The 69,492-nt window shown below is 43.6% G+C and overlaps 3 protein-coding genes across 7 annotated transcripts; 2 read left to right on the forward strand and 1 right to left on the reverse strand.

Annotated features, from left to right (window-relative positions):
* Window positions 1-4,213: 4,213 nt before the first annotated feature.
* On the forward strand, window positions 4,214-13,671 carry LOC103812436 (galactosylgalactosylxylosylprotein 3-beta-glucuronosyltransferase 1-like). The gene is made up of 5 exons (XM_030235005.2): window positions 4,214-4,355; window positions 4,675-5,213; window positions 6,404-6,700; window positions 7,228-7,335; window positions 10,340-13,671. The coding sequence occupies exons 1-4, from the start codon at window positions 4,244-4,246 to the stop codon at window positions 7,312-7,314; spliced, it is 1,035 nt and encodes a 344-aa protein (XP_030090865.1). The 5' UTR covers window positions 4,214-4,243; the 3' UTR covers window positions 7,315-7,335; window positions 10,340-13,671.
* A 3,890-nt stretch (window positions 13,672-17,561) lies between these two features.
* On the forward strand, window positions 17,562-31,917 carry LOC103827099 (beta-1,4-galactosyltransferase 3). 2 transcript variants are annotated; one of them, XM_018908134.3, is made up of 6 exons: window positions 17,562-18,116; window positions 24,867-25,102; window positions 26,714-26,904; window positions 27,499-27,621; window positions 30,313-30,417; window positions 31,311-31,917. In XM_018908134.3, the coding sequence occupies exons 1-6, from the start codon at window positions 17,879-17,881 to the stop codon at window positions 31,468-31,470; spliced, it is 1,053 nt and encodes a 350-aa protein (XP_018763679.1). In that variant the 5' UTR covers window positions 17,562-17,878; the 3' UTR covers window positions 31,471-31,917. The 2 variants fall into 2 exon arrangements, with proteins under 2 accessions (XP_018763679.1, XP_009100815.1); XM_009102567.2 differs by having other exon boundaries at window positions 31,329-31,917.
* A 988-nt stretch (window positions 31,918-32,905) lies between these two features.
* Window positions 32,906-60,679, reverse strand: B4GALT4 (beta-1,4-galactosyltransferase 4). Of its 4 annotated transcripts, XM_050973840.1 has the most exons (9): window positions 60,515-60,679; window positions 60,201-60,278; window positions 59,406-59,438; window positions 46,649-47,129; window positions 44,839-45,071; window positions 41,257-41,444; window positions 36,414-36,536; window positions 33,975-34,079; window positions 32,906-33,547 (listed from the first exon to the last, which is right to left on the reverse strand). In XM_050973840.1, exons 4-9 carry the CDS (start codon window positions 46,914-46,916, stop codon window positions 33,406-33,408), a joined length of 1,059 nt encoding a protein of 352 aa, XP_050829797.1. In that variant the 5' UTR covers window positions 46,917-47,129; window positions 59,406-59,438; window positions 60,201-60,278; window positions 60,515-60,679; the 3' UTR covers window positions 32,906-33,405. The 4 variants fall into 4 exon arrangements, with proteins under 4 accessions (XP_050829797.1, XP_018763683.1, XP_018763682.1 ...); XM_018908138.3 differs by lacking the exon at window positions 59,406-59,438; XM_018908137.3 differs by lacking the exon at window positions 60,515-60,679 and having other exon boundaries at window positions 60,201-60,507.
* Window positions 60,680-69,492: the final 8,813 nt, after the last annotated feature.

The following is a 69,492-nucleotide window of genomic DNA, read 5'->3' on the forward strand; positions in this document are numbered from 1 at the left end:
CCTGTTGGTAATTAGTCAATTACAGATGAAGGGATTGGTCACATGTGATGGTCTGCACCTCAGCCAGATCTTGTTTCTCTTCAGCATCATTCCAGGGAATCCAGCTCTTCCCCCATGTGCTTCTCTCATTGTCTTCTCCTGAATCCTTTCAAAATAATGCCCCCTGTCTCAGAACAGGAGCTTAAATGGAGACTGAATGGTGTTGCATCCCAGGAACTGAGAAGTCTGACAAAGCAGCGTGAAGCCAAAGTAGTACGAGAAACATTTTGTCCCTATCATACTCAGCTTTGTGCTCTGTGTGTTTGTTTATTTTTTAATGGAGAACAGAAGATTGATGGATGAAATTAAGAAGAGGGATGTGTAATTGGAAAACAGCTCAAGAAGGCTACAGGCAGCATATTGAAGGCATCCATCAAACATTCAGCTAATGTTGTTAAGGGTGTGTAACACAAACAAGGGCTGCAGGAGACACTAGGGAAAAAACGAAAAGGCAAAAGAATGGGGAACAGGCAGGACAGGAGAAATAGCAAGGGAGGAGAAGAGCCAGCAAGAGAGTACAATCAATAATATTTGTATTGCAATCACATCCAAAGGCTCCCGTTGGGATCAGTACCGGACTGTACAAGCACATTAAGAGATGGTCCCTGCCCTCTACAGCTTAAACCCAGGAATTACCAGATGAATGCAGGAGATGGGTTTAGATGATCACAAAATTTTCTTCTGATCTTGAATCTCATTTAACAAGATCTACTCTGAAAGGGGTTAAAGGCAGAAGGAAGGTAGCTGGTTGTGCCAAGAATACACACTGCAATGTTTGCCAGCAGGCATGCAATTAATCCGAGCCACTTAGGAGACTTTGGTTTTAATTATAAAAAGTAGGTAAAAATATGTGCAGGAAACCTCTGTAAGCCCCACTGGGGCCATCAGCAGGCTACCCAGAGGCATCAGTATGTGACTGTATTTTGATGCTGTGTTTTCAAAAGGATGGACTGATGCTTTAATGGACCACTTTGTGGGAAATATTCTATGAGGGGTGGACATTAAGAGAATGCAAAGGGCTTTTGTATGGGTAAGGACAGAAGACAAAGGCTAAAATTATTAGTAAGCCAGGGGATTTCTGTAGTCCTGGAAACAGAAAAGAAAAGAGACTCTGAAGGACTGAGAAAAGGCAGGTGAAAGATATAAAGCAACAGAGAAGAGTATGCATGATGGATGCAGGGGGAGACAAGGTAACATTTTAAAGAGAAAATAAAGTTGCAATAGAGATTTTTTAAAATGGGGTTGAAGTCAGCTCCTCTGTGAGGTTCACAAGTTACCTGGGGCTTTATGCAGGGTTTACCTTGTTCAGCCTTGCTTGCTTTGGAAAAGCAATAGAGAGCAGGTGCATGCAGAAATAAATGAGCACGGAGCACCAGGGGAGTTGCACACACAGGCAGCATCTCCACTTGTTTGCTGTGTTTAGGAAGCATGAACAGGGCTGGCTGGAAGAGGGAGGAGGAGAAAGAACTAGAAAAGGAATGAGTTAAAAATTCTTCCAACTCTGATCCACTCTCCTCTGTGCTCTATTGGTAACACAGCTGCCACGACTGCCTCCTCCTCTCTTTCCCTCCAGAAGCAACCTGAGTTTGCAGCAGTAGCAGGTCTGCTGCATAGAAACTGCGTCTGTATAATTAAGGCCTTTTATTAAAGGGGAGAAGCAGTGGCTGCCTGACTCTGGTGCAGGGACATTTGTAGCTGCAAGCATACTAGAGGAAGCAAGGAGCTGCGACAACCCTGAGCAGGGGCCTGTAGGGAAAGCAGTCCCTGGTGTGGGCAACCTCATCCTGCCCGGTGTCTGGCCTGAATCTGTAGCTTACCAAACACCTGTGCCTTTGGCACTAAAGCTTGAAGGACGCTCTTGTACCTGCCCCACACCCAGTCATCCAAAAGCAATGCAGTTAAGCAGAGCCAGCACGTTTGCTGCACAAGGCTCCTGCTCACATCACCAAAACACTCCAGTGTACCCCTGGCCACACAGCTTCCTTGGTCCACTTCTTCATCAGCTTTTTGTAGCTTGAAAGTAGTGAAATGGGCACCATGGTGTTTCCTGAGTGAGGAGGTAAGAAACATTAGATATTAACACCATTAAGGGTTGGCTTGGTGAGCAGTCAGTGGGAATATATTTCCCTACAGGGCTGCTCCATCCTTGGTACCATTGGTGTCTAACAAGGAATGAGCTTGTGTTGCAGTAATTTCCTTAACAGGGCTTATGAACATCCACATGCCCACCAGAGGACTTGCTGAGACAGGCTAGTCTTCTGTCAGATGTGGCTGAAATAGTATTGACAGTTACTGGTGGTAGGGCACTGACGAGCCCTGCAATTGCATATTCCTTGGTTTTTTCAGGCCACCAAGGCAAAATGTCAGAGGAACAATTAAAGACAGATTCTAAGAGGAACCAGAGGATGATTTTAGATTAGCATCTCCTAATATCTTTCAGTAGTACCCTGTGGCTGCTGTCAGTGCAGAGCCCTTTCAGACCAGTTGTCATATTTCTTCTCCCACAACTCTCTAAGGCTGAAGCAAGACAATTCTTCCCCTCTAGACAGATGAGGAGCTGCTGGACCCAAATGCTGGGCAAAGAGTTGCATTTGAACAAAATGTGCCTGTGTCCCTTTGAGGACCTTAATTTTAGCTGACTGGCCTTCAGTACACTTAAAAATCCCTGGCAGAGCTGGAATTTATAGCCAGCCAATTAGAACCTCCTTTCAATCTTTTGTATCAGCATTATGTCATCACTCTCTTCCCTCAAAATGCCTTCAACCTAGGAATGCAGGAGGACCTGGTAGGGCCTTGTGGATACTCCTCCAAAGTCTGTGATTCCAACGAAATGCTGCAATGTCCAAACTCTGCAAACCAGAGGTAGAAAGGGATGTGGGATAATTAAACATTCAGCAGGCATCACCAGCACTGTGGAATGACCAAGGCAGGGATTTCATGGAACACTTAGTAGATGATAGCATGCATGCTCAATTGCCTCAATGCATGTGCCTAAGGAGGATGAATTAACACTGCAGAAGTGTTAAAAGGTGCTGGCTATCTAGAGGATGCCTGACATCTGACTGTTTTGTCCAGTTGCATATTCAGGCACACAAATCTTGCACACAGCTCTAAAAAGTTGTACAAAAGAAGCAAATTAAATGGTCATAACAATGAGGAAAGCTCAGGAATGAACACAAGTCTCAAAGAGGGGGCAAGTAGAAGTCCTCTCTGGCTTCATAATCAGCAACATGAACAACCATAACTCAAGGACCGCGGTTTTATCATGGAATAGTGGGAGGTTCTTTAGAGCAACAGAAATAGCTAAAAGCTTCTATTCAATGGCACCAGAGTTGACCAAGCTGGATAATGGTTTGGACCTGAAGCATTAATGGAGCTCCTTAAAAACTTCGAGAACACTTTGCTGGATCAGAGCCAAACATTTGTCATACCTTCCTGTGTAGGTGAGACTTGGGGTTACACAGTCGGGATGGACGGAGACGAGAGATCTCTGAAGCCAGGTCGTGGAACTTGCGGTTTATTGCAAAGGGCCTGGGTACAGGGCCCTGCTGGGAGCTGCCAGCTGCAGCTTGGAGCAGGCCCGAGAGAAGAGAGAGGATGAGAGGGTAATAACGTAAAAGGCAAGAGCTAAGAGCATAGAAAAGTAAGAGCAAGAGAGCAAGAGTATGAGAGCAAGAGCAAAAGCAAGAGAACAAGAGAGCGAAATTCCCGTTACAATACAATAAATCATCTTCTGTGTTGAATATTCTGATTCTCACTAACCAATCTAGTAGAGCATACAAATCCTATAGCATTTACATACAGCCTATAAGAATCACAACATTACCATATTGTGCTACATTTTAAACCCTAAAAACTACTCTTCGGACCCCTTCTGCCAAGCTGGCAGGGTCTGCTCTGACCCTTGGACCTGCCTGCTTGCAGAGGGTATTGTTTCATCAAGAGGGGATTATCTTCAGCCAGCCACACCATTGTTTTCCTGTTGTTCAGTAACTAAGGGATGTCAAAGCTTGCTTTCATTTCAATCTCACTTATAGTTTCTATATTCTCAAAATCTTTTGCCAGGCAATCATATTTGTAAGGCTTTCCTGTTTCATCTTCACCAACATTCCTGTATTTTTGGCAACTTGTATTCTGGAGGCCATACTCTTTTTTCTTTTCTGAAAGGTAGAGAGATGCCTGGGCATTGGAAGCTCCCTGCAGCATGCTGAGGAGACGTAACCTTCTTACCACGCTCCTGATTGCCTTGCCATGGGCTCTTCTCCTAACCTTGTGGCACCAGTACCCAACCACCCACTACCTCAGCCTGCTGAGAAGTAAGTGCAAAAGTTCTGCTGTCAGTGTGCTGGTGGCTGTGATGACTTCTGTTGCAAAACCTCAGCAGATATGCTCTCTCATGGGAAGGGTTAAACAAAGACAGACTTGCCTGAAGGCCCCCTCTGGGTTTGCTGACAGCAGAAACATAAACTGTTCTTAAGAGTGTGTTAAACATGCACCTTAGGCTGACTTTGGAGAGGAGATGCAGCACTAACTCCAGATAGACGTGTGCCTCTCTGAACATAAGGCAGCCTGTTAGTTATTAGTCCTCTGACTTGCTTTTTTTTTTTCCCTCTGTCTTCCTTTGTTTTGTCCCAGAAGAGACAGACGAGAATGTGACCTCTAAAGCTCTCCTTAATGGCACATCTGCACTGAGAGAAGAAGTCTTCCCATCATGCACTCGGCAGCAGCAAAGCATAGGGGCAACGCCTAAAATCATCCAGAATTATGTGTACTCCAGGCCTCCCCCATGGTCAGACACCCTGCCAACCATCTTTGTTATCACCCCTACCTACACCCGGCCAGTGCAAAAAGCTGAGCTGACCCGTCTGGCCAACACCTTCCTCCACGTACAGAACCTGCACTGGGTGGTGGTGGAAGACTCTCCGCGGAGGACCAACCTTGTATCCAACCTGCTGGAGAAGGCTGGGCTCAACTTCACCCACCTCAATGTGGAGACACCCAAGAGCCTGAAGCTGGGTCTGTCCTGGATCCCATCCCACACCCCGAGGGGGACACTACAGAGGAACCTGGGGCTGCACTGGCTGAGGGACAGCTTCAGCAACACTGCGCCACCAGAAGGCGTAGTCTATTTTGCTGATGATGATAACACCTACAGCCTGGAGCTCTTTGAGGAGGTAAGAGACATAAAATTACATGGGACAGGATAGAGCTGCAGAGCCTCTTAAGCCCAGTTGCACTTGCAAAGACCTCACCACTCTGCATGCAGTGGCAGCTGGGGTATAGGGCAGATGCAAGCTGAAAGGGCAAAGAACATCTTTGCCACGCTATGGGCTGTGGATGTGAACAGCCACTCACACATTACTGCACCAGCTGGAGTTCCTCTTGCCAGGGAACACAGGATGTGTATCTCAGAATTTATACCTCTCCTCAGGGAGAGCTGACCTAATTTAAATAAGCACCAAACTTCTGGCAAGGTGTAAATCTGCGCTCTTGTATGGTGTGATGGTTAGGAGATGATAGAGGAATTGTCTTTCTATCCACCTTTACTCCTTGGCTGCCCTTCAGTTCTCCAAGTTCCAGCCACCACAACAGGGCTGTGCCTCTGGGATCACTGAAGCTTGCCCAGACTTCTGCTGGAGACCTGGCTTTTGTGAAATGCCAAGCCTATTGAGAACTTGCAAAAATCCAGTAAACTCTCTTGTCACCAATTTAAGCCCAACTGTACTAGGCCACTTGAAGAGCAGAATTATGCATCACAACATATTTCCAGTTTTCAGAGTTGTTAGGTCTCCGTTAAGTTCATCCTTTTTACTTACTTACAGGTCCTTTCTGACAATTTCAATAAACCCCCACACTTCTAGGCAGTAGCCATGGAAAAACAAGGCAGGAGATGAGGGGAGAAATTGGAATAGATGAGGACAAAGATGAATCAGTCAGGGAGATTACTTGCATGAGTGTAAAGCTGGAGTGAGTGGATAATACAGAGCTAGAGGCCTGGTAAAAGTAGTATTTGGCATTTACAAAAAATTATAAAATTCTGCCATAACAAAAAGGTAAAAGTTCAAATGGGATGAGAAAAGCAGCGATTTTCATTCTTCTGCAGGACTGAATGTGGGTACAGAAAAGCAGTGAGTTTGTTTTTCAGAGAATAACATGCTAAGAATTTGCCTTGTGGCTGTGGAAGCTGTAGCTCTTCAAGCAGCAGCACAGGTGATCTAGAGCTTGTGCTGCCGAGAGCAATGTGATTGCGTAGGAAGTCCATGGGGGAGGACAGGTGCCAATGAAAGCAGAGGATGGTGCACTAAGGGGTTGGGACAAATGTGGCGTGTGAATTCTCACAGCACTGTCTCTTTCTGGCACACAGATGCGCTACACAAGGCGGGTCTCAGTCTGGCCTGTGGCTTTCGTTGGGGGGCTGCGATATGAATCCCCAAAAGTGAGCCCAGCAGGGAAGGTGGTGGGCTGGAAAACCGTCTTTGACCCCAATCGCCCCTTTGCTATTGACATGGCCGGATTTGCTATCAGCATCAAGTTGATTTTGGAGAAGCCTCATGCCAGTTTCAAGCTGGAGGGAGTTAAAGGAGGGTACCAGGAAACAAGTCTGCTGAAGGATTTAGTGACTATGGATGGGCTGGAGCCCAAAGCAGCTAACTGCACAAAGGTGAGTAGTACAGGGAATCTCAAAGATACAGTCTCCTTGCTGGGTTCTGGCTGCTTTTACAGCCTCCTGCCACACTCTTTCACCTTCCATTGTGCCTGCCCTGTCCTGGCACATATCAGTGCCAAATGATGCTGGGACAGACAGATGGACAAAGCCTGCTAAATTCTTCACAGATGTGAAGCTCGGAGAGAACTAAGGAGCAGTGCTAGGCATTCTGTGTTAATAAAGAAGCTCAGATGTACAATTTGTGCCATATTGCTTCTCCAAAATCCAGGAGGTTTGGCAGAGGGTTGAGTCTGTAATTTTGCTCTAGCATGATCCCTCCTCTTTGTCACTTTTTCATGTGCCCATAAGTGTTTCCCAGGAAACATGTGCCCATAAGTGATCCCAGGGAATCAACCCCTTTCAATCACATGCTTCAAACAGCTGTGAGCCTCACTTTTCTGAGGATCCCACCCAATGGGTGAAGTACTTTCATTGTTTCTATTCTATTCAGAACGCCCTGAACTCTTTGTGCTTCCCTCTAGGTGTTGGTCTGGCACACAAGAACTGAGAGGCCCACTCTGGTTAATGAAGGCAAGCGTGGGTTTACAGACCCCAGAGTAGAGGTGTAAGCAGAGAGCCAGCTCCAGGGTGTGAGTATCTTTGTCTTTATTGTTTTTAGCAAGGCAAATAATCTGTACCTGATTCCTTATTTCTACTATTATTTCCTCAAAAACTGCATATGTGACTGCTCTGGTAATTCACCATGCCACTCTTTGGACGAGAAGTAGATTCTCATCTTTATCCATGTATGCTCTGTATTTCTTGCTCATTCAAGCCTCCTTGCAGACCATATGGGAGTTTTGCCTGACAGAGAGAAAAGAAACAGCAGAATCCCCCAGTTTCACTCAGTATTAATGACAAGCCAAATTCTTGCCCCTGGACTCTTTCATCCAACTGCAAACTCTCTTTGGTGTGGGAGTTGTCCTACAGCATGAAACGAGATCACACTGCTGCAGGCAACCTTTTGTCCTGGCAGCCCTGCCACCTGTGCAGTTCTTCATGCATCCCCCTTCAGCTTTTATCCTGCATGAACAGCTGGGGTGTGGGTGCAGCAGGGAAAGGCTGATGGAATGCTTAGAGCACCTCAGAACAGGAACCAGCAAAGCACAACCTACACAGACTCTCTCAGTTTGGGGTGCTGGGTACCAATGCTCCCAGAGCTAGGAGTACATCTGCTACTGAGGAGGGATAGTGAATGCACTAGGAAGTGCCTTTGCAGTTCACAGAGCCAGGTTCAGCAGCAGGATGGGGGATTATGGCAACAACCATGGGTGAGGCAGGAACGTATCAGAGATCATTGATACGTTCTCAGAAAGAGAATGATGATGAAGTAGTGTCCAGATACCATGTCCTCTAATCTTAATGGCAGATTTCTGCCCCAAAAGTCCCAAAAGAATAAAAGTATGCCAATTTTGGAGTACCCAGCTTTTTCTGAAATCAGTCATAACTGTGTCAGGACACAGGATGCTGAATGATTTCGTCCTACTTTGGAAGATATTCCAGGAGTGCTTTTAGTTTTGACCCCAATATACACCTCAGCTCAGCTCTACCGGTGCAAATAAAACTGACAGCTTTTATACATGCAGTCATGAGTATTTCAACTCCTGCACTGATCTCTGTGTGGATCACTAGAAGCTGCACTCAGCATTGCCACAGCACCTCATCATCTCTGAGTGACACCATACAAATAGTGCAAAGCAATCCCAGTGCCTGCACACCCAGCAGCAGATGGAAGGGACTGGAGTTAGTTATCTAAACACAGAGACCTGGTGCCACCATAGGGACCCTGGGGTAGCCTACCTGTCCCTCCTCTAGGGCACAAGTCCTGTACCGTTTCTGACAACCTTTTATTAATATTAGAGAAATCCTAGAAACCCATAAATGATGCAAGATACCTGTGCTTAGGCAGCAGCTCCTCTTTTCACCAGTGCTTTTGTGAGATCCATTAGCAACAGGCTCATTTTGCGCACTCGCCCGTGCTGAGTCTGCAGTTGCCTAAAGCTATGATTGCCCAAACTCAGCTCATAAGGCCTCACAGTCCAGTTAACTCTGGAGGAATCACTTACTTTGTACAGGGTGAGCAGGCCTATAAAAACTCAGATAGATTAGACCCTACTTGCCAGAGGAGGGGCTGACGGCTCCATTGGAGATGCACAATGAAGATGTAATGTGTTAACAAATGTGCTATTTTTGGATGGGCTCTTTTGTCCTCACCTCTCTCCCTGGCCAAACACTTCACCATCCTCCATAAGATATGTAATGCACCAGCTAGGGGGTCTCATGAGAACGGCTTCCCATGAGTGATTTGTTGTGGGAAAGGAAAACAACCAGCCTAAAAGATCAAGACACTACCACTGATTCACCAGCAGGACTTGCACCTTAATCCAAGCCATTCTCTCCAACAGTTTTAATCAGATTGTTGGCTGGATCAGCCCTGCAGATTTTTAAGGATCTTTGCACTTGCATTAGCAGTCACTTAGACCACAATGCCTTCTGCACCACTGTCTCTCATGTGGGGCAGCTGCTCTGACACATCAGGTTGGCAGGTGGCATCTGCTCCAGGAGACACATGCGAGGTAAATTGCTTGACAATCAATGGCAATCAAGCAAAATCATTAGATTGCATCTCTTAAAATTTTAAATTGAGATCTCTGCTGAAGGTTTCAGTGTATTGGAAGTTCATACTATCAAGGCTGCTGAGTTTCAGAACATTGATAGACATGATCAAGATAAGCCAGTGCTGAGAAAAAAAAGAGGCAAAATTGCTCCCCTGAGGATCTTCTGTTCTTACACACAATTGGAAGAATGTTTCCATCTTTCCCTCATGGCAATTAGTCCTCCTTGAGGATCAGATCAAGCCAGTTAAGTCCAAGACCTCCCAGAGCCCTCCTTCCCTTTAAATCCTGCAGATGTGAGTCAAGCAGACATAGCTTGGTGTGGGATTTGGTACTCCCCTAATCTCTAATTGGACCATTTGCATGGCTGCTTGCCACAGAGCAGCCCACAGCTATCACAGCATACACCCCTGCTGACTGTATTGAAACACAGGCTTTGCCTTCTGAGAAGAGGAGGCAGAGATTAATTTCACCTTGTATTTTTCTTTCTTAAAGTCCTGAAAACTATCACGGAAGACTGGTGTTATAAAAACTACCTATTCTTATTGCTAATTTTTATTTACAGGCATCCAAAAAAGAAGAGTGTGCTTAGGTTAGCACAGGACTCCTGCTATTGTGAAATTTGGAAACACAGAAGGTTCATCTGCATTTCACAGCTTCCAGACAGACTGAATAGATCCTCAGATCTTATCCTCCTACTCTTTCTTTAAAAAAATTATCAGAGAAGTTAAAATAATGACTTTAAGTGCAGACAAAAAAAATCTGTCAGAAACTTTCTCTAATTCGTAAATGAAATCTCCCAGCTAAGACTCTAGTGCAGAGAGAACAAGCAGCTCTTCAGCCATATCCCAGCCCAAAGCCATGCATAGTGTGGTTGAGGAACCTGTTCACTGATGCCTGCAAGGTGTTTGCCTGAGCCAGGGGGGATAGCCATGTTGTATTTACACCTTCTTACCTCACCTTGTGTTTGTTTTGACAGAGGCAGAGGGCTGTGATTGTTCCCGAAGTTCATCAGCAACCATAGCAACTGTGCACCCTGCCTGTCCTGCCCAGCGCTCTGTTCCACTGCTGGAGGATGATAAAAACCCCCAAACATCACCAATCCAAACAGCTCCCATTGCCCAAAGAGGTGGTAATAAGGAGGGACAGAGCTGAGGTGATGCCTTGAGATCCTCCCCACCTTGGAGAGGAGTGCTTCCCTTCCCCACTGGGCCCTGTACTTTACCCATTTGTTAAAACTTACTAGATGTGATCTTCATTCTCCACTGTGCCAGCACAGAGGCTGAAATCCAGGATGGGTGCAGGTGCCTCCAAAGGTCTCTCCTGGCATCTTGCAAAACCTGAGCTTCAGTATAGCAACTGCAAACTGCAGTAGTTCAAGGACAGGAGTTGTCACTAAAGCACAAACATGGACTTGTTGGCCTGAGGCTGGTGTGCTCTCAAAACAGCTTTAAAGCAAAGCTGGCATGAGAGTCTCTCCCTCTGAGGGATGCACTCCAATATGTACACAGATCAGCCTTCAGTGTTAGAGAGGAAGCTGTGCTGACGAACCTCATTTGGGGTTTGGGAGTTCAGAAGGGATGTGGTGCCTATCCCTCAGCTCAGACCTTGAACTGTCCCTGCTTAAGGTTGTTTTGGAAAACTCCATCTGAGATCTCCAGGCACAGACCCCTCTGGATGAAGCTCCTCTCCTGCCCCAGGAGACATGGCAGGTACTGTACCTCAGAGGCCATGCCTCCATGTGCTGCTGCAGAGAGCAGAAGGCAGGGGCAAAGATGGGTGGACTTGAACGTGTTCAAGGCCTGGAAGCCTCCTGCAGCACCATCAGGTGCTTCAGGAGCCTCAAATCATGTGCATGGACTTGCTTCCTAGACCTCCAGAGAGGAAGACAACTCTCTGAGAGGGAGGTGGGTGAGAAGTGCTCAGAGAAGAGGAACCCTCAGCCTGCACTCATCTGCTGTGAGAACATCAAGGAATGTGGAGACATCTTCAGAAAACCTATCTTGGGCACATACATGACAACTGAAATAACAAATGTGGCAAGGTTTTCCAGCTGAACTTTGAAAGGAGTGTGTGGTGCTGTGAAGAGAGAGGAGTCAGTGTCATGTGGAAGGGTTTCCCTTTCCCTCAATAAAACAGGAAGACAGCCAGGTGGGAGGCAGCCTACAAAACAGGAGGTGCAAATGAGGACCGAAGGAAGGATGCACTGGATTAAAAGCACAAGTGTTGGCACCATATGTGTGCGTGGGGAGTGGTGTCGCTGTCACTTTTCCAGGAAGATTCCTTGAATGACCCAGAAACCCCTCTGAGCAGATCTTTAAAACCTTCTTCACGCAGGCCATGAGAAACAAGGCTTAAGGCATTCGAAAGACATCAAGGATGTCACAGCTGGGAGAAAGTTATAAGCAACTGAGTCATCCCTTGCCCAAGGAATTCAGAGCTAGCAGGAAACTTATTTATTTGTTGATTTATTTATACTAGAATTCTTCTCTGCCTATTCCTTGTTTAGCTTTGGTTTTCAGCTTAGGTCACATGACATATTCATGAAGAAAGAATATTTTCCCCCTTGCCTCAGAACAGTAGAGCTTGGTGTTCACCGATGAATGTCATATGTTCTGTGCTCCCTGGGGTTTCTTTACAATGGTATCTTAAACTGACAAAATAATCAGAAACACAGCAAGGGGGGCAGTACAGCGAAGGAAATTACAGTTCTTTTATGCAACAAACGTGGGTGGCACTAAGTTTCTGGCTCCCAAGCAATGACACTGAAGTAAAAACATGAGCAAAGGACTGCCTCGCTCAGCAGACAGTCCCCATGGCCTCTCAGGAAGCCTCCATGAAGGGGGCTCTTTGAAGGGTATCTGAGAGAGGGAGTTGGTCCATATTCCCTCAGTGGAGAAGGAGCAGCCATGCATCCTGCTGGAGGAGAGGATCCAGTATGGGAGAGGCACGGGGGATGAAATGCCTCCTTTCAGACAGAGAGACAGGAGAAATCAAAGAATAGGCAACAACTACAGAAATGGAGACTGCATTTAGTGAGGCTAAGGCCAGGGCCTGTCTGGATGAACACACCAGCAGTACAAGGCCACCCTGCCAACTGTCTCAGCATGAAGGAAATACTGAATGGGGTGAGAAAGCAATGCATTATCTGGACTGTAGAAAGGCCCTTACAGAGCTTACTGGCACCTGATAGCATGAAGGAAGTCCAGCATCCACAGAATGCTTTTCACTCTGCATTTGTTGGAGCTTTTTGTCCTGCCCTCTGCAGAAGGTAGCAGGGCTTGAACTCCAGTGGGCTTCACCAGCCCATCCTGAGGTGGGCTCAGTGCTTCTACCCAGCATTAGCCCAAGATTAAGTCCCCTTCTTTGTGGTTTCAATAAATGAGCAAGAGTGAGGGAATAAAGGGGGTGATTTATGATCCTCCATTTTCTCCTCCGAGATGGGCAAAGTTTCTGCCCGTATGAACAGGAGGAGATGTGGTGATTAATTCTCTGGCCTTTAACCTCACACAGTTCCTACACAGGGTTTAGGCACTGACAGTGAGTGTTTGTAGCAAGGATCTATTCCCATTGCAACAGATCCCACCACACATGTTTTTAGAGAGCTGTTCTTTCTACATCCTTACAAGAAAGTAAAATTACTCTTTCTGTAGGTACTACACTGTCAGTCCAGTCTTGGTCACAGTCAGCTCTCAGTACCAGCCCTATTGCATCACCTCCATTCTCGCCCCAGCCTGGCCCTGTGGAGCAGACCTGTGAATCAAGAAGTTCTGTCAGTCACTACATTGTGCAGACCTGTGAATCAAGAAGTTCTGTCAGTCACTACATTGTCTGGACAGCTGACATTCCAGGCTAGCAGACAGATGGACCTGTTCAGCACAAATACTCTGTTCCCTGTAGAGCAGCCTGAGGATAGCAAGGACTGCGGCTGGCCAAGGCATATCAGCTAAGGGTGGGTGAGTAAGTTAAGACGGCTGTTTGCCAGCAGAGCGGGGTGGGAAAGCCCAGGACAGCAGCAGCTGTCAGAGTTACAGGCTTCAGGAGAAGTGAGTGCACTAAGGAGGGAAGCCACAGATCAAGCCTTTAAACAAGAGAAGGCATCCCAGCACCTGGTTTTTACTAGCATCTTAGTATCTGATATTCATATTCTCTGAGATTCATCCAACTCACCAACCAATGAATATTACTAACCTTTCATGTTGCAGAAGATACTATTGATGAACAAAAGGGAATGTCAAGAAAGTACTTTTTAATGGTTATTTATTTATATTGAATGGTACTAGAGCATTATTAAATATGATGTGAATAGTATGATATTGCATTGTCTTGTCTGCAGCCTAAGTCCTCACTCTTTTTCCAGGAAAACACAGCAGAATCTATAATGGGAAAAGTATCTATTTTAAGTGCTCTCATTTCAAGGTTACTCATTTCACTCTTCCTCTGACCTAAATGTTACAAGCAAAAGTCAAGCAAAAACATTTCAGGTCCCTGAGACCGCTGCCTGCATTATGGAGATAAAGGAAATAGGAAACAGGAGAATATAGGCTAAACTCCATAGTCTCATGGCATCTCTAGCAGTCATTTTGGGCATGGTGCTCATCCCTACTGAGACTGCTCTTTAAAGGTGCTGACCATGACTCAGAAGTGAGTGGTGGTCAAAACATAGGGCAGGCAGTCAGTTCTCCATCCCAAGGGGAAGGGTGCCACAAGCTGTATTAGTGAAATGTCTGTCTGAAAAGAGCCCACTTTTGGCTCTTCCACAAGCCTAAGAGAAACTTGGATATGCAGGTTCTGTTTCTAAAGCTCTCACTAATTTACTCTATCACTGGTTCAAGGTACATGACATCAGCTATCTGGGGTTTTTAACAGCAGGGCATCCACCTCTCATAAACATGGAAGCAGTTTTAAAACTCTTCTGAGGAAGCCTTGCTGAAAATTTAGCATACTGGAGAACATACTGGAGAACAAGCCAAATTCATCTATTACTGTGTAATAAAAAAAATCACATTCACAAAGGTGTTGCTAGATGAACAATGAAGTTTACAAGCCAAGGTCCTGCAAAAGGCTGAGAAAGAACTGCTGTGGCCAAAGTACTTGAAACATGCACCTCACCAGAAAACACAATGTCATGGTTTAAAACCACCTCACTCCCCAAAAATGAGGGACAGCTCAGCTTGGCTGAAAGCATCCACCTGTAGAAGGACTAATGCTACCTTGCCTTAATGGAAACCCTGGGGACTAAGAGGGCACGGGATAATGCACATTGACCAGCACTGTATGAGCACACAGCCTGGTATCAACCACTCTGTTACACCAGCTGTTCCTCCCCTCCTCAGCCCCTGCATTTTCAGGGCAAAGCTTCCCAAAACCACTTTGCTGCACTTTCAGTAGGGATCTAGTGCAGCCTCCAGGAGACAGGGCATGGAGGAGAAAGGGAGGGAAAAAGAGCAAGCAAGAATGAATCTCATTAAACAGAGTGAGCACCCCTCTCAGTCTCTCATCATGTTCAGGCCTGATTGGAAGTGAAACAGCACTTGGAGGGAGGGAAAGCCCCCTCCCTTGGGAAAATCCAGAGGCTCTTGCACAAACTTAATTTCAAGCTCCGTTGAAGATGGTGTTTGGTTTGGGTTTTTGGTGGGTTTTTTTTTTGGTTTTTTGTTTTGTTGTTTTTTTGTTTGGTTGGTTTTGGGTTTTTTTCTTGTTTGTTTGGTTTGGTTTGGTTTGGTTTTTTGTTTTGTTTTGTTTTTTTGTATGCATTCAACTTAATTTCCCAGGGAGCTGTGTGAAAATGAGAAAGGCAGACCTTTGACTGTGAATCCAGCCCAGTGCCTGGTTCTTACAGATCCAGTCTCACATTGTTTTCCTCCATCACTGCCCTCAATAAATCTCTGCACAAAGGTTGCTAAAATTCCTCCCACCTCCCTTCCACACTTCAGTGGAGACAGTTACATTATTTTTTTTGCATCTAAGCAATTCAATTCATTTTTAATTCAAAACACACCCTAGTTTCCACAGCTCTGTTTAAAACAGGAGCACTGTGACCTTGAAAAGGCTCAGACCTGCTGGCACCATGAAGTTCTGACCTGTACTTTGCTCTTCCTGGCTTGCTTGCTTTCTGGTGAGGAAAAGGCTCGTGATTGGGTTTATGATCCACTCATTTCAGTGCTGAGGGTTGAAGGGGAAGGAGAGGAACTGTATTTGGTTTGGAAGGCTCCTGAGGGAGACACACCTGGAGATCAGCCCTCCAAGCCCACACAGAAACATGTGCTGGCTGGCTCCTCTGCAGACAGCTGATCTGCCTAGCTGTATTTAGTTTTCCAGTCTGGAGAACAAATATATACACAGGTGAAAATACAGATTAGAGTAGGCTGTTTCCATCTGACCTCATTCTTCTGCCCAAGAACTGGCACAGGGTGGCAATTTTTACAACTAAGCCTGGACTGCAAGAAAGTTAGCAGAGCCACTGAAGTGGGGCAGCTCTAATGGTCCAGCTGCTCCCTTCTCAAAGACAGAGAGAGGCAGACATGCTTTGTCCAAATTCTTCCTACATTGAGATTTCCTACTGTGACCCAAGGAGGGATTGCAAGAGAAACATAAAGCACTACTGGCCCTGAAACAATTGCCATCTGCAGCCCCAGGTCATACCACGAAAATCTTGATTCCTTTATTTGTTTCTCAGCTGATGCAGAGACTAATTCTTTCCTGTCCTCGGCATTGTACTTGCTGGAGCTATCAGCAGAACAGCGAGCATTGCTTTGTTTTATGGAGGGGAAGGCAAGCAGGGTGGGTTTGCTGTCATTGCAGAGGGAATGGCACAAGGAGAATGTAAACAGTAGATGTAGGTGTACAAAAAAAGCAACCTTGTGGCAGCAGCATCGTGTAAAGCAAGACTTTGCCCGGGGAAAAGAAAAGTTCTCTATATTTTTTATTTAAAAACCCAATTAAGTTAAAATTAAATGTGAAATGATGACAACTTGCATCCAGGCCTTAAGCAATCTGCTTTAATTGAATAATGGGTTGTTCTGCATAGGAGAATGACTAAGATCAAGTTTCCCATACATGTGTCTCATACATCTCAGTCCAACTCTGAAGCAAAAGTACTCCCAACTCCTCATAAAAGTGATATCTCTCTCTCCCCCCATCTTCTTGCCATCCCATCCCATTTGGAAGGCAAACAGCAGCACATGCTTCATGAATCACAGAACAGGTGAGACTGGAAGGGACCACTGGTGACCATTGGTCCAACCCACCCGTTCAAGCAGGGTCCCCAAGAACACATTCCTCAGGACTGTGTCCAGACAGCTTTAAAATACCTCCAGGGAAAGAGGCTGGCAGTCTGTCTGTCCAGCGCTCAGGGCTGTGCCTGGTCTGGGCCAGCACTCGTGGGCTGGCTGCCGGGCCAGTGGCTATGCCTTGGGGCGGGATGCTGAGCTCAGGGAGCCTGCTCCCCCTCACAGGTTTCCTTTTAACTCTCTCCCCAGGGAAAACACGGCCAACGCCAACTCCTCTCTGAAGCCATGTAGGAAATTAATATCTGTAAAATGTCTTTTCCGCTCCTGCATTTAAGCAAAAGCAGGCACATGAGAGCAGACAAATGACTGACAGCACAATCTAAGCCCCATTTTTTTGCAAAATCAGCCAGGGGAGAGAGGGGCATAAAAGCTGAAATTTTTCAGGGCAGCATGGCCGTGGCAGGAGGCCTCTCACAGCGGCCAGGCTGCTGTGGTCCCTTTAGGCACTGCCTGAGGTGTATCCATTCCTCAGAATCGCCTGATCAATCAGTTAAGAAAAGACTTCTGAGACTATTGAGTCCAACCTATGACCCAACACGACCACGGCAACTCGCCCATGGCACTGAGCGCCACGCCCAGTCATTCCTTACACACCTCCAGGGACGGAGACTCCACCACTTCCCTGGGCAGCTCATTGCAATGTCTAAATTTCCATTGATCTCTCCCTGACCGGTTTAATAGCCAATTTAAAGTGAGGACAGCAGTCGGGTTTTCACCGACGAGACGACACGGGGCAGTTCAGCAGCCACCCCATCCTTCTCCCTCCTCGCCCACAGCGGCGGCCGCTAAGGGAGGAGGCAAGATGACTACATCTCCCAGCATGCCGTGCGGCAGCACAGCCCCGCTGGGGCCAGCCCTGCTCCGCCATGCATTCTGGGAGCTGTAGTCTCGCCGGAAGGCGGGCGGGGGAGGGCGGGTGCTGCGCCTGTGCCACAGCGAGCCCGTGCCGCTGCCCCGGGGCTCCGAGCGGGGTGGCTCGGCCCGCTCGTTCCTTCCTCCAGCCCGCCTGGCACTGCTCGCACCGGGAAGGGGACGTCTGGCTCTCGGCGTCCTGGTGAAGCCCAGCTAGGGGAGCACGCTGCCGCCTCAGAAAGTTGGAGGAGAAGAAGGAGGGGGAGGAGGAGGCGAAGGTCTGCACAGCGATGTAGCCCAGAGCGTGGAACGGCAGCCCGTGGAAGGCACTTCAGCTCCTCGCCGCCCCGGTCCTGGAGCATGGGCTGAAAACTATGTTCCTCTCCCGTATGGAAAATCATTGTTTCCTGCTGTTTGTGTTTGTCTTCCAAGCAATATTTATCCTGATCCTCTACCGAGGCGGACCTTCGCATGTGTTCCGCGGGTTTTTAGAGTCGCCCCAGGTGGTGGATTACTCGAAGCCCCACGATGTGTACACAAACCTCAGCTTGTTCACCCGGGCTCCCCATGAGGACGCGATGCCCTACTGCTCAGCGCGGTCCCCAGTCCTGGGTAGGTATGAACCTCCAAAAACCCTGGAAAGGTGGTTTGAAAGAACCTCCTTCATAACCCTGAAGGTGTCATAAATGTAAGTTGCATCTTCTTCAGACTTTGAAACAGGTGTGCTGATGTACTTACACTGACAAAATTATCTCCTGTTAACAACTCGTGTTGTTTTTATTGCTTGTGCGTGGAAAAGTATTTTACTGGCCTACAAATTTCCAATATTGAGAGTTTGGTTACACAGATGTCAAGATTTCAAGAGTGAAAACAGTGCATGGTGATAATATCAAGTCAGTAATGCTTTTTTTTTTCTTGGCAATCCTGTGTAAAATGACCCAACAATTCAGAAACTGCATAATTTTGACCTCTGACTTTAACTCCTGGGTTCTTTGTCTTAGCCTTATGTCAAACCTGTAGTTCAACATAAATTGATTAAGTTGACTTGAAATCAGCTTAAGGAGGATGTATGAGGATGGCACCTTGCTCTTCATGGTGATCCTCCAGTCTATGATGGTTACACATCCTCTAGGCTTAGAAACTTCTGTGTTAGATTTAAAAGTCTGGTCATAGGTTAATTTGTATTCACAGTAGGACCAAACCAGAGCTGATCTAAGAAGCAGCATTCATCCAGCTGTTGCAGCACTGAAACAGCTGAGGAATTTTAAGTCAGTACAAAGTCAAGCCAGGTGTATAAAGCAGGTGTGTTGCTAGTAAAGTGGTCGTGAATCCCTTTCGCTCAGCCATGAACGGATTAAGTTCCATCAGCGTGCACTTAGAGCTGGTTTGGGGCCATCACCTTCTTAGAGTACTGTGTAGTAAGTTACTCTTATCAGGTTTTCCATACTGCACAGGTTTCTGCATGTCTAAATGTTGTATGCTCCTAGCCTTGGACTGCAGCTCTAGAAAAGCTGGTCACTGCACATGGAGCCCATTAGGAGCAAATGGTTGACCTTGGTTCATGTGGAAGTTCTGTGGGAAGCCAGTGCTCTTGTGTCAAGTTGCTTACTTAGGTTGGAGAACTCTGCTGGGACCCTTTGGATGAGCTTGCTCAGACTGCAGTCTTCGTAATGATGCTTGTTCTTTTAAGATGCCTTCTTCCTTCCCCTGCTGCTTACAATTAAATTAAGTACACACCGTGTGTATGATGAAAGTGTATGATAGCTTTGGGTGTGTGTTTCAGCATTTCCCTCAGAAATGGCTCTACTAAATCCTGAAATCTTGATAGCACAGAGCCTTTTTGCACAGGTGCTAGGTGTCATGGCCTCATTGCACTGCAGCACATTCAGTTCTGGGAAGCTACAATTCCTCATTTCAGGCTAAATTGTTTTATTTGAAAAAGCACAGCAGAAACATGACTGCATCTAGTTTGTGTCCACTACTGATGAAAATCCTCTCTCCTAAAGAGTCAAATGAGACAGCTTTAGTGTCAAAAAGAAAGAACCAAACAACTCTGCAGCTTGCCTGCAAACCATCAGGTAAGTAAAAGTAGTGACGTATATGAAGGAGGCAGGTGGAGAGTAAAATTACACTGATCTGTGCTCTTAGAGCTGGGAAATCTTTTTAAGAACTCTTCTTCTGCCCATCACTGAGAGTGCTGAGAACAGGGGATCATCCTGCAGGCGGTACTTCAGAGCTAAAATGGAAACATGATGTTAGTCACAGACAGAAACAAACAGCAAGCTGTCTGGGAGAAAAAAAAAGCCAACCATGAGGCAAAGTAACTGTGTAAGCTTTACTGTATGAAAATACTGAGTTGAGCATATGAACCATTGTTGAAGTGAAGCACAAGTAATTTGGAGCACTGATACAAATTCAGCTTAAGAAAAATTAGGTCTCTGCTACTCCTTAACTTTTACTCAGTGGTATTTCCCTGTAAATGTAGGATGTAAATTTTGGCTTCTATCACTGCATCACATCAATGTCTTCGGGGTGTTTTGCTTCTTTCTTAGCTGAGAAGCTTGCTATTTTGTGAGGGAGTTGTCCCTTGTTTTATACGTGATGGGCACATATAAATTGAGATATAAATACTTTATAAATGTCTTGAATAGTTGTTGCCATCATCTCTCGTGAGACGGGTGTTTCTTGGAAGCATTATATTGCAGAGAGCAATGCCTTTTAATATTAATTTCATAAACTCTATTAAATGAGATTTCAATTCAATTCTTGAGGACTCATCCTCCAGTTCAGAGCTGGTAATAAGTCACTGTGCCCACTCTAAAGTGTGTTAAAGTACCTGGAAGGATGCCAAATGGCTTAAATGGTTTCTGCATCAGGGCTTTTATGAAGTGCAGCACTTTTTTCTTTTATATATGTAGTAGATCATTTTGATAACTCTTTGAATGTTAATCAGCTTGCAGCTCATCTGTCTATTTCCTGTCTCCCGAATCTGTAGCAACTTGGTTCTTTCAGGGCTGTGAAGTAAGAATTAAAGTATAATTGCTAATCATCTCTGCCTTAGAGGAATTAGACTCCTTCTGACTAGTGGTACTTTTAAGCACCTGGCGGTGTCCACTGAATGTTTTGTGACCAACAACCTGCAAAGCATTGCAGGTATTCAGTGTCTTCACTAATATAGCGAATAAATTACTTGAGTTCCCTCAAAGGTAAAGTTTCTACGCAAATAACCCATTGCCTCTTTCTTCCTCCTCTGGTTTTAGAAAAAGTGAAGTGCTTATATGCCAGGGTTATACTTCGTTAAGCTAAACTAAATAGCTTTTAAATTCAAAATCTGACTTTCTCACATTGCATGCAAGATGTCTTGTTTCAGTTCATCTTTTTCTCTCACAAGGAACAAGTTTGGTGCTAGAAGATTTGGCTTTATTGTATTACTTCTGTTTGGTTTAAAGGGGTACCTTCCTTCATGCATGGTACTTGTTCAGTTAGTTTGGCCCTCGAGGACTTTAATAATTGAAAGTTCTGTCTGTAACTCTGCTGTTTATAATTTGCTCATGCTATGGAAGGATTTTTTCCAAGCCCTTCTTATAGTAGTTACTGCCTTTCTTTCCCATCTGTCATAACCTTTTCATGAGCAGGACCATCTGTTGTATTAAGTAGCTCCTGCTATGTTTTCTAATGCTGCCAGAGTTTCTTCTCTTGGATTGAAAGAGAAATAGAAAGGTGGCAGTGCTAATGCTGAGATTTATTTTCAGGTGCCATTGAGGTAGCCTTGTATTAGAAACTGATGCTTAAATGAAAACTGTTGGTCTGATTTTTTTCCCCCCAAGCACTGGTAGAATTACACAAATATGACTCTGTTAATGTAGTGTGTGGTGCTGCAGTATCTGAGTGCAGCATTCCCCCATGCTACTGTTCCTGTTTGTTCATCTTGTGTAAGTTCTGGTTACTCTCATTGGGCTTGGTAATTGCAGCTGCAAACTCCAAATGAGTTCAGAAGTCCTGGAGTTACTTTCCTAAGGTGGGATAGATATGGTCAAAGTCAATAGGTCCCCTCAAAGGGAAATATGTTGCCTAGGGAGTAAAGTAAGCAGGAAGTGTGCTGTCACTGGCACCAGCTGACAGCACAGGTAATTGTGAGACCTAACTGTTCACTGAAGCTTCATATTCATTAAACACCGTCTGTGTGATGGTACAGGCACAGAAACATCTTTGGAACCATGGAAAAATTGCTTGGACACTTTCAGGGTGTTGATTCTGTACCCTGCCTCAACAGGGATCCTGTGCTTCCTAGTATGTGTAAGATGGGTTTTTCCTCCTTTTCCAAGGCTGTGCTTTGGCAGTTTTATTTATCCCTCTTTGGTCCAGCCTGCAAGTGCTCTGTTCACATTTGGGATTTAGTTGGATTAGATTGCATTAGCCTTTTGTTAGTTGGACAGCAGGGAGACATGAGAGCCAGAATGTAGCTTGTAGCCAAGGAGCATAGGGCAGCCAGAGGTTTTGGGGATGTAAGTCACACTGATGTTTAATTTTTTTTCCTTCCCTTGGCATATTCCAGATTGAGTTTCTAAGCTGATTTGTTTGAGGTGTGGAGCCAGGCAGCATGGGAGAACATGATATCTTGAAAAACCTGGAAAATGCAAATGTTACACTCCTCAATGGTATGCTTGGGTATGGAAGGAGAGAACAGGAGTGAAGCTATTCACATTATCTAACTCATACCCTTACGTTCAAGATCTTATTTTTTCTGGAATTTAAAGGTTGTTGCTGCAGAATCTTACTCTGCAATACAGAGTCCCAATTGTTTTAGAGAAAATAAAACCCTGCCTTTGTGGAGAGAATAAAAGGGATTAATTCCCTTTCTTTTGTTTTTTCCTTAGAGCAATGATCTATAGTTGAATTCCCTGAATATAATACTTCTTTAGCAAGCTCCAGTTGTCATCAAATCAGTGGTTAATGGTGCCTTAGGTTGAAAGATCTGATAATCAGCGAGTCCATTAATCTAAACAGCAACATAAACTACAGGTTGATAATATTGTTGGGCTGAAACGTGGGAGTCTTAACGGTGGAAACTGCATGCACAGAGGTAGGAAATAACATGAAATGTTCACTGTAAATGTGACCTAGGTTCATAGCCTACACAGTGATTCTCTGAAGAACCACTCTTTGTTTTGGGTACAAATATATGGCAATGTACTCTGCTTTCCTGCTGCAGGTAATGCGGTGAAAATCAAATTCTCCTGTGTTTTAAATAGTTGGAGAAGGACTGAAAAGTGATGTTTAAGAGTCAGCTATTGCAAAATCTTGCTGACAAGCAAAAGTCAGGCTTTCTTTTTAAAAACAAACCAACAAGCAGAAACCAATGAACAAAACCCATGCAGTGGGTTTTGGTTTTGACAGACCAGACGTTTTTGACATGAGAAATGATCAGTGGCTCTTCAGACTGACCTTCAGGAAATGCCATTTGTGTGTTCCTTGAGGAAGGAAAGGAGACGCTTACCAAATACAGGTTTGCCCATCAGAAATGTGAGGTGTACCAACTTCCTCATAGTAGCAAAATGTTCCCTGGTTCAGAATGGACACTTTGAATTTTATGGCAAATTTAGTCCTTAAGCCTTGCTACTGCTCTAAAAACCTGCAAACTACCCAAAACCAACGAACCAACAAAACCCCAAACCCCCAAAACGATGTTGCTTCTTTCTGTGTCAGTTAAACAGGATGTAGGTGTGGGCAGGCTCAGGTTTTTTGTTTGTTTTTGTTAGAATTGTAGCAGAGATTTGAATGTAGGATGAACTGAAAGAAGCATATTCTGGACTCACTCTCATTTAGTCTTAAAACACACCTGTACCTTCTCCTGCTCAAATGAAAGCTCCTAAACACCAGGCCTAAATATTTGCTCTCTTTCGTGCTTCATTATCAGAAGATTTTTGAGAGAATAATTTATTTCTGTGGTTTAAGAGGGATTCTCACTTAGAAGATACTGCAAACATGATTTAGGACAGCTGTAGTGTTAATTATCAGCTTGGAAAGAAAAGAAAATCTTGTTTATAGCTATTTAAAAAAACCACCACCAACAACAACAAACTTGCCTTGCAGACTTCTGCAACAAAAACATTTTGCCCATGGTAGCGTGGCCTGCAAAGAATTTTTAAATAGAACTGTCATTTGAAATTGCCAGCTTCTAATTATGATTTGGGTGAAAGTTTTTCCCTAGTTCATTTAAGCATTGGATGCTAATCTTGTTCTGCATCTGTGTTTTATTTTCTTAAAAGTTCACAATTGTAGAAAACCATTAAGACACACTGATTTGTGTATAAATACGAGTCTTCTGCAAATTCTGGAAACTTTTCTCACAACCCAGGAGGACAGGCATTTAGATAATTGTTTATTTAGAATTTGTTTATTTATATTGTAACAATGAGGTTTGTGTTAAAATGGGTATTGACACTTTATATGGATTCTTTTTCCCTCATGACTTGTCAGTATTTTTCCATCTGAAGAATGGAAGAATTAATGTAAAAATGCAGAGTTTTTTTAATTATGCAAGAACTCTTGAAGATATCCAGTATATTTTGTATTTAAAAACAAAGTGCTGAGTAGAAGAACAGTCATATATAGTTTCTTTTGCTATTTTGTGCCCATTCCTCAAAATATAACATCTTTCTTCTTTCTCTGTTCTGTCATCTGCTTCTCTTAACATTTTGAAGTACTGCCTGCTTATCACAGTGTATAAAATGAAATAATATAGCAAATTCAGCCATTGTGGCATGTGATTATAACATCAAATTGAACTTGAAAAGCTTTTAAAGGTAGAGCTGACCTTTTCTAAAGCATTTCTATTCATGCAGGCTTTAAACTGTTTCTCCCCTGACCAGCTGAATATCCACTTGCACATCTTTGTCCTTGAATCTCTTCTGAAAGAGGCTTAGAGAAATTTTCCAAATGGGTACAAAAGCAGATGTGTCTGTTCATCTTGAATAATTTTCAACCCTGTTTCTTTCAGCAAATCAATTTACTCAAGGATCTCATCTAAGCAACACAAGACTGTAGTCAGCAGGCAGTCCCAGGGAGAAGCAGCTGTGCAGCAGCCCAGTGAGACTTGTGGCCATGCCAGGACTCGGGATGCCTGGCAGGCACCTGTCCTCCTGGTGCTGAGCTGGCCACCTCTCCCTGCTCCACTTGCTGTGGAGCAGGGAGAGGTGGCCAGCAGGCAGCAGTGAAATTTATCACAGCGGCACATCTGTATGGGTGTTGTTAACTCTTCTCTGGTGGGGCTGCTGTCTGAAGGAGCTGATCTCGTAGGTCTGAAAAAAGGTGGAGATACATCACTGATCTTACTTACTCTTTTTCTGTCTCTCCTTACAGTTGGTCCATTAACCATCACCTTCAGGGTGCTCCCTAGTGAAAGGATGATCATAAAAAGAAATCCTTTTGTTCAGTCTGGTGGCCACTACGAGCCACCTCACTGCTTTCCCCGCTACAAATCTGCCATCCTTGTGGCCTACAGGAACCAGGAGAAGTACCTCCGCCATCTTCTCTACTACATCCATCCCTTCCTGCAGCGCCAGCAGCTCAGCTACACTATCTACCTGATCCAGCAGGTAAATCCAAGTCAAATGTGCCTGCTGGGCAGCTCAGCTGCACCACTTAAGGGTTGGGTTCTGAAGAAGAAATGTGACTCTTCTGATGTGGAAATACTGTTTTATGCATGGGCTGAGAGGGCGTCAGATAGCTGTCCCACCTCCATGGCTGCTAATGATTGAAATACTGTACCACTTGTCAAGATCGTGATTCTGCTATTAATTGGTTCTGTTGTGGTTTTGGGTTTTTTTCCTGGGGGTATAAATTTGTCACTAAGTGGTTGTGCTGGTTTGAAAGTAAACCAGCCGGAAAAATGAACCCCCATACAATCACCTTGAGGAAGATTTCAGATTGGAATTACAACTTAGTAGAAAGATTACAATAAATACATCAATACAAAAACACTGGCCTAAAGTGACAAAGTCAGAGTATAGCCTTTCCCCCTGTTGGTCAGGATGGTGGTCACAGCCTGATTAAGTGATGGCTGCAGTGTCGAAAATGGTGGTCCTGTAGAAGGTCTGGTCCTCCTCTGGGTCCCTCAAGCAGTGGTGGTGTCCCAAGTCCCCAAATCGAGATTCTATATGGTCAGGTTCAGGTGGTACCTCCCCAGGGCAGGGAGTTTCACAATGGAGTGATGTAGTCCTATGAGGGACAGAATGTTTTTGGAGTCCTTGGGGGTTGTTGCTGCCGGCTGCTCTGCTGGTGCCAATGAGTTCATGATGGCCCCTTAGCAGAGACCCTTCAGGATGGGTCTGGGACTGCTGCTTCACCCGAGGGAGGTACCACAGCCGAGTCACCAGTGTGAAGAAAAAGAAACACTATCCTGCCTCACAGGGCTGCCTCTTTTTTCCTTATGTAACCACCCAGCTGTAGCCTGAGGGGTGGCTGTGCACTGGGCAGCTGCTGCAAATGACCCTTCTTTAAGAGTTTGTCCAAAAATGATGTAGAGGAAAGTAGAATACAGTTTGGTTACACCCCATATAGCACTTTCCTTTTGTAACCCAGGACAGTTGTAACTTTTGTTTTCCTCTTTTTGAGGTTTGCACGTGGTTTGTCTGTAGCTTGTCAGCCTGACTGCTGAGCAAAACCTGGAGACTGAACACTGATGTGAAGCTGGATATTTTTAGTCTGTGACAAATACATACATGTGGCTTGGCCCTGCCGTGGGGCAGTCTGTGCAGGTCAAGCAGCCTTTTTGTACCTGACATGGACTGGTGTTGCAAAAGATCAGTGGCAAGGGAGCAAGTTTTGGATTCATCAGTTAAAACCAATAGGTTGTTGGGAGGGCAAAGAAGCTTTTTTGTTTGACTGAGATCTTTGTCTCATTTCTAAGTTTTAGTAAACAGTAGTCAGGGGAAAAAGGTTGCTGTGCAAATGTGCACCTGAGGATTGGCTTATGGGTCTCTTGAAAAGTGCCAACAGTGCATAGCCCCTGACACAGCAAAGTTGACAATTGTTGAGAATGTTGTGAAGAGGATGGGTGACATTTTCAAAGCTGGGAGCATGGAATTTGCAGCCAGTATTGATTCATTCATTTGAATAAGGCTTTTTGACAAAAACAAATTTTGACTGAGCAAATTTTAACAACATCTTTGTTGCTTTGGTGAAGAAATGTAGGTTTTCTTTTCCAGGTAGGGACCGGTTCATTTAACCGAGCAAAGCTGCTTAATGTTGGTGTCCGGGAAGCCATGAAGGATGAAGAGTGGGACTGCCTTGTCCTGCATGATATTGACCTGGTGCCTGAGAATGATTATAACCTGTACATTTGTGATGAATATTATCCCAAGCACATGGCCAGTGCCATAGATAAGTTTCAGTACACGTAAGTGCTTCCATTTGCTTTCTGTGGATTCATTCCAGCTGGTTCACTTCCTGTTAGAAAGTATGGGTGGGAACAGTGAAAGACACAACCTTTATGAGGTTTTCTGTGTGTTAGTTTTGCAGCAGTTACTTCCTAGAAAAGGATATTTTTGACCCAGGCATGCAATCTAGAATGTTTCCTTGCCTGTAGTTCCCTGTTCCACAGTTAGCTCAGTTTGGCAAATGACTGGCAGGTTTCTGTTTGACATTAAGAAAAAAAGTATAAGGTGGATCACATGGAATTTGATGTGGTAGGATACAGGTACTTTAAACTGATCCAAGATACAAATTTTGAAACCAGCTTTACTTTGGACAGTTTTGGGGGAACGTGGTGGGAAACATTGAGTGGAATGGAACATGATAGGAATTACAATGTGGTTACTGTTTTGGGGGTTTGGCATTGTCATGAGAGTGCCTGCAATTAATGCATGTGTGACTTGGATCACACTGTTAGTTGTGGAGGACAGGCATTAGCCTTCAATAGTGAACTGTGGTTTTTAGTGGTTGGGTTTTTTTGGAGGGTGGTGTTTGTTTGCTCGTTTGTTTTCTCTTTTAGTCTGCCATACAAGTCCTTTTTTGGGGGCGTGTCTGCTCTGACTCCAGAACATTACATGAAGATGAATGGGTTTCCCAACACATACTGGGGCGATGGTGGTGAGAATGATGACATTGCTACAAGGTACCAATGCACAGCACAGGCTTGAGATGGATCTAAGCTGGCAAGTGAAGCATAGCAGCACCCTAGGAAAGGAACCAACGACAGTGTTCCTTAATGTGCCTTCAGTACCATTATAATCCCAAATGCTGTTGGTATTGGGAATGCTTAATGTCAGAAAATGGTCAGAACCTATGAATCCAATTACTATGTGCTGGGAAAATGAAGCTTTCTCCTTTCTGGGGAGCAGAATGTTATTTCACATCCTTGTGCCTTCAGTGCAAGGGGTTATAACTGCTTATAGTTGACAAGTGCCTCCACTGATGTTGACAGCCCCAAGGGAGGGAAGGAATCTGCAAGCTTGAGGAATAAGAAGGTACTTAACTAATTCTCAGATGGTTGGGAATTTAAGTTAAGTGCATTTAGGCTGTTCCAAGTGTTACCTAATCACTGATACTTGGGATTAAGGAGCACAAGGAATTCTATCTTTTGTCTGCAGTGCTGGGTGATGGAGGAGCCTACGTACCAGTGTGAGTCAGTGACAGCAAGAGTTGATGGTTTTTCTTGTACTTTGGTTGCCATGGCAGCAGCATTCTATAGATGAGTTTAGTTCCAGGTGCTCTGCCTAATGTGAATTCTTCAAGTACAGAATCATGGCTGCAGCTTCTTTATTCAGCTTTGGAATTGCACTGTGCACCTTTATGATCAAACACTGAGGCAGGCTCATGGGGAGTTTATAAAACTAAACTGACCATGGAAGCCTTTGTTATTTTTGTCTTGAATAATGTGACAAGTTACAGGGGGTTTTTTTCAAAGCAGTCTTCATCTGGGAATTGAATGCCAGATTTTCTAATATAGAATTCCTCCTTTGCCTTTCAGAGAAAGCCAACTAAAAGGTTGTATGGTTGTTTAGAGAGTCAGCATTTATGAAAGGAATAGAATGCCAGGAAATAGATCTTTACATTAAGTACAATGCTGGGTCTATTCAGCTGTTCTTAGTATAGCTTGGGCATCTAATTTCGTTTTTGGTACCCAGGGTGGAGTCATGCCAGTTATGCATAGGAGTGCAGTTCTTTGAAGAGAATCCTGGAAGGCAAGTGAATTATATAGATCCCAGAATAGCCCTTTCTGGAAGGGAATTAGAGCCCATGTTTTCAGAGAAAACTTACACTAACGATTAGCAATGTTTTGGCCCAGAAATCCATGGAGGCTGTGGACAATGCCTGTTAATGATTTATTCACATTCTGAAGTCTCAGCCTGCAGAAGTTAGGAATGAACTGGCTGTTCTTCAATGACCAGCTGGGATCTGGATTTTAGGAGCTGCTCAAGCACTTCTTGCCATGTAGCATAAAAATTAATGAATTTTTTTTTTTAACGTATCAATGTCCAGTTTTAAGAAATTCTGTGCAAAGATGATTTTATTTTCTGGTATACTGCTTATTAAAAGCAGAGTTAATGAAAAAATCTGCCAGCTGCTACTTATAGTCACCAGACTGCAGTACTCTCTAATGCAAGTTGTAGCAAATACCAGGATCTACCTTGTATTAGAATAAAACACTATTCTAATTGGAGCCACTCATGTGCTAACATTTTCAACTACAGGAAAGTCTCTTGGACTCTTCTTAACAGTAAATGAATGTATTAACAATTCAGTTTTAGTCTTATTTGCAATGCAAAAAACTGTAACAGCAAAGCTAGTTTAGTGTTCTTGCTTTTTTGTCTCTTTATGGTTGAATGTGCCATAAGCTTATGTTCAGAAAACAAGAAACTGTCTAAAACTCCATGTGAAATAATGGAACTATAACACTGTCAGTGAAGTGTTATAATCATCTGATGGCTCTAGCCTAACAAATATTTTCAATTCTGTAGCCTTTCAGCTTCATAACATTCCTGCTGTATCAGATCCCGATGGAACGCGGTCAAATGCTGCAAACATGCCAGTTAGATAACCTCAGTTGAGCAAACATTCATTCTTACATTCACAGGAATTTTCTCTGCCTAAGGGCTGTCCTGTGATAGCTGAGGTTTGGTAGCCCTAACACTATTGGAGGCACTTTTTATTGGCAAAGTAACATAGGTGCTATCAGCAGTGGGCTGTTAGTTGCTTGAACGTCACCCAAAATGCTGGGCTTAGAAGCTCTGTTCTGGAATTCTGAGCCTTCAGTTCCTCTTCTCTTATCTAACTGTACTGCAGCTGAGTTTATCTATGTTTGTCTGGTGCCTGTATTTATCCCTAATCTTTTATGAACCAGTCTAATCAGGCCATCTGAATGAATGGCACTTCTCAAAGAACAGAGAGGCCTAATCTGGTTTTGAAACTCAGGACTGGCTTCCTTTCAGAAACTGCAAGTTTGAGGGTTTGGGTTTTTTTTTTCCCCCTTAAAGTTTAGGTGATGGACCTCTAGGCAGCAAAAGCTCCGCTCTTAGGAGGAAGTGGAATAACACTCATTTGTCAGGGGAACTGCTCTTGAATGCTCTGTATGTTGTAGTTCATTCCCTGTTTGCTCTAATCCCCTTGTGCCCTGTCAAAGTGCACTGCAGCTGGGAGGTTTCTAACCTAAGTCTGGCCTAGAGCCTGCTAGAGAAGGTCATGTGGCCCTGTGCTGCTTCTGCACTTTGTTTTTATTGCATTAGCACTGAAAATCATCTCTGACCATAAGCCTGGAAGTGGCATCTCTATGCCCAAGCAAACACTTTTGTATGTTGTTTTAAAGGATTCAGTTGGCAGGAATGAAAATAGTCCGGACATCACCTCACCTTGGCCGCTACCGAGTGATGGACTACAATGAAGAGACAGAGATCCAAGATCCTTGGAGAAGGTACCTGGTGGGGCTGGGGGCTACTCTAGGCCTTGTGGCAGGTTGGCTGTGGCTGTCATCTTCCCCAGCACAGGCTACATATGCCTCACGTCACTGCTGCTTTTTCTGCTTTAGGAAGGCTATTTCAAAGCAGCCCCCAGTCAGTTTCAACTGAATCATTTGGCTCCTGTCTTCACATTTGAAGGATTTCTCCTAGGTTCCTGCTTTTTTTTTTTTCCTATTGTGAAGGACACATGCCAGCTAGGAAGCTAACACATAGATTTAAACATGAAATTATACAGAGAGTAAAACTTAAAGAAAAAAATACTGTCATATAAATAGGGAGATTTCAGTTTGAAGGGGCACTGTGTTACAAGTTCCCAATATTAAAAGCTTGCTGTTCAGTCTGTGTGCAGTTACAACGTGCCATTAAAATAGTGGAAAGCAATATTCTAGTTTGAAGACACGAGAAAGGTGCTATGAGAGACTTTATCAAAGACTGTTTTATATAGAAGAGCTGGAGGAGGGTGTTGGGTCAAGTGTGGTGGAGGCTTCTCATACCAGCAATGCAGATCTCTCTTTATCATCTCAAAACTCAGGTTTCCATAACAACCCTGTCAAAAACCTACCTACAGCAGCCTGTGTACACCGTGGCTGCAAACTTCTGCCTTGCACTCCCAGGTCTCTCTAAGCTGCTGACAGCTTCTTGGTGTTTGGAGACCCTAGCTGCCCCCTCACTGGTCTCCTTCTCTGATCAGGGTCCAGTCCAAATTGTCCTCCTCGTCTGGAATACTCGCTGTAATCTCTTCAGTCTGTATCGTGGGAAGAATTGTCTCAGGGCTTTTCTGCCCTCTGGAAGATTCTTTCTTCTGCAGCTTCAGCTGCCAATGTTAACTTCTTTCTTCTAACTGCAGGTCTTCTTCCTCCCTCAGGCCTCCTTCCCAACACAACACCAGAAAAACATGGAAGGCTGACGGAATGAATACATTACAGTTCAGGCTCCTTTCCAGGACTAAGCATCCTCTTTATACCAAGATCACTGTGGACATTGGATATCTTCCCCCATTTTCTTAAGAGACTGAAAACAAAAGCAGAGGTTGGGTGCCACATGGGCATTCAGCCAATCCCTCCCATTTTCCTGTGGCATCTGCCCCACCTGAGATTAACCCTTTTGCCTTTCACTTTTCTTCAAACTGTTTCAGATTTAGAAGAGGCTCCAGGACCAGGGTATGACAGCTAGTAAACAGTCTGTGGCTTACTCTAAAAATGTCCAGGTCACTGTATAACTGACTCCTGAGCCATGTCTGTGACAGTAAGCCAATCCAAGCTTTCTGGAACCTTTGTTCAGTAGCTGGATAGCTCTGTCCTGCTTTGTAATTAAGTGTTAATTGGGATGCAAGCCATTCAGTCAGACTGGCCTCTGACGTGTTGTATTTTGAGAAGGTGTTGAAGCCATTTACTGTTCTATAAATATCTTTTGTGAATTTGAGTAAAATAAATGGAGTTATGCGTTTGGCTTAAGAGTTTTATAGAATAATGAATAAGAATGCAATAAAAAAGAAAGTTGCCCTGAAACCAGAGTTTAAATCCCTGATTTCTTTTTCTGACCTGAAACACCACTGTTGAAATTGTTTTATTGTAGCTGCAAGTAATGCAGACTGAGTGGGACCTGAGGCTGTCACCTAGTCTAACCTCCTGCTCAGAGCAGGGAACTTAATCTACTACTACAGCTGTTGCTCAGACATTAAGTATCATTCAAGGCTGAGCTGTCTTCAATATAAAATACTTGTGAGAAATTAAATACTAGTTTTTCCTTGAGGTCAAACATGTCAACAGTAGAGCTGTGACCCTGGCAGGATAGCATTTGTACTTACCGTACTTACGTGACTGTGAGACTGACAGAGTCAGCCCAAACCCCTGCCCTTGCTGTAAATTTACTTTCTCTGCCAGCTCAGTCTGCAGTGCCTGCCAGGTCCAGTTATTTAGAGAGTGTGACACAGGGTACTTTGGGTTGTTACTTCAAGATACAAAAACTCCTTCATCACTGAAAAGCTGCATCCATGCCCCTATACTTACAAACATTTAGTTTCAGTCTTCTCCACAATTGGAATAGTGTCCTAAAAGAAACTCTCCCAAGCCTGCCTTCACATCAACGTGTAAAGGCAATTAAATACAATGCAGTAAGTCCAGTGCTCTCATCAAGACTCCTGCACAAATCCAGCAGCACAGTGGAACAGCTGGTTATCCACAGCCTTTCACCTGTTTCTTAAGCAAGACTCACAGATTATTATGGCCTGGGTCACACTCTGCTGACAGTGTTGCCAAAAGCATCAAAATAAGTGGAGCAGAATTTCTCCCCCTCCAACACAGCTGGCCACTGCCCTTTCCTTCTGGATCCCTGGAGAGTAACAGACATCCTGCTGCAGAATGAGACTGATCACTGCCACGGCACATGGCAGCAGTCCCTCAGCAGGGGACACTGCAGTGTGAAGGACAAGACACTCTGGAGTTCAGTGGACTGCATTTATTGAGAAATTTGTAACATCTCCTTACCCATTACCATTACTGCCCTTCCCTCACACATAAGCAGTTTTTCCTTAGGCCAGAAAAAATTAACTTTTCTCATCAAATTCGTAGTTCTTGAAGAATTATTGTGCTTTTAATGAGACCAAAAATAACTTTAGAAAGTTATTTAGAAAGAGTTGCAAAACAAATATTTTTTCAGGGACTTCATTCAAGTCCTTGGACCAGCCCAAACAAGGACACATTTTCTAATGTCCCAGCAAAAAGTGCATAGAAGAACATGTAGACCTGTCCTGGGTCAGTCCGTAACTCCAGTCCTCACAAAAGGAAATTCTCAACCACTCCATGAGATGCTGTGAAGGAGCACTTTACTTGTTCCTGTGCTACTGAAGGACTCTTCCAAGCAGGTGCTGGAAGTTATCTGCTGTAACAGCAGCCACAAAGGAGATCTGTTGCCATTTCCTATAACATGGGAGGTGCTGGCCCCTATGAGACCTTGGGCTGCACGCTGAAATCCACTGTGATGTTGATGTACAGTGGGTTGTGTTCCACAGAGAGCAGTTTATAGGAACAGGAATTCAGCCCGTCTGTCTTCCATGTTCTAGAGACCTGACGGAGAAGCTTCATCCTGAGGACAAAGAGAAAAACCTTCACTGAGATGCACAGGAGAGGAGTTTTGATCTCTTTCCCAATGGTAGTAAATTTGGAAGCAAAGCTACTGCTATTTTTTATCTACTGGAAATACAAAGTTGTTCCTGTTTCCAACACAATCACATATGGGGAGAAAAATTGGCTCAATCTCTGAAGTCATATTTTAATCATACCTATGTGAGTGTAATTTTGGAAGTTTCCAGGGAACACTACCCAGTCAGTTCTAGGAAGATCTCATGTAGAGAAAACAGCTGCCAGCTGTGAACAGTGTTTTAGGGGTGTCCCCCAGAGCCTCTGGGTACCACAAGAAGCTTGTTTGGCCTGGAGCAAAGAACTTGTCCCCCAGGTGCCTGGCTCAGCCACAGACCATGACAATGTGAGGCAGAAACCTGTTCTTGACCCACCTCTCTCGATTCTCCTCGTTACCATGGTCACGGTTGTGGAAGATCATTGTGTACCTGGCCACATCAGCAGGCGGCCTCACCACTTTCATCTTCTGCATCTCAACCCTGCAAGAAGCAATAGTGTTGTGAGAAAGACAACACCTATAAACCAGCTGTTAATAAAAAAACCCAACAGTTGGAGACTTCATCTCTTGTAGATGCTGTGGAAGCAAATACAGAGTTGTAAGAGCTAATCTGCATCTCTTCCACAACCCATTTTGCCAGAGAAAAGAGGCTCAGAGCTGCATTCCTGGAGAACAGGTCTGGGGGGTGACAGATACACCTTTCTTTGGAACAGAAGCAGGTAACTACTTACAGCAGAGATGCAGAGCTTTAAGCACACATTATACAACAGAGTACATTTATATTAGTATTGACTGGACTACTCTGTACTGCCCTGTAGCAAGTCTCCACATGTTCTGCAACAAGTACATCTCAACCTCTGCAATAAAACTCCTATACTTCCTAATTCTCCAAAAATTAATTAAAAGCTTGTTTTCTATTTTAGTAGCTGGCAGACAGCTGCAAAACTTTTATTTGTTCACACGAAGAAAATTTCTCTTAAAACAATGCCAGAAGCACTGAGTCCTATGCATGGATTTAAATGTCTGACATCAAGTGCTTAATTGGAACTTCTGACCTTACACATATTTGTGGAGCACAGCTTTGCCCTGACAGCAGAAAGAAAGAAACTTTATGACAAGGGAACTAAGGAATAATCCATCTCTTTGCTAGTCACTCATCGGCTGAAAGAAAAATAGGAAACCAAGATTTGAAAAGACTGAGCCCCTTACAGATTTCCATGACTTTGTAGCTGTAAATTATCAAACACCTACAACAAATGATCTGAGGAATCTCTCTGTGATACACGCCTTAGGAGGGGGCCCAAAAGAGACCATCACCTTTGTTCCGAGGCAGATCAGTAGAATGTGAGAGTCCCCGGCCCCGAATTCTGAGAGAACCGAAGGGATGCTGCCATCTGCTGACTTCCCTCGGGAAGGCTCCAAGGATCTCTGCACAGCAACCCACCAGACAGCAAGCTTGCCATTACCTACCCCTGCAAATTCGGTCACCAGCCCAGCCCAAGGCCCACCCAAGAGGAAAAGCACAAGCCGAGTCCAGCTGCAGAACACACCCTGGGTCAGGACTTGGTTTCCCCACCAAAACCTCAAGAGCTGCCAAGTTACAATGTGCCACAGAAAAACATCACTTGTTTCCAACCCCTTGCACCCATCATAGAGGCGCTCAGTAAATCCTTTCTTCTTCTGAAAGAACTATCACCCATGGGAAGCCAGGGAACAAAATAGTACCAAACCACCCCCTAAACTATAAAAGTCAGCTCCCAGGAGGTCACAGAGAAGTTGGTGCACCTAGGCAGGAGTAGTAAGAAAGAAAAAAATAGTTGTGGTTAAGGGACAGAAATCCATAACTGCAGCAGACCTTTCAGATTTCTTCAGATAGAGCTGACCAATCTGCTGAACTGACACCAAGAAACACTTTTCATTTGCAAGTTCCTAGCTTCTTACACACTTAATCCCCTCTAAATTTACAGAACATCACCAGGGATATAAATATTATGTCCCCAAAATGTTTGTTTGCATATTTAAGCAACTGAAAAGGATAACTTAAAAACGACAGAGTATAAACCGAGTTACAAACTGATAGGCTCTGCCAACAGAGCTTGTGGAATTGTGGGTTCTTATCTGCTGTTTGCTTGTGGTTTTTTCTCCATTTACTAATAGCGATGGAGGATTAGAGGTTTATTCCTAGGCAAAGGGCAAAAGATCAACATAAAAATTTGGTTGACTTCTTTGTCCCACTAAACCACTCCAGCCAACAGGTTTCTCCTACTTTGACAGGCATATCTGCAAAATGAGTTTTCACAAGAGCAAAGGGAATATGCATATATATATATGCAGCCTTTGCTGTCTTCACTATAATCAACACTACACAATTACAAACTAAGCCCTACTTGGAGTAAATCCAGTAGTCAATGAATGCAAAACACCCAGTCCCACCAAAACACTCCCACATTCTAGCAAAGCACTGGAACTCCATACATTTGTGCGTCTCTGGCAAATCACACTCCAGACTTCAATTATAACCCATTTCCAAGAATACAGATGCTGTGTGTCTGAAACAAAACCAAACCAGACCAACCAAATAACTTAACCCACACCCAGACAAAAGTGCCATGAGGAAGAGGATTAGGCATCGGATATACCTAATCCTTGCAAAGAGGAAACTGCTCACAGAACTGCATCTTGGACTTCACATCTCCTCTGCAATACTCTTCAATGCTGTTCTGAATGAAGGTCCCTGGGGTGTTTTGCTCTTGGAGGCTTAGTGCAAAGTTGGGCCAATTTTTAAAATTCTTAAAACTAGTTCCTCATTGCTTACCTGATTCGAAGATCATCATCTTCTCCACCCCAGCCCCAGTAGTTGTTAGAGAATCCATTCACTTTGGAAAACTGATCTCTTGTAAGAGCAGTTACACCTCCAAAATATCCCCGGTACCGTAACCTAGACGCACAAGAAGAGAGAATGAAAAATTAAAAGTCAAATTCTGTCAACAATGAAAACATCACCCTGATAACTCCAGATCTCGACTTGTCTTTCACAGAGTTAAGGGTGCACAAATCTTTAAAAGCTGGTCCTGTTCTCTTCCTCTTTTCACAAAAAGATGGTGATTTTTTTTTAGGCCAGAAAAAATTATCTCTCCAACTGAGAGAACAGAGACTTATTCAGAAGCTTCTCTCTTTTTGCACAATTCCCCTGCCAGCCAAGCAGGTACTTCATATCAGGGACTCACAGGTACAGAAGAACAACACAGCTATGCACTAATATAGGGGAAGCTCTGCAATAACAACAGTGAGCCACTGATTATCTTAGATCTGAATCTGAAAAACTTGGAAAGAAATCAGTTCACAGGCAAGGGCACATGCACTACTGTGCCATAACAATTCCAAGGTAAGGTACAGTGCAAGTTACTTAGTAACCCAATGCAATGGAGCTCAGCTCTAAAGGAGATTAATTTCTAACTTTTACCTTCCTCATCCTGAAAAATGCATCTACTTTTACAAGATGTTTACATATCATGTTTATTTGTCTTCTTAGGCCATTCTGCTAATTGCTTTCTATGATGCCCTCTGTCTTGGCCCTTAAGGTAACATTACAACACAGCCTCTATTATCTTGCCCCAGCCCATTCAGAGTTGATGGGCACATGGCTGCAGATTGCATTTGTATGTGAATCTAAAAAGATGAACAAATTGCCAGGGCTAGAAAGTACACATTATGGCACTGGACATGCCAGACGATGCTTGTGATTATTTTGGGCTTACTATGAATATAATTTAAAAAACACCAAAGGAGAAAATAAATCAATGCAAGACACTCACAACACACCCTCCCTCAAGAATATTTTTCCTGGCTAATTTTTGCTCACAGCATCACAGAGGAATTGTGAATGTCAAAGGGACCCCTGGAGATCACATAACCCCTCTGCTCAAAGCAGGGCCTGTTAGAGCAACTTGCTGAGGAACATGTTCAGTCAGGTTCTGAGCATCTCCAAGGATGGAGACTCCACAATTTGTCTGGGAAGCCTGTTCCAAGTATTTGAAAATCCTCACAGTAAAAAAAAAAACTTTTTCATATGTTTAGGTGGAATTTCCTGTTTGTGCCCATTACCACTTGCCTTTCACAGAGAAGGGTCTGGCTCCAGAGTCATTTCCGAGATACCCCTCTGCCTTCTCTCTGATAAACAGCCCCAGCTGAGCCTCCCTCACATGTCAGGTGCTGCCTTCCCTTAATCATATTCTCAGGCTGTCCTCTGGATTTGCTCCATTGTGTCCCAGAACTGGGCACAGTACTCCAGGTATCATCTCCATGGTGCTGAGCAGAAGAGAACATTCACCTTCTCCAGCCTGCTGATAACTCCCCCCCCCCAAGATGCCTCTGGCCTTTGTTACAAGGGCACATTGCTGGCCCAATGTCCTTTCTGGTAAGGCTGCCATTCAGACAGTTGGCCTCCAGCAGCTACTGGTGCACAGAGTTACTTCTCTCCAGGTGCAGGACACTGCATTTCCCTTTGTTGAACTTCTCTGTTCAGATTCCTGCTGGCCACATTCTCCAGCCTGACAAAGGCCCTGCTGCATAAATGAGCCCTGTGAGATTTCTGTCCTCTGAAAACTTCCTGAGGGTGCAATCTGCCACATCTTCTAGGTTATGATGAAGACTCTAGTACCAGCCTAAGTATCAAACCCTGGTGTAAACCACTACCAGTGACTGGCCTCCAGCTGGACTTTGCTCTACTGATAAGAACCCTTTGAGCCCAGCAGTTCTGGCAGTTTTAGCTCATCTTACTATCCACTTACCAGTCCATACTTCATCACTTCGTCAGTGGGGCCATTATGGGAGACAGTGCTGAAAGCCTTCCTAAGATAAACATTATCCACTACTATACCCTCGTCCAAGCCAGTCAAATCAGAGAAGGCTATCAGGTTGGTCAGGGACTGTCAGGTGACTGTCAGGCCTGACTTGTGAACAGATTTGTTCTCTCTCCTTTATCACCCCCCTGGAGGAGACAAGCCACATGGTAGAGGAAGTTCCATCAAGTTTTAATTAAACATTACTACCTTGAGACTTCTGCTATGGATACTCCAGAGGAATGCAGTAAACAAATGGAATGGACAGCAAGGAGGACCCATAAACAGGAATAGCAGGCAGAGCCCTCCCCAGCCCTGCTTTCAGGACAGTCACCAACAAGACCACATCCCATTCCAGCAGCCTGACCGTTTGGGAACTGCTTCCCAGGCACACACCCATATATGCACCCCAGTGCTCCCTTATTCACCCCGTAACTCCCCCGCACCACTGCAGAGGCAGACACCAAAGGAGCCAGAGCTGGCATGAGCTGGGAGTAGTGGGGCCAGCAGGACGAGGGGAGGATTCTCCTCCCCTGCTCAGCCCTAGAGAGGCCACATCTGGAGTGCTGTGTCCAGTTCTGCTCTCCACAGTTCAAGAAGACAAGGAACTGCTGGAGAGGGTCCAGCAGAGGCCACAAGGATGATGAGGGGTCTGGAGCATTGCTCTTATGAGAAGTGGCTGCTTAATCTGGAGAAGACAGGGGGGATTTCATCAATGCAAATAAATATCTGGAAAGTGGGTGCCAAGGGGATGGTGCCAGACTCTAGAATGGTTTCCACTGACAGGATGAAAAGCAAGGCCATAAACTAAAACACAGAAAGTTCCACCTCAACATGAGGAAGAACTACTTTTCGTGGAGGGTGGCAGAGCACTAGAACAGGCTGCTTAGGGAGGTTGTGGACTCTCCCTCTCTGGAGATATTCTAAACCCACCTGGGTGAGTTCTTGTGTTACCTGCTCTAGCTGACCCTGCCTTGGCAGAGAGGTTGGACTGGATGATTCCCAGAGGTCCCTTCCAACCCCATCTGCTCTGTGATCCTGTAACCAGGACAGTGCTGCCCACTCAACCCTCCTCAGGCAGCACAGAACTGGCAGGGCCCAGGCATGACTTGCTCCCAGCTGACATCACCTGCAAAAATGCATCTCTGTAACAGCCCCTGTAACCACCCTTCCCTGAGGACAAGAGAACATCAGCTCCTTTGGAATTCTTAAAATTGGACCAAAGAATACATATAATAGGAATGGTCAAGAGGAAAAGACGTTGTGCTGGTCTCAACAAAAAACCTTAATTAAAATAGAAGAGTTTTCCCAACCTTATCTTCAAAAATTCAATATATTAGTCTTCTGTCTAAAAGAATCCAAAACTGAGCTGTAGTTTATGTAGCTAAACATAAGGTACTGGATCTCCAAAGGCACATGGCTGCTGAGACTACTGCACACTGCATCACAATAGAAAATAGCATCCTAGAAGAAAAATAATTCCCCTCACCCCACACCAGGAAACTAATAAAACTCCAAAACCAAAAACCAGAAAAAAAAAAAAAAAAAAGAACCCACCACCTCCCTTAAAAAACACCCCAAAACCAACATTAAAAAAAAAATCCACAAAACACAAACCAACCCACATTTCTGCCCAGGACATTTTGTGTAAATACAGAACATGGATGGGTCCAGTTTTCTGTACCTCATCTGGGCAACATGTCTCAGTATGCTCACCTCAGCTGCAGCAAAACACTGAGGTCACCTAACTAGGATTGGTATCAGCTCAGTTCAAGTATCATTCTTGAGCTCAGAATCTGAATTCCTTCAGACATGCCTTGGAAGCAGAGCATTACTAACCCCACTTCATGGATGCATAAACAGGCAGTGACACAGAAAAAGTATTACTTATAAATTCAAGTTGAATTATCAAATTCAAGCATTACAGTGAAATACTCTGCAAGGCACTGCAAGTGCTCCAAAATCCTGTCACACGCCTAGTACATATGTATTTGTTCCAGTTTTCACTAAATGACTGGAAAGTGAATGTTATTCTGTGTCAGTATTGACACATCCCACTTCTTTCTCATATATTTAACAAAGGAAATGCAGAAGCCAAGCAGAGCTTTACTTCAAAGTACTTTGAGATCAGCTTTTGAAAAGCCCACTTCTAATCAATATTTAGAGTGATGTGACATGAACTGAACCTTGAAAAAAACAAGTTCAATGAAAACACTTTTAGTCATTGAATTCACCAAGCTCAGGAGCCTTTTCTCCCTGAGGTGGACTGAACTTGACCTTTCACTTTGAACTATTTATATCACATGAGCACTTAGGGGACTCATTTAAGAATCAGAATGATCCTGTGTTATACACTGTTTAGTCAAATAATTAAAGGACAGCCCTATGCCTTGGCAAATTCCCACACTTGAGCTCTCAATATCAGACATTACCTCTTCAACAGCAGAAGTTAGTGGCAAGTTCTGTTACAGTAAGATCACACCCACAAATCACAGGATCAGGAAACTTGCAAATGTGTATTTAGCTTTGCCAGAAGTTCTCTGCACAATCTAGGCACATTGCTATCCTCTCGAAATGCCCCTTAATTCAACTCCAGAAACAAGAACAATGACAATGATCATTTATGCAGGTGACCACAGGGCTGACTGCAGAGGTGTCTTGTCCAGTTCTGTACTCCAAAGAAGTGAAGTGTTACCACCAGAAACCTTGTATCATGAGGAAGGGTAGATACCAGCACACAGCTCCATCAGAAGAGGAACATTATCAGTAACAAGGCATTTCCCTGTTGGTATTCTTTCCATATTCCCTGTTTCCTACCTGTATCCAGTATTGTTCCTGCCAACTACAAGGTGCTTTGGTTGTGTGTCACACATGTAAATGTTAAAGTCATTTTCTGGCACCAGATCCACATCATGGAAAATGAAACAGTCCCAGTTTGCTTCCTTTAGGGCCTCTAGGTATCCTACATTCAGCAGTTTGGCTCGATTAAATTTGGTGTTGCCAGCCTGTGGAAAAGAATAGGAGAAAACAACTCTGAAGAAGGTGCCACAGCTTTTGAACCAGAGCTGCTCCTGGGCATTTGTTCTGATTGCATGGCTTGCAATCACACCCGTGTGGCTTTTCCAGCACCTCGGGAGCAGCAACTGCACAGAGTGCCTCGTCACACTGGGCACAGCATTGGAGTGGCTAATAGTGCAAAGTGTTTCTCCAGCCTCCATCCATCACAACCACACCCAGCCAGGGTCAGGAAAGTCTGTGCTTAGCTGGGCACCACAAGTGTGACTGCTCCATGGCTTAACCGCCCTTCTGTCCCAGTCCTGGAATTCCCATCAGGCACCACAACATAACAAGTACCAATCTAGAATCTGATGTTCCGTACAGCTGTGTCAGGAAGGCTCATGGAAGTTTTTTTTAAAAAAAGCAAAACCAAACCAAACCCCCATATTAATCCCATGCTAATTAGTCTCTAGATGTCAGATCCCTTGCCATGAACTATTAATGCCTGTCCCCTCAGCTTGGAGGACAGCAATGCTGAAAGAGCTCCCTGTATTTCCTCTGCCAAGTGGCAGAGTGAGAGTGAAAAGCAGGTCTCCTCATTTTACCTCCCACCTATAACCTGATGATGCTGTTGCAGGGAATGTGCTCCTAGCACAGAGCTTCACCTTTTTACTAGTCTTCATCATTTGCTTTTCCTCTAAGTTACTTAGTATTCACTTTTGAAAAATCTAATTTTTCACCTCTGAGGTGCAAGTATATCCACACACACCTGGCAGTTTTGTAAGCTTATCATGTCAACATTTAGTTTGGAACAAGACATGTGCTTATCTGGCTATTTTCATTTTTTACCTGTCTCCACACACTGTACCAGTCTGCAGAAGGCTTTCTGCTCTTGAGGACAAAGAGAGGATAGAGAAGATGTACCTCAAGTTCCCACTTAGGAGCCAGAGGGCCAACCCCAGCCCTCCCAGACACAGACAGGACAGTCATTTTCCTAAGCAAGAAACCTGTGTACTTGAAAGAATAATAATTTAAAAAAATGTTTTCCAGAGAAACTGCTTGGAATTCTAGCAAATTTTCTAGAAGGTGCCTGGACAGAAAGAGGGTCCATGGAAAATGAGAAAGAAGCTGGCCTCCCCAGGCTGAGAGAAGGTGAGCTGTAGGGAAAAGCTGTTGTATACAAAGCCTGTTTTATTGTTCTAAAAAGTAACACTTTGTTAACTAAAACAACCATCTGCTCTGGAATGAATAAGATTTATGGGATTATGACTCCATACTCGCAGTCTGAAAAATACAATACAGTGCCCATTCTGAGAAATTATGAGATGGATAATCAATTGCATCCATCCTCTGGAGAGAAATTTTCCAGTAAAAAGTTTAGATACAATTCACCCAAAAGCAAGATGTCAAATTTCTGAAGGGGGCAGGGGTTGTGTAGGTTTTTTTTCCTTAAAATGTCCCATATATAAAAATACCCATGAGACAGTCTCCTCCTGAGGATGAAAATAGAGGTTGGTACATTTGGAGAACATCACTTGTGTCGAGTATCAAACCCACCTTAGTTCTGGACAGCCTCTTCCATCTGCTTAAGTTATGTTTTCCTCATCAGTGCAAGCCACCACAACAGCCAAATGCCAGCTGGCATGGCTTTCCAGGAAGGGCAGTTTGCCATGTCAGACCACATACTCAACAAACAGCAAAATTTACTCATCCTTTATCGAGGACAGAATTGTCTCCCTTTGCTTCTATGGAAGAACAACACTGACCACAAGACAATCTTATGTTGGGAAAAAAGTTATTCACTCTTTAGGGATTACAAACTCACATTGTTTTGAGTGCAGCACTCATGTATACACACGTTTAGAGAAGCACGACTTTAGACATGCTAAAAGCAGCCCACAGAGAAGAAATCTAGAGTAAGCCCTCCAGTGGCTCACAGAAAAAAATACAAAAGGCCCATTTAATCTACTTCCAAAGTAGAGTGTGTATTGTCTTTCCTCAAAAGAGACTTAGAACAACTAATGACATCACAAATCAAGAGAGAAAATGGATTTGCCCCAGAAGAGTTTTGTTAGACCCACCTTTCAGTTTTTTGGCATGCCTATCTACATGGAAAAGCTACGTGAAAGCTTCCAACCTTTCAAGCACAATCTCTGATGGAACAAGTTCAGACTTGACCCTGCTGCGCTCATCAGACAAAACTTCCATACTTTTGGATTACTTTTTGCTAACATGACAACAGGAGTTTTCCACTTCACATATTTTAATAAATTAAAAAGATATGCCATTCTCCCAGTAATTTATTGCTAACCACTGCTTCCTGCTAGAATGAGCCAGTAAATGTATGATTATAGTACATATTAATGCAGAAAAAAAGCCCTCATTTTTCCACTCTAGAGGCCATATGATGACTCTAAACAATGAAAGAACAATTCGTTCCAAGAAAAAATATCATGCCATGACTTTTATTGCTGTTCTGCAGTTGAGCAGAAGCATAAGAGTGGAAGCTTTCACCTAGAAAGCACTGTCTCATGGTGATTAATTGACTCTAAGCTCTTTAATCAGGAGGGAAGAGAAACTGTATTAATTTATCACCTTTTTCTTCTGCTGTCTCAAATGACTTTTTGGAGCCAAAGCAAAACATCTAAGTAAACAACAGTAAAAGAAAGCAAACATAACAGAAGATCAAGGAAAAGACAACATATTACAAAAGAAAAATATATCATGCTTTTAGCAGCACATGCAATTAGCACATAAGCACCTTGATGAAAGACAATGTGGCACATGTCTGCTTAAGTTTTAGCCACTGAAACAGCCTTGCTAAAAAAAATGCAAATAAAGAAATTAATAAATCTTTCAGGAACCAAGTGCTGTTCCATGATGACTACTTCCCACCATGATGACTACTTCCCACTGTACTTGCTGGGCAAATAAAGCAGCTACAAGCAGCAGCTGTCGTGTTCAGTTTGAGAAAGCAAAAGTAAAACCACATGGTACACACAACTTACTAAGCACAAGAGCCTGATGGGAGAGAAGGGCTACAGACAAACTGGGGCCTTCTATCCAAACGACTCCAAATGCCAAGATAGGCCAGCCTAGTTACATGTGTGGATACTACAAGAGAAGTCAGTTACATTAGCAGCACGAAAGATGCTTACCTTGCATGCTAACTCGGACTGAGAAATTAGCACCAGTTAAAGACACTGCCAATACTCCCCAGCCCTGAGATCCAGGAATGCCACCAGCAGTGGCTGCAGGCAGTATTGCATCCCTCAGCATGCAAAACTGTTGGATGCAGGCTTGGAGGACTGATGTCAGACAGCAGAGGCAGCAGAAGCCTCTCCTCAGGCTGCAGGGCACAGCCAGCACCCTCACCCAAACAGCTCTGCATAGCTGCCTCACCTGGTGGATGACATAGATGCCATAATCCAGCTGCTGCCTTTGCAGGAAGGGGTGGAGGTGCTGCAGGAGGTACAGCAGATGCTTCTCCCGGTTGCGGTGTGGGATAAGGATGGCCACGTGCTGCAGGGCTGAGCACTCCACAGGGTGGTACCGGCCCTTGGCTACCTGAGGGTTCTCCTTTTGCACCTCTTCCAGTGTAACAGATGGTTTGAAGGAGAGTTTGCTGGCACCTCCTGTAAGAGAAGCACAAGAACCTTTCCTGAGTCATTTCAGGTTGTGGCTGGTCCAGTCACGTTATGAGGCACTGTGTAACCAGTGTAAGAAACCCAGGTTCAAGTCCCAACTGGCTTCCCTACACTTCCAAGAGAAAAGTAGCACTACAAGGATTCTATGCAGGCAGTGGAAGGAGAGGATGTCAAGCATGTTAGTTGCTTAAACTGACTGTGAAGTAGTGGCAATAAAATAAAAATATTTTTTAAAAACGCAAGAGAAGTTCTAAGCTACTACAGAAGGATTGGCCAGGAATGACTGCCAGGGCAAAGCAAAGGAGAAGAAAGTGGAAAGAGACACAGGACTGTGGCTGTAAGAAATCATTGGTACCTAAAGCACAAAAAAGCACAGCAGGCTTAAGGCTAGAAATTAATAAGATAAAACATACCAAGGCTTTCTGTAGGCAAATGAAATATTCATCCCTTCTCTTGCACTGAGCTATAATCCCAGTTCCTCTGAACTCAGCAAGCCCATGAAAAAGTACAATACAGGCAACTGTGATGGCTACAGTCATTGGTGCATTTACTTAATCAAATGTGTCTTGGGGTCAGGGTGTGCAGGGAGACAAAGGTTTTTGTACTACATCAAGGAAGAAGGAAGAGTCTAGCTTCCCAAACAAATCCCTAATCAGGTTCACAATAAGGAAGAGAAAGAAGATAATGACATGATACTGATAATGAAGATAATAACATGATAATGATGCAAAGCAGGAGCACCAAGCCAAGAAAAATAGAATAATAAAAACGCCCAAACCAAAAAAACAGTCACCCATTTGAACCTTCATCATAATTAGTACTAACTCCAACAGAGTTGTGAAGTCCTTCAAAAGTTAATACAGACACATAAAAGCATATTTAATAATGAAAAGACAAAAAACTGAGGAAAGATGAAAATACTTGTGGTTAAGACAAAAATAATTTAATTTTTTTTAAAGAAAAAAAAATTTTTTTTAATAAAAAGATGCACACATAAGCAAGGGAAAAAGAAAAATTCCTTTGTTAATCCCCATCAGCAGGAAGCATTGGCCACATCCAGGGAAGGGATTCAGTACATACAGCAGTTGTTGGGAAGACAAATGCTGCCACCATGATCATCCCTCCTTCCTCCTTTCCCCAGGCTTTTACTGCTGAGCAAGATGAATGGCACAGTCACAGGGTAGGGAATACCCCTGCAGTCAGCTGGGGTCAGCACTCTGGGCTGTGCTTACTCCCAGCCTCCTGCCCACCCCCACTGGATTTTAGGGGGCCAAGACTGACAGAGACAAAGCCTCGCCAGACTGCAAACACTGTACAGAGTCGGCAAGTTACTGCTGTGTTACCAAAGCTGTTTTATCAACAAATGCAGAGCACAGCACCAGCTGCTCTCCCAGCCAGACCCAGCATGGGCACTGGGTGGCACAAGACACTCCCTCACCCAGGAGTGCTTCCTGCAACTGGTTGTATTGGTTTCACAGGAAAGAAATCCAACTGGAATATGGCTAGAAGTCAGCAGCACTACAGTGCTCACTTGTCAGAGAGGAGAGGAAAACACCATCACTTACGCAGGTTTGGAGACAGAGCTGGGCAGGGATCCTGAAATGACTCCACCATGGGAACATCTGCAGTGGATTCAATCTTCTCTTCCTTTTGACTGTGCTCCAGGCTAGTTACCTTCCTGAAAAACTCCACCATGCTCTTAGCTTTAGGAATTTCCTGTCTGGTGTCCACTAAGTAACTGAATGTGGTCCATAGCACCATCACAAATAAAGTCACAAGCACCAACACTTTGAACTTATAGAAGAGGTTAAAAACATTCCAGCCCAAGGCCATGGCTTTCCCTGATCCACAAACAGCTTCCTCTGCTCTGATGCTGAGGCAGGTCACTGCATATCCAGCGGGGATGAAACCACAGCTATCAGTAAGAACATCACAGTACGGAAGTAAAGCTGGAGGTAGGGAGGGCTACCACACTTCCTGCAGTTTTGAAATTCATGGAGCCATGGTATTGTTTGCTCTTCAAATGTCACAAAATATGACTTCAATCTGGACCACAAAAAAAGAAAAAAGGACAGAGAAAATTAGTTTCTACCAGTTCCACTGCTACACTTTCACAGATTCCATGAAAATAGGCTATGACAATACACAAAAGGAACAGCAGGTATGAACAATGGGTCAAAAACCAAGACCATGATCTTTGGTGTTAGTTCAGCCATAAACCAGCTGCATGATTTTATGAAAATCACTCTCCTGTTTTCTTCTTCTCTCTCAATCTTTCTTTTTTTTTCAGATCAGAAAGTGCAACCACTATCCCATGTTACCTCTGTGTACACTGCCTGGCAATACACAGGTTTTATTACTTCTGTTCCTACCAAAATTAACAACAGCTGCAAAGCAAGAGATTCTGCTGGCTATGAGTAAAGCCCTTCCAAAATGAAAACCACATGAATCTCTGTAGAAATAAACTGTTTTCTTCTGAAAGACAGTATTATTGATGTTACGTTGCTCTGCACAATGCAGAGTAAAACAACACTAACTGGTATCAGAAATCATTGTTCTTTATCTGCTGCCAGTCAGTACCACCTTTTGGGTCTTTGTCCAGTATTCCTCCTCTCACACACTTGGGGGAGGAAAATCTTCCTGCTTTTTAAGGGAAAGGTTCAGTTTTTCAAAAGTGTTATGTCTGTAAGGAGCCAATCCTTTATTCCCCCTCCTCCTGCCCTCCTTCAAGGGCTCCATTTTCATCCAGCCTTTCACTGCCATCATACTATAGTTACCACCCTACTTCTTTTGGCTGTTATCATTTCATAGCAAAGAAATGATGAAATTTTAATGAAAGAGAGTTCTGATATAGAAAACACACAAGAAAACTGCAGCCTCTGAGAAGAACAAGGACTGAGGCTAAGTGAAGCAAAGGCAGTGATTAAAGACAATGCACATGAAACAGGCTAGATCAAAGAGAAGAAACATAAAAACATGAAAAAGGTTATTTTATACCAGCCTCTAAAGTACATGAGACCCTGGGGAGATATCACAGGCACAAGGAGTACAGTAACTCCATATTTCCATTAGTTTAGGCCTTGTGTCTTCTGGAGAATTTTGCTGATCAGTGGAAATGTATATGGGAGCCTGACCCAGGACTACCAAGATGAACTCCCAAGCTTTTAGGGTTCACTGGGAATTACCAGCTGCTGTCCTTCCTGGCAGGCACTTCATGGAAAAGCCAATCTGCTCTCCCCACTCACATGCAACACATAGCAATGCTCTAAGAAAAGAGACTCCAATAAAAGACTAAATGTCCACCCTTCCCCACCAGTTTACACCCTGCAATAGTTGCACACGGAAATCAGGGATAAACTCTATGAATCATCTGAGAACAGTGTGAAACTCATGGGTAATAATAGCCTGTAACTAACAAATCAACGACCTTAGAATTTGCTTATCTAAACTCTACCTACAAGTTTCTATGGAATAATCTAGATTGCTGCCTTTCAGCTACTATGCAGTATTCATCAGGTGAAGCACTTCCCCCAAAGGCTACAGTTTCCTCCATAATAAACCAAAGGTCTCACAAGGAAGGAATTTCCTTCTCCATCACCTAATCCAAGTGCACCCCAAATTAATCTGGGCTGAAAAGGACAACATGAAAGTTAAAAAACTGAACTTAACATGCAGTGAACAACTATCAAAAGGTGTTTATTATATTCACAGCTTCCCACTTTCCCAGAAATGGACTACAATCTTTAAAAAGAGTTAAAACAGTTGCTCAGCAGTGGTACTCAGATTAGTGCAAATGGGCTGTCCCCCATAATAAATTATTTTGTCCATAAACAAAGCTAAAAACTAACTAACTGTGGGAAAAGACATAAAGAAAAACCAGGAGGCAGTCAGTATTAATCAGAAGAAGTAGCTTCTGAAATATTTTGTAGTTTTTGTTAAAATATCAGGAAGAACATGCAGGTGTAAAATTGCTAAGGTACTAGGATCTTAAAATTATGGACCTAAACTATGAACTTACTGCACCAACCTTATTTCTACTTTCCTCCACTCCTATTCCAAATCTCACACATGAATTTCTTTTGTCAGCTTTGCAAGATTCTATAAGTAGTTGCTACTAAAAGTTCACGTTACTTGTCTAAGACAAATCTTCACACTATTCTACTGTCAGTGTGAATAATTTCCTGTAATAACTAAACTCACATCTCCATTGGCTTCTATGGCAGCAACAGAATGCTGCTCCTGCTTAAAATACACTTGAGCAGGGCAGCATAAATATGCACACGATTAGTCACCCTCAGCTCATCACAACTCTCATGCAAAGGGGCAATAATTCACGTTTCAGAAACCTACAGCTTGATTTTTTGCTGTTATCTACAGAGAATTCAGCAAGTATTTCAAAACGCAGACACACAAAGGTATTTTGGTATTTTAAATGGAAAAACACAGATTAATCAATTGACACACCAGTTTACCTTCCATTATTACTTCAGAGGTTAAAAGGTTGTTTGCCTGGCTTTTTTCCCCTGAAACATGAGAATGGCATGTGCACAGAAAGGCAAACATGATTCTACCAACAGAGAAGGAAGAACTGTGGAAGAACAGATCTTATGAATGAAGATGACAGCTAAGAGCTGTCACTTTTATGACTCCTGCCAAAGACTGAAATCTTGGGAACTTAAGAGGACAATAACTGAGACTAAAAGGACAAGCAAGAAGTTAAGCCTCAATAAGAATCTGCCTGTCAGAGAAACAAAAAACCTTGGCCATTGCCCCTCTGGAGGGTGTTGTGTTACCATTTCACAATAAGGACTCTTCAGTTAAAAAAGTCATCTTTCACCAGCAAGGCTAAAGTACCTTGGTTGCCAAGTCAGGCAGCTAACCCAGAGTCAAGAAGCCCAGAGCTTGGACCTTGTTAAAGAAAAAGTTAGGCTCAGGGCCTGCTGCTAAAAAGCCATACTTGGAGAAGTGGTATAAAAGCCAGAGCTACAATACATAACATAAAACCATTATTAATGGAATGGTCTTAATCAAATACTGATTAGAACAGTCATACAAAACCTACTCCAGCCTTAATGGTCTTGACAGTAACAACTGAGGCAGAAGAGGTATTCAGTAGCTAAGTCCTTTCCACATCCTGAACAACCAAGTCACCCATCCCACTGATCAACTTCCCACCTTTACTTTGTTCCCTATGTAGTTAATGGAGCACATCTTTTCATCTTTGATATCCCTGGATTATGGCTGATAAATTGGTTGGGGATGGTGGTGAGAAAAGGCCACCTAGTCATACATTATACCATGTGCAAACAAAAATTCAATACTGAACAAATCTTGCTAGAAACAATAGTATCTCAGAAGCTGGAAACATGGCTCTTTTTTCTCATGCACTTCATAATTCAGGGTGACCGACCCTTAAACATGGGTGGCAGAACACTTGTGGCACAACTAAACTCTTCTCATAGCTCTGAAACCTGACTCTAGTTGTGTGTGACCTTCATAAATCAGACCAATGAAACTTTCATAGGAAACAAAGTGCAACTTTCTTGTAAAAAAAAATCTCAGAGAAGCATAACCAAACCTAGTTTAGAAAGTTATAGCAGGCTAGAAGGGAACGGCCCTTCAGACCACAAGGTCAAAACCAACACAGTACCCATTTCAAAATGCATAATAGAAAAATTATGCAGTTATGCAAATACGGCATAAGTCAGAATTCTAAAATTGATGGAAAAGGTGAAAGGTCTCCATCGACATGCAGATATACTTGTATCTAGACAGATGCTGTAACACAATTCTAAATAGCTCCCTGATCATGTTGAGGCACCAAAATAGTGCATGTTCTGCCTTCCCCAAAACCACATCTGTACCAACAACTGTCCCTGTGCTCTGCAGCTTGTCTAATAACCCAAGTTCTATAGCCTGTAATGTGTTTTGAATCACACGCCAAACCCTGCTTCCTTTCCTGGCACTGCTCATAAGATATTTATCTGCAGGAACCCATCCAGGACACAGAGCTGTATGACTCCTCCAGGAACAGGGGCATTCAGTTCTCATCCTTGAGCATGATGGCACAAACATGAAGCCTTAACTTGCCCTTTTCCATCCAGGTAGTCCAAAATAGTGAAAAAGGTTCCAGCATGACAAGACTCCTGAAGCAAACTAGAATGGTCAGAACCCATCCATACTCATCCAAGGTTTTCCCAGCAGAAACACACATGCATTGTAGTCTGACACACTGTGCAAGCACAGAATGAGCAAGCAACATGTGTACAAGCTGGTTCCCCATGTAAGCACTGCAGGGTCAGCCTGTGCATTTGCCTCCTGATTGAAGCCAGTAGCATTACCAAGCTCAGAAATGCCCAGGAATACTGGACTAAAGGCTGTTCTTTTTCATCCATGCAGAATTCCAAGACAAAATCAGTATCAGCTAAAAGACTGAGAACTAGATGTAAGTGAAGGAAAATAACCTTACGAACAAAATTTGGTAGGTAACTGGAGTTGATAAAAACTCATTATGTTCCAAACCATTATTTTTCCCTGACACATTTTTAGATTAAAACTGTCATTATGATAATTATGCTAAAGCCTAGATTACTTATCCAAAAAAAGTTATGCTTAAGAGTATAAACAATCAGTGAGAACATGATGCCTAAATTTTACTTTTCACATGTTCACATTTAAAACTATTCACCCTGCAGGAGTGAAAGATATTTTCATCTGATGAAAGGAAAATTAATTTTTAATTTACACAAACCAACTTTGACTACCTGTTTCACATGGTCGAGTAAAGACAGAGATCCCAGGCAGGATTTTCTAGAAGCTCCTGCAAGCTCATAAAGCTCATGCACAAATTCCAAAGGCAGCAGAACAGGTTCAGCAGCAACGAGCATTCACTTCAACCTAACTCTAAAAACTGCAATAAGTTCAAGCAGGAAATGAAGCATGAAAGAGTTCCCTGGGACTGTATTTAATCAGCTCTGTACTAAACAGACAATTATTTGTTATTTTATCTAGGCCAGAATCAAAAGCAGCAATGGGTTAGCTCCGGGTACATCAGGAAGTATAGCAGTCTTCTTCATGATATACACCAAGAAGGAATTACAATTCCTGACAACTGGCAAGGTAGAAAGATCACTGTACAGCATCAGCTTTTCTATGAAGGACAGTTCAAGTCTTCAAGTTTTACAAGAGTCTATACCTGCTCCTTTCACAGGCATTTCCTTCTTTACAACAGATTAGTTTCTCAGTAGGGCCGTTAAACCAATAGCTTTTAATACCTCTTTTACGCAACACTTTCATAATCCTATTACCTCTTCCTATTTAAAACCCACCAACTGCACTGAGAAATGGTGCTATTTCAAAAGAAAAACAAACAACATAAAAGATAAATTCAACCCTCAAACAAATTCTCTTTCCACTTCTCAGAATTTCAAGCCAAATAAAGAAAGCACATTAAACCACTCACTGCTGCTGCCACATCACTCCTTCCCGTGGAACACTCACTTCAAGAACTACGGAGAGCACTTCACAAGCAGCAGAAACTTTTTATCTAGGAAACCCCACACCATAAAGAGACCTCTGTTACCTCCCACAGGCTGCATGAAAGAATCAGCTCAATATCACAGGATGGGGAAAAAAAATTAAAAGGAAAAAGAAAAAAGAAAAATAAAAAGAGCCAATACATCAAACTTTTCCTCAGGCCAAAGAGGCTCTGTGGTGCTGTCCCACATGCCCCTCCCTCAGCTCATGAACGAGCCCGGGATGGCAGCCAGCCTCCCTCCTTTCCTCCTAGCACAGCAGAACCAACACACAGACACTCAGGCATACCAGGACAGAAGCAATATTGCTCAGAGATAATTCCCAAAACAAACCCTTCCATTAGAAACAAAGGCTCAAGCCTTTGCTCCTAAAAGAAAACCACAATCTACCAGTGCCCTTTTGGCATCTTTTCCATTTTGAGATTTTAAACATTAGAGATGTCATTCTTCTTATACACATCAAGCTGCCCACTCTCTTGTCCATATCTGTGGAAAAGTCCCAGTGCTCCCACTACACTCCTCTCTGTTATCACCTAGACATACCCACTGATGACAGTCCATACTCTATGCAAGCATCTACTTTATGCAAAAAGCCTGGCTCACTGACCCTTTTCAGGAAAGGCAACTTCCTATTACTAGGTTGCCCCTCCCTAGTGCTTTTTCTACCCCTCTGACCTGTAAAACTCCTCCAGCAACCCCACAGAATCAGCTGGATCAAAACAGAGGTGTCACTTTGTCATCTCACCCATCTGGGGCTACCTCAGACTACCAGGGATGCAGCATTGCAACAACCTGAGTAGACACAGGGTACATGGGTAAGGTGGATTGCAGAAAAGGATGGGGGAGAAAGTATAGGTACAGCTTCATGACAAGTGTTAAATTTCTTGTAACTCAAACCTGTTTGAACTCTTTGGACAATACATGCATTCCAAGCAGGAAGGTATTTCAAGGCTTCCCCAGTCAGTGGCACCTCCTCTGTGCCACAAAGGTCTTATCTATTTTCAGGACTGCACAAGAATTTCGGGGGAAAGCTTCCTCATTTCAGACACTCAGTAGTGCAGAAAGAACCTTTAGCACTACCACATGTTTCCACTGGTCAGTCACAAAGCCAGACCAGTCTTGGTCTCAACTGTCACCATCTCATCTTTCTCTCTGGTCCAGTCCACAAACTATAATTTCTCTGCAGCAGCACAAGCTCTCATGAAAACATAGAGCTGGCTGGATTAGGAAGCAAGCAGAATTTCTAGCAACCTTCTGTATTCCTTTGTCTACCCTTCCCACTGAAAAATGTCAGAAAACCTGATATGACAACCAGCAGAAAAACAGAAGTTCAGCTTTCAGTTGATTGGGAATGGTTATTTTAGGAGCATGATAACAGATATTTCCAGGCAACGACAAGTAACATTCTACAAACTGCCTGGAACCAGGCAATTTTAAAGAGGAAATGTATGAGTTAAAAAGAAACAGACCAAGGGGCACTTGTGGGGCCTGACTACAGTAACAGCCACTGCCAGCTAAATACTCCAGTTATGTCAAGAAAACAAAGAGATACACAGATGTGCTGGCCCCACACTCTTTATTCCTTGATAACTGCTTGATACCCAATATAAAAGAGCAAAGGTACTGGCACCTCCAACTCCCTGAATTACAAAAAAAAAAAAAAAAAAAAAAAAAAGATAAAAGAATACCTAACACACCAGGAAATAACTGCTGTGTTTCAACACCAGCTGGCAACTCAACACCACACAGCCACTCCCTCAACTCTGCACCAACAGTGGGATGGGGGAGAGAATCAGAAAAGTAGAAGTGAGATAACTCACAGGCTGAGATAAAAAACGTTTAATAGGACATAAAATGAAGAAAATAATAATTAGAATAACTGTATAATAATTAGAATAACTGTGGCAATAATTATAATTAAAATATAATATACAACAGACATTATGCAGTTGCTCACCAATGCCCAGCCAGACCCTAAGCAGCTGTCCCTGGCCAGCCCACCCCTCAGGTGATACACCGAGCATGATGCCCTTCGGTATGGAATACTCCTTTGCCCATTTTGGGTCAGCTGTTCTGGCTGTGCCCCCTCACAAATTCTTGCCACTCCAGCATTTCCACTGGCAGAACATGGGAAACGAAGAAGTCCATGACTTGGGGAAAACACTGCTCAGCAACAACCAAAACATTCCTGTGTTATCAACTTAATTCTCATACTAAATAAAAACCACACCACTGTACCAGCTACTAGGAAGAAAATTAACGCTATCCCTGCTGAAACCAGGGCAATAGCCTGGATATTTTAGCTTACACAACTTACTGTCTCCAGGAGTAAGAGAAGAAGAAGATTGCAACGTTGTAAATGAGGAAAGGCTTGGCAGATAAATACAATAAATCCACTACATAAAAAGAGAACATGACAGCAAAAAATCACTGAGAAAGAACTTTCCATACATGTTTAACTCTGACATGCAGGACAGAGAAGAAAATAGGAGTGTCTCATTATCTTGCATATCCCTTACAGGGACACCATTGTTCTTCCAGTCAACATTACCCTGAACAAGGAGTGCTATTCCAGCCTGCTCTGGTTTATGATCAATACGATGAGCAACTGTCTCCACTGGGATTGCATTCAACAAATGCAGCAGTCCCTAAGCACTGGTATATGTGAAGTCCACTGTACTTTGAAAGTGTGTTCCAGATTTTCTGTCAGCTAGACTCTCACTTTACCACTCTGGAACAGAAGAGGGGGAGGTAAAGACTCAGAGGTCACTTAACAACTGACAAGGCAGACTCAACATGGGGAAAATTAATTTGTTGTCAATTAAAAATTGAGTAGGATGGTGAGAGGCAAAAAGTACACGTCCCCTCCACATCCTTCTTCCCAGGCTCAACTTTAATCCTTCATTCCCACCTTATCCACTTCCCAACCCAAAACAGTGCAAGGGCACAAGGAATGCAGGCCACAGAATTATAGAATCATCTAGGTTGGAAAAAACCTCTACGATCATCGAGTCCACCTGCTAACCCAGCATTGCCAAGCCCACCAACCACTAAACCATGTTCCTAAGCACCACATCTTCAAGACCTGGGAATACTTCCAGAAACAGTGAGTCAACCACTTCAAAGGCTATTCCAGCCTGCTCCAGGGCTTGTCAATCCTTTCCATAAAGAAATGTTTCCCAATATCCAATCTGAACCTCCCCTGGTGCAGCTTCAGGCTATTTCCTCTTGTCCTGTTGATTGTTACTTGGGAGAAGAGACTGACCCTTTCAGGCAGCTCTAAAGAGAGGTCAGGTCTTTCCTGAGTCTTCTTTTCTCCTGGCTAAAAACCCAAGCTCCCCCAGCTGCTCCTCACAGGACTTTTGCTCCAGACCCTTCACCACTTCTACTGCCCTTGTTCAGACTTGTTTCAGCACCTCAATGTCCTTCTTGCAGTGAGGGGCCCAGAAATGGACACAGAATTCAAGGTGTGACCTCACCAGTGCTGAGTACAGGGGGACAATCACTACCCTAATCCTGCTGGGCACATTGTTGCTGATCCAGGCCAGGATGCCACAGGATGCAGCTTTATTCAAATCATCTCCTACTACAACATGAGACTGACTACAGCACACTCAGGTGAGAGAGTTCTCCCCAGCCATAGCAAATGAGTGGGTGCTACTCCAATCCTGCAGTACAGTTTTCACTTTCCTGAGGCACAGTGAACTCTGGTGCTACACTAGGAAATGCAATCTAGCTTCTCTAGGCCAAGAAACACATTTATGAATGGCCCCTCTTGTTACACAACTACAGCTGAGCCACTGACCTCACTGCAGGACACAGCACTGTCAGCCCGAGCCCAGCCAAAGTGACAGAGTGAGGGTTACAGCAAACAGCTCTGGCACAGCCCATCACTCCCTAATGCTTAGCACAGAAACATTTTTTAAGGAATACAGCGCTTTTTAAAAACACCTTCCCATCCAAGATGAGTGGACTATCCTGAAAAAACACATGATGAAACAGTTCTCTGTGAACATAGGAACCTCATGTGTAATGGAATGCTCAGGTCACTACTCAGCTCAGCAATACCCTATCTTTTTCTGGCAACTGTGGCCTTGCTGGAGTGGCATCAGTCAGTAAAGATGACAGAAGTCAGAGGCATTTACAAAAACACTTCAACACATTCCTGGTCAAATTTCTCACTCAACTCTCTTCTGCACAGTGAAATAACATCTGAGAAAACCATTATATCACAATACCACACGTTCTTATTTCAGCTTCACAATACATTTTTTTAAATGAAAGTGTCAACCACAGATAGCCAAAGTAATACAGAAGCAGCGTAGACCTGTGGCTACTTAATACATTTGTAATTTTCAGTCTGTGTGTACCTATTAACAAAGTTGTAAAAAAAATAAAAGATAACTAATAGAGTTGAACATGTATTATGAAAGCATAACTAAGAAGTTATTTTTTTCTCATTAAGGACATTTTTTGTTCCTCATGAAGGTGCTTCAGCACAAAAACTGCACCAAAGACATTCCAGAAAAAGCTTCCTTAGGCATGAACAGATTTAGTTTTTCTTATTTTTGCAGTCTTATCCCAGTAAGGATTATAAATTCTCAGGGCCTACTGCAAAGACATCCATACAGACAGCATGACTTTGTTAAGCTATTAAATGTACGGGACTTCTTCCATGTTAAAACACAATTTTTTTTTTATGCCAGTTTTCAACCAATCTGCTGATGAACTTTTATGCAGTAGAAAAGTTTCAAACATACAATTTAAGAGCTCTAACTCAAACCCCTTGGAGGCGATATGGCCTAGAACAACATCACAACAAGAAATTTTAATCAAATGCTTGTGGAAGTAATTTGAAAAATATACTCCTGAGAGTCAGGATATTGTTAATCCTTTTGGACAAGCAGCTCAGTAAAACTTCAGGCAGTGGGAGACATCACTCTTACACTTGGTTACAAGTTTCCTTCCCCCACCTAACCAGATCCTGCTTGGGAGTCTGGAGAATTAAGGGAGATGTGATTGGGCTCCTCCTCTCCTACCCTCTCAGGACTAAAGAGCTCCTGTCTCCCCAGCCCTTCTCATCCAAGCAGCAGACAGGCTCTCTCTCTTTTCAGGAGTTCGAGTCGGATGATACCTAACTCAGAAGTAGAGCAGGGGCAAGTGGCTCCTTTCCAACCCTTCACTTCTCATTACTGTGCAGGTCTTATCCCTTCCCATCTCACTGATGAACAAAATTAGATGCAAGAGTTCAGAAGTCAACTACAGGACTAAAGACTGAGAGGAAGCACAAGAGTAGTGCTGATGATGCCCCACCAACATCAGAGCCAAATACATTGCTATTACTTGTAAGTGCACACATTTACAATCACCACTGTATCCGTTTAAAAGGATCATCTGAATTATAAGGCATGATAACTTTATCCCACAATTCACTGCCTGATAAATAAATATTTACTCAGCTGTTGCTCTCAGGACACCAAGATGACCCAATTGTAGCTGTAAGGCATGTTACTTGTAGACGTGGCAAAGCACTTCAAACAGAAGACAAAATACTTATAAAACACCCTTAATATGTTGAAACCCATAAAGAAAAAAAGTGAAGGAAGCACTCTCCCATAATTTTACAATATTTTCAAGGTCCCATTTGCATGCAAGGCAAAACCTCCAGTCTCCAAGGCAAAAAAAAAAAAAAAAAAAAACAGCTATCCCAGCAGCAGACCTGCTGGGTGACTTTTGAACTATGTATTTGCCAAAAAAAAAAAAATAGGTTTTTTACCAAATCCTTGCGTCATTCACCCAAGCTACAGAATCTCAAGGCACACCTCCTTCAAACTAACAAAAACCAAGTTCACCAAACTCATAAAGCTAATTTAGACTTAAGATCATATCACAGAAAGCCAGCAATCAAGCACCCCTAATTTCTATTTTTCTCCTACATATTATTTAAGAGAGAAGGACATGCCAACTCAAACTATAGAGAAAAACAAAAACCTAAGCTTTCCAAAGTTGAAGTAGCAAATGTCTTACTTCTAACAGAAACATATTTGTGAAAATTAAGCTTTTACAAAATTGACAAGGAAATACCCACATAAATAAAAAGCAAGATCAATCATACCTAAAGGAAGTGTTTATCAAGAAAACTCAGCCACAGTTATATTATCTTGGATGAAAGGTGATACTTTACATTGTTAAAAAAAGGTTCATGAAACATTATCCAAGTTGAGCAGCGAGAGAGAATAATACAAAACCCCAAAGCTGCACTTCTATATATTCTAAATTGAATCAGCATTTGTAATTAACAACAGAAGACCTACAGAATCATCACTGAGTTGGCAAAGAAAAAAAATACTTAGAGCATCTCACATAGCTACCAACTTTACTGAAAAAACTGTAAATATTTAAGTTGAGGACTGAAAACTGATCACAAAGTTTATTTCTTCGGGTTCTTTTAATAGCAGCTATCTGAAAGATATCAAACTTTCACCTTCCTTTTCTCTAAACCTCTCTGTTGAAAACTGTCTTGTAAACTGCCTCAGCCATCTCTTGGGAACTTCAGCTGTTAAATGAAGGGGTAGAAAAAATGTTAAATCCACAAGAGATATTCATTGTTAACTCTTTGAGACAAGCAAGCGTTAGTAATAACTGAATACACATATTCTCCTTTTTGACTGTTACTATCAAAATGCTGTGAAAGTCTTAAAGTCTACAAGGTTTCAAGTCTTATCAGAGCTCTACTTTAAAAGCATTTATATTATGATTCAGAAATAAAACCTTATTGAATACTCACGCTAGTAGACCCACTTCTGCTCCCCCTCAACACCTGCAAACACATTTCCCAGAATCACAGAATTAGCTAGGTTGGAAAAGAGGTTTGAGATCATCAAGTCCAATCTATGACCTAACACCACCTTATCAACTAAACCACGGCACTAAGTGCCACATCCAGTCTGTTTTTAAACACCTTCAGGGACAGTGACTCCACCACCTCCCCGGCAGCTTGTCCCAAAGCCCAATTACTCTTTCTACGAAGGATTTCTTCATAATGTCTAGCCTAAACTTCCCCTGGCACGTTTTAAGACTGTGTACTCTTGTCCTGCCATTGGTCTCCTGGGAGAAGAGACCGACCCCCACCTGGCTACAACCTCCTTTCAGGTAGTTGCTTCCATCATCACCTGGAGAATTTTTGTCAAATGACAATTTCCGTCAACTTGTGCAAGTCTCCTTTCAAGCCCACTGATCACTATTCTGGCTCTTCCAAATTAACATCTGGAGAAGCAAGTGAAATAATTTATGTCCTGTCAGTGAGAAAATACTTATTGAAGAGCATCACTTGCCTGTTCTCCGGTCTCCACATGTGAAATGGAGAAAATAACATCCGGTACTGCATTTACTTTATCACAAACCTTCCAAAGCTGTACTTAAAATGCAAAAACCAGTGCACTGCGACATCCTCCTAACTTACAATCCCCAAGCCGGAGTACAGTAACTACTTCCACCGAGTACCTAATTTTTAAATATGTAACGATTGCCAATTATTTCAGTAAAGCTATGCTGTAGTGAAATTATGCCCCGGTAGACTTACTTCACGATCACAGCCTCAAGTCCCGCCTGTGATGTTCCATGAGGGGCTCCCCACACGCACACGGACGCCCTGGAAGTCCTGAGCAACACAACACAACCCAGTTTCGGCCACGGACCAGATGCTCCAAGTCCGAGAAGGTGCAATGACACCAACACCCTTCGCCTTTCGCTAAAGATCCCAAACCGAAGCACCGGCCGGGCACTCGTTAGCCTCAGCGCAATTTCCACACCCGCCCCCGCGGTCCTACCGCTCGCTCTCAGGACGGGCAGCCCCTCACTGCGCTCTCCCGCTCTGCAGACGGAGCTCGTACTTACGGGGCCCGCGCCTCCCACTGCCCCCGGAGCCGCAGGGGCACGGACACGCTCCCGGTGAGTTTCCCGGTGCCGCAGGGGCACGGACACGCTCCCGGTACCACAGTGACCCGGCCACGCTACGGCCGCGGACCCCGGCCCGCCGCCCACCCGCTCGCTCGCTCGCCCGCCCGCTCGCGCGCGCAGGCGCCCTGACGCCGCACCGCCCCTCCCCGCGCTCTCCTCAGCGCCCCTCCCGCCGCGGCCGCTCCCGCTCCCGGGCCATCCCGGGAATAGCGGGCCGGCGGCCTCAGCCGCTTGTTTGCTTTGGGCTTCCCGAGCTAACGCGGCAGGCAGGGCCCTGTCAGCGCGGCTCGGACGCCGCCAGCTGCTTGGCACGCCCGGGGTGCTGGTGGCGGTGACAGAACTCTGCCAGCTCTTGCTATTTACGGGAATGATGAACCGCCTGGGTTTTGGGTTTTTTGGAGCTGCGGGGGAGCTCCGAGAGTTTGGGCATCACAGTATTTGCATGGCTGGTGCTCCTCAGCAGCCGAGTCTCACTTCCTCTCCAGACGTATCTATTGGAAGATGTCCCTGCCCGTGGAAGGGGGTGGAGCCAGCGAATCTTTAAGGTCCTTTGGACCCGAACCGTTCTGTGCTTCTGCGGCTCTGTGATGTGCAGCACTTCTTTACAGTGAAAATTAAGTGGGGCTCCGCAGGAGTTCTTAGTGATAAGAACTTAAAATGCCTGCTTCCAAAACCCAGTTGCTCAGGAACGGGAATGTTGTTCCCCTTCCTTAACTGAAATCACAGGAGGGCTTTTTGTGTCGAACTCTAAGAGTGCAGAAAACCCCTTCAATTTTGGTGCCCACATGCAGATGGCTGAAGGTGCTGTTACTAGGAAATTAATATCTGAAAAAAGCCTAAAAAATCAAAGGTGTTTTTACCTGCAGTACTCGTTAGATCACCGTATGGATTAACCAACGTTCATATTGCTGTAACTTAGCATCGCTTGTTTAATCATGCAAACCTTTTCAACCTAACCGCCCCTACCTGCCAAAAAGGCCAATTATTTTAAATTATGTGATCAAATAACAAAGCAGTTTCACTGACCATAGTAAGGAAAGCAAAATGTGGAGCAGTGTGGATGACTGTGGTGCTGCCCTGCTCTAGAGGCTTGCTGCTTGCGGCTCTACAGGCCTGCGTATGTGCCTGTCAGGAGCTGGAATATACCACCCACACCTCATCCAGCTGCACCCACGGGGCATCTGCTGTGAAGCACCACAAAAGTCCTTCAAGAATAGGGGAAAATTTATTTTCTTTTGTGGATAAAAATTACTTTTGTTGAAAGAAGCAGAGAGTAGAAAGTTTCTGTTTAAAAGTGTAGGAAATCAAAAAAAGGCAAAACAATAAAACTGTCAAAAATTAGATCTGAGGGAGAATGAAGGATAGTATTACATTCCTTCTGTTTGTAAATGGGAAAGAATGTTAATAATCTAAAATTAAAAGGGATGTGAGTAGTTTCCAGTAATAGCTGTATGAGTGACCCCTTTCCTAGTGGCATCAGTCACACCTATTGATAGTTTTAGTCAAGTTTAATGATGTTATGTAATTGTCAGATCCAGATGCTACTTCCTGATTGTAAACAAATCTATGAGGGTGAATTGGTCTCAAATGTAGTGTTTCTGTTAGTGTGTCAGTCAGAACTGTAGATACAGAAGACACTCTGCTGAGAGAGTGACCCACAGCATTAGTCATTATTTGACCCAAGAGTGCATTGGTGTTATCAGTTTGACAGTCCACCCTCATACCACAGATTTAACCAGCATGTATCTTAAATCCCAGCGCATGCAGCAAATTGCTCATACTACAGACCAAGAAAGAGAAGGAAGCAAATAATGAAACCTGAAATTACTGTGGTGGTGGTGGTCTCACAGGATAGGGAAGGGAGAGATGAAATGCCTAGAGGTATGTGTGAAGATGCTAGAAATGAACTGTGTTATGCAGAGGATCTGAAAGCATTGTGTGGACTTGCAGTCATCAGGAATACTGTACTGCAGGGATCTAAAGGATGTATGTAAAGGGAAACTTGGCCTATGGCAGTGATCTCAGGGAATGTGGGAAACATTCTGAGAACAGCAATTAACTCTGTTTATGGCCCCTGGAGCACTGCATTTCTATAAAACTCTCTCTTTGTGTTTTCCTCTAAAAACATTCTTATCTTGCAAATTTAACATTTGTCTAACTTTGTTTAACCAGGTTTCTTTTCTCTGGACTAAATGTATTGCTTGTCCCAAAAAATAAAACCTTGTGGATCTCATGGGAGCAGTCTTGAGAAAGGCCCTGAATCTGGGGTCTCCTTCAGTGATCTATTTTTATTCTTTTATTAAGCAAACCTTACATTTTCCCCTACATCAAGGTTGTCCTAGGTGTGCTCTTTAGCAGCTGATTTTAATCTCACTTGTAGAATATGACAAGGACTGAACTTAACCCACCCAGAATATCAACCATTGCTGAGCTCCACACCACATGCAAATATAATACAAGACAGGTTTTTCCCAAATTTCCCCATGACTCAAGGTTTTCAAGGTGTAAAATGATACTTTTTAAAATGTTTAAAAAGGAAAAAATATCATTAGTTGTGGAAATGATGCCTTCCAATAAATAATTATCTGTAAATTTAGCAGTAGGTATTTCAGTGGAATGCTACATCTCCAACTGGGAGAAGGTCACACAGTACATGGCATGCTGAGCAACATTATTGCATTGAGGTGATGAAAATAATTTTTTTTCCAGTCTGGAAGCAGCAATGATATTAACAGCAAGCCTGATACCTCATCAACTTGCCTAGCACAACATAAAAGTTTTCCCTAAGAAATCAAATCCCTCTCAGCAGGTTGTTAATGCTACTAGTTTATCTCAATACTGTGCCATAGAAATGGCAGAATTTCTGAGCAAACAGGATCGGCTCATGGGTCATTTGGGTCTGATTATGTTAATGCTGCTATTTGTTGAGCTGCAGTAGATTTTGAAGCCCTGCAGGTTGGTTTCCTATTCACATAGAAATCAGTGACTTGGAATAAATTTGTTTAGAGCACACACTTTTAGAAGATGCTTAGAAGACCTGTTTTCTTGGACACAAAGTCCACATTGGGTGCTCCCAGGGTAAATTTAATGGATTGTTCCTGTTCAGGATCACCTGTTTATGTCCCAGAGTTTGTGGAACAATAGTCCTGGAGTGAAAGGACAGAGGAGGTGTTTGATAAAATGAAAAATTGAAGAGCCAGTAATACAGGGAAAGGATCTGAAACAGGAGGGAGAGTGAGCAGTAAAACGGGTCTATGTTTTCTCAGGGACAGCAGAAAACAGACACGAAGCATAGCAGAAGCAAGAAGTAGGTGAAAAGGGTATTAACCTAAATAACAGAAAGGAAAATAGAGGTGGAAGGAGCAGATAGGACAATCAAATAGGCTTACAGCGTGCAAAGTTTTATATTGTTAGTGTTTGCTGGGGCAAACTGGTATTGCATGACTCAGTAGGAATGTTTTATCTAAGACCCTGCAGCAGTTACTCATTTAGTCAAAGAAGGGTCCTTTTGAGCCTGGGCCTGTGTACTTTGATGGTCTTCTCACACACATAACCCAATGATTTATGGTACAATCCCAAGAAGGATAAGTTAGAAGACTGATAACTAAGGGAGATTTCACAAAACCTAGCAAGGAAGGTTGTACCTTTCCCATTCTGCCTGACCTGATCCTTGTTCCTCAGTACTAGTTTCCCTTGGCTCAATCTGGATTACAGTTTCCTTAGGAGTATGAGGAAAACAAGGACACAAACATTCAGGCAGCTCTCTGATTAATTCAGTGATAAAAATACAACATGCCATGGATTGCACACAAGGACCCTGGCAGACAAATGCAAGTTATTTCTGAAATATTATATCAAGGGTAGATGGGTATAAATTGTCACACCATAATTGCTATGACCACATCAAAATTTCCATGTGAAAATGAGAAAGGAAAAGATGAGACATCTAAGTCTCCATACCATTTTATTGAATTCTGTAGGCATAACAATTAGTACATAATATGCTAGGGAGGAGAGTGTGTAAACCTTTAAAGTATCCAATCAAATCTGTACGCATTTCATAAGCTTAACTTATTTATAAATATCACAAAGTTACTTCTAGTCAAAATGCACAGCAGCTGTAAAATTCATCTGCATGTATCTGGACTTGAACTGCTGTTCAGATTTGTGACTGAGAAGGAATTTCACCCTTGTTAAATTAACACAGATCTGTCCCCTCCTACTGTGGTTTATTGCACAGTTCCATCAGCTAAGATCTCCTGGGCATATTTCACACAAAGATCAGGTTTCTCTGGAGCAGGCATCTCAGGCCTCAGAGACACCTGGACTGAGGATAAGAACAATTTGTCTTCTTAAATATTTCACTGTTTTGTTTGGGTAGTTTTTGCAGCTGGTCTGGAGCAATGGAATGTTTTGGCAGATTTCCTAGTACAAGGTGCGCATTACAGAGGTTTAGACACAGAACTACAGACACAGTCGGCTGGTACAGCTGGGCTGTCACTGGTCATTTCTGTGGCTAGAGGGGAAAGATCAGCAAAGCTGAGGTGTGAGGCCAGTGAGGCAGACACAATCAGTCTGTCCACTGAGCAGCAGCTGTGATCCAGTTTGTAGATACGGAAATTATGTGAGGATGCTGCTGAGGCAGAAGCAAGGAAAGTGAATGAATGCATGAGGCACAGACCCTGATCTGCTGGCAGGGAATGAAGAGGGAGAATTCTCTGTCAGAAACAAGCCCAATCACATTGATAAGCCAAAAAGACTTTACCAGAGACCCTTCCAAACATTTGTTTTAAAAGTAAAACAGAACAGCTGTCCTGGTTTTGGCTGGGATAGAGTCAATTTTCTTCCTAGTAGCTGGTACAGTGCTGTGTTTAGAATTCAGTATGAGAATAATGTTGATTATACAATGATGTTGTCATTGTTGCTAAGTTCTGCTTACCCTAAGTGAAGAATTTTTCAGCTTCCCTTGCTCTGCCAGGGAGCAGGGGCACACGAAACTGTGAGGGAGCATGGGCCAGGACAGCTGTCCCAGGCAGGCCAACAGGGTATTCCATACCATATGTCATGCTCAGTATACTAACTGGAAGAAGCTGGCCAGGAGTCACTGCTGGCTTCTAGGGGCTAGGCTGGGCATCAGTCAGTGGGTGGTGAGCATGACTGTTGGCTTGTTGACTTTTCTTATATTGACTTTTATTTCTCTCTCTCTCTTTCCATTATCTCTGTTTTCATGACAATTATTCCTATTGCATTAATATTTTACTTTATGTCAATTATTAAGTTGGTCTTATCCCAACCCACAGATTTGACCTTCTTCCGGTTCTCCTCCCCATCCCCCTGTGAGGTGGGTGAGGCAGTGACTCAGGGAGGTACTGAGTTGCCAGATGGTGTTACAGTGTGTCAATGTCCTTTTTGGCCCCCAACGTGAGGGTTGAGATAAGGACAGATCTGACCAGAGCACGTTAAAACAATTTTGTTATAAACATTCGCTGCATTGGTTTAACAATCACTGGTCACAACATTGATTTACTTGCTCTCAGAATCATTGCACTCATTCTCAGGGCTCTATTGTGCAGCACTTTACTTGCAGTACGTACTCCCTCTCTTGGCTTTATCGCCTTTGAGGTATGGGCTAAGATTATGGTTTTATTGTACTTTGTAATGCTGCCTTGTGATATGATAGGACAACTGGTTGCAAGACTAATCTGGTGTGTGTACTCAGCATTGCTCACCTCTGTTCTTCGAGAGCCATCTGTTGGGAACTACCAATAATCACACCTTTTTTCTTTCCTCCTCCAAGAGACAGCCTATGGAGAAGTTATCTTTCCACACTTTCCCGGCAGGCTAATTACAGTAGTGTTTGAGGATTTTGAAAATTGTGAATATCCTTGGGATGTTGAAACCATAACAGTCCTATTTCCAGGAATGTTGAATGTGTTCCAGGTCTTGTTTGTGGTTAAAGAACTATTTAAGAATAAGATCAAGAGAATTCCCTGAGTCTGGATAGTTAAAAGTAGCAGGATGTGTGTGACAGCATATGGTGAGTACCTAGGACAGTGGGCACCTCCAGTGTCTTGGAACCTCCTCCCTGAACAAGTGCAGAATAAATATTTGGGAAAAGAATGCTGTTACCCTGTCAATTCTAGACAGACACAAGTCACTGAGGTGTGCTGGGGCCTGGCCCATGCCTATTGATCCCTGATCAACACTCTTCAGTACCTCAAGAGGACGAGATGGTCTGGATCTGATGGCAAAGCATTAGGCACTGCAGCTACTTCAACTCTGGTGAGAAGGACTTCAGCTGAACCACAGACCCAACCCATGCCAGTGTCAGTCACCCTACAGACAAGAAGAAATGGACATGAGTGTCTACTCATTTAGTAAAGGGGGACAAAGCAGGGCCATCCCAAGAAAAGGAGGAAGAAGCAGAACAAAGGTAACCACCACTCGATCCCTATCACTGAGTGAGTTATGCATTATGGGAAAAGATTTCATCTATTGTCCAGGCAAACGCATTATCACTTGGCTGCTAAAATTCTGGGAAAATGGGACTAGTAGCCTGGAATTAGAAGGTAGGGAAGCTAAGCATTTGAATTCACTCTCTAGGGAAAGGGGCATTGACAAGCTAACTGGTAAAGGCATACAAGTCCTCAGCCTTTAGAGGTGACTCTTGTCAAGCATGAAGGAAAAGTATCCCTTCAAAGAAGATGTTATACATCACCCAGACAGGATGGGCATCATTAGATCCCATCATTAGGTGTGATCAGCAAAACAACAGCCACATGTCCAGCATCTAGAAAGAAAGAAACACAAGATTTTTTAGGTGTTATGAGTTTTTGGAGAACACACATTCCAAATTACAGTCCTCTCTGTCAAGTGACCCAGCAGAAAAGTGGTACTAAAAGGGACCTGAAGCAGCAAGAAATCTTTGAACAAATTAAACAGGAGGCAGTTCATGCAATAGCCCTCAGGCCAGTCTGGGCAGGGCAAGATGTTAGAAATGTGCTCTCTGCTGCAGCCAGGGAGATTGACCTGACATGGAACCTTTGTCAGAAAGCACCATGGGAGACTTGAGGTTAACCCCATGGCTTTTGGAGCCAGGGCTACAGAAGATCTAAGGCTTGCTATAGTCCAGCTAAAAAAAGAGATAATTGCACCTTATGAAGGGGTTTAAGCTGCTTCAGAAGTGACTGGTACTGAAGCAGAGCTGCTCCTGGCACCCTGGCTAGCTCTGCTGGACTGGATGCTCAAAGGGAAGGTCTCCTCTGCACTTCAGACAACTGAGGCTACATGGAATAAGTGGGATACTACTGATCACACAACGAGCTCAAATAGGAAAACCCAGGCACCCAGGAATCTTGAAAGTGATCATGAACTGGCCAGAAGGTAAAGATTTCAGAATATGGTCATAGGAAAAGATGACATGTACCGAAGAGGCTGCACTGTATGACAAATTATCAGAAAGTGAGAAGCAATATGCCTTGTTTATTAATGGGTCCTGATGTGTTGTAGGAAAGCACTGGAGGTGGAAGGCAGCTGTATGACAAGCTGCAGAAACTTCTGAAGGAGAAGGTGAGTCCAGTCAGTTTGCAGAAGTGAAAGCCATCCAGCTGGCTTTAGACATTGTTGAATGAAAAAAATGGCCAATACTTTACCTCTCTACTGACTCAGGGATGATGGTAAATGCCCTGTGGAGGGGGTTGCAGTGATGGAAGCAGAGGAACTGGCAGTGCTGCACTATGGCAGGATATTTGTGCCTGGGTGGGGAATCTGGTTGGGAAGGAGCATCACATAAGTGCTCATGTGCTCGAGTCGGGCCACTGCAGAACACCAAAACAACCAATAGGTGGCTCATGTGGATCTGGATTGGAAACGTAAAGGTGAATTGTTTATAGCTCAGTGGGCCCCTGACACCTCAGGTCATCAAGAAAGAGATGTAACTATAGATGGATTAGAGAATGATTGAAGGGTAGATTTGACCATGGACACTGTCATGCAGGTTATCCATGAATGTGCAGCATGCTGGAATTAACCAAGTCAGGTGGTTAAAGACACTCTAGTATGAAGGACAGGGGCTGAAATATAAGTACAAGGAGGCCTGGCAGAGTGAATGAATCACACTTCCACAGATCCTCCACGGGCTTACTGGAGGGCTGGAAACATATTCTGGGCCCCATACCACCACCCAGAAAACTCTCCTGGGCCTTGAAAAGCAAGTTTTCTGGGGACCTGGTAGGCCATAAACAACTGTGTTACACAATGGGACACTTCCAAAACAACCTTGTAGACAACTGGGCCAAAAACATAGAATTGAGTGGATATTACACACCCTATTGCACACCAGCCTCCAGGAAAAATTCAGCAGTGCAATGAACTATTAAAGACTGTGCTGAGAGCAATGGGTGGTGGAATCTTCAAACATTTAGCAAAAGCCACCTGGTTAGTCAACACTAGGGAATCTGTTGGTCAGGCTGGCACTGCTCAAATCAGAACTTTTACCTACTGGACAATGGGGTAAATTTCCAGTAGTTCACATAAAAAATATGCTGGGGGAAAAAGTTGTGGTTATTCCTGCCTCAGGCATAGGGAAAAGCAATCCATGGGATTGCTTTTGTTCAAGGACTTGGGTGTACTTGATGGGTGATTCAGAAGGATGGAGAAGTCCGGAGTGTGCCTCAGGAAGATTTGATTATGGGTGAGAATTACAATTTTTTAAACTGTTTGATGCAATTGCTATGTAAGACTGTGTGCTATCACATATATGGTAGTGATATGCTCATCAGTGCATTGGGCTCTTTACAGCATCTGTCTCCACCAGCTCTGGATTTGGGGATCTGAACCCAACTCCCTTTTGATTACCACATAATTAGAGAATGAACTGTGATAAATACGGACAAGTGCAATAGTGCTGTAACCAG

Source organism: Serinus canaria, chromosome 1, assembly GCF_022539315.1.
Source record: "Serinus canaria isolate serCan28SL12 chromosome 1, serCan2020, whole genome shotgun sequence".
Lineage (NCBI taxonomy): Eukaryota > Metazoa > Chordata > Aves > Passeriformes > Fringillidae > Serinus > Serinus canaria.

Excerpts from the sequence above, each read along its gene's own strand:
- LOC103812436 (XM_030235005.2), top strand. The coding sequence starts at position 4,244 with ATGCTGAGGAGACGTAACCTTCTTACCACGCTCCTGATTGCCTTGCCA. Across the intron at positions 4,356-4,674 it reads CTACCTCAGCCTGCTGAGAA|AAGAGACAGACGAGAATGTG; the intron begins GTAAGTGCAAAA and ends GTTTTGTCCCAG. Across the intron at positions 5,214-6,403 it reads GCCTGGAGCTCTTTGAGGAG|ATGCGCTACACAAGGCGGGT; the intron begins GTAAGAGACATA and ends TCTGGCACACAG.
- LOC103827099 (XM_018908134.3), top strand. The coding sequence starts at position 17,879 with ATGTTCCTCTCCCGTATGGAAAATCATTGTTTCCTGCTGTTTGTGTTT. Across the intron at positions 18,117-24,866 it reads AGCGCGGTCCCCAGTCCTGG|TTGGTCCATTAACCATCACC; the intron begins GTAGGTATGAAC and ends CTCTCCTTACAG. Across the intron at positions 26,905-27,498 it reads ATAGATAAGTTTCAGTACAC|TCTGCCATACAAGTCCTTTT; the intron begins GTAAGTGCTTCC and ends TTTCTCTTTTAG.
- B4GALT4 (XM_009102568.4), bottom strand. The coding sequence starts at position 46,916 with ATGGCCTTGGGCTGGAATGTTTTTAACCTCTTCTATAAGTTCAAAGTG. Across the intron at positions 45,072-46,648 it reads AGCTCTGTCTCCAAACCTGC|GAGGTGCCAGCAAACTCTCC; the intron begins GTAAGTGATGGT and ends CTTCTCTTACAG. Across the intron at positions 33,548-33,974 it reads AACGAGGAGAATCGAGAGAG|GATGAAGCTTCTCCGTCAGG; the intron begins GTGGGTCAAGAA and ends CTTTGTCCTCAG.